The 71,183-nt window shown below is 44.2% G+C and overlaps 2 protein-coding genes across 2 annotated transcripts; both read left to right on the top strand.

The window, feature by feature from the left end:
* Positions 1–13,958: 13,958 nt before the first annotated feature.
* On the top strand, positions 13,959–38,941 carry HAPSTR1 (HUWE1 associated protein modifying stress responses). Its single transcript, XM_088152841.1, has 4 exons — positions 13,959–14,382; positions 15,034–15,114; positions 25,521–25,796; positions 35,355–38,941. The coding sequence occupies exons 1-4, from the start codon at positions 14,106–14,108 to the stop codon at positions 35,597–35,599; spliced, it is 879 nt and encodes a 292-aa protein (XP_088008967.1). The 5' UTR covers positions 13,959–14,105; the 3' UTR covers positions 35,600–38,941.
* A 1,725-nt stretch (positions 38,942–40,666) lies between these two features.
* On the top strand, positions 40,667–59,055 carry TEKT4 (tektin 4). Its single transcript, XM_007432836.3, has 6 exons — positions 40,667–44,475; positions 46,940–47,010; positions 50,233–50,376; positions 53,143–53,365; positions 55,204–55,358; positions 58,666–59,055. Exons 1-6 carry the CDS (start codon positions 43,942–43,944, stop codon positions 58,880–58,882), a joined length of 1,344 nt encoding a protein of 447 aa, XP_007432898.2. The 5' UTR covers positions 40,667–43,941; the 3' UTR covers positions 58,883–59,055.
* The last annotated feature ends 12,128 nt before the right edge of the window (positions 59,056–71,183 follow it).

Below are 71,183 nucleotides of genomic sequence, written 5' to 3'. Positions count from 1 at the left end.
AGACGGGAGACAGCGGGCAGCCCTGTCTTGTCCCTTTTTGTATCTCGCATGGTTTTGTTAGATCTCCGTTAACAATCATTTATGCTAGAATATTTAGAATCTAGAGTATTTGGAACAGCATAATGAAAAACAAGCTGCATTAATTCTTTTAAATGCAGAGAAAGCTTTTGACAATTTGAATTGGACTTTTCTATCTAAGGTTTTGGAAGATACAGTATGAATTTTGGAGAGATTTTATAAAAGGGGTGAAGTCAATTTATACTTCACAAGAAGTACAAATTATTGTTAACGGAGTTGTGTCTGATGATTTTTTAGATTTCCATCTTGATACCAGCTCAATCCAGTAGCTCCTTCTTCTATTTCCTAAGAGGGAATTTTTCCTATGAGAATTTATACTAACACATACTATCAGCTTCTTCTAACCAGCAAAGTTCATGCAAGCTACCCTCGCCCCCCCCCCCCCCAAATTTGGGTGATGGTATGAAAGTCTGGATAGGTAGCAAGCTGGTAAAAGTCATGGTGACTATGTGTCATAGCAATCACCAAAACTAAAATCCTGATTTATCTGAATTTAATTATTTCAAATTGTACTGCCATCGCTGTCCACTGGAGACCAAGGGAAGACATACAGCATCACCTGTATCATGACATCATCCTGTCTGTCACATTATTGTGGTTTGCGCTGATGTATCCTATAGATAGTCATCCTTCTATATGGATAACCAGAATAGCCAAAGATCAAGAAATGTGGTAAAATTCTTAGCAGCAACTCAGTTCCTGCTTCCATTGTCTGGAAGTGATGTAGAAGGCCCTCTCCTGTGCACCAAGGGCATGGGCCACTCAAAGCAGACCTTTTAAATAAGACTTCTCCTGAACATACAGCTCTTAACAGCATATATAGTCTTTCAGTAGGTGGGTGGGCTAGATTCATGCACTTCACTAAAGTGGGGGTTATTTCGCCACGGTTTATTGAATAAACTACATTTGGCTGGGTTCACACACTTCCTAAGGCAAAACCAGATACTACACAATGGCCTTGTGTGTTGTGTGAACTGTGTTGCATTCCACCCCCCCCCCCATTTTTTTCCTTCCTTACTCTTATCTTTCTTTCTCTTTTACATCTCATAGTGGGAGGGAAAATAAATAGACCCGTTTTGGTGTTGTTGTTTAACCATAATGGCTATCAAAACACTCTGCACTTGGATGCTACTTTGAAATCCTGAACTGGTCAACGAATGGTCAGATAAGAGACAGAGCAGCCCGCAGCTGGATAGTGGGTGGGGCAAGAGTCTCAGAAGAGATCCGCCCTAGTTTCTCAGGCTGTAAAGGAGACGGGGTGAGAACTGTACTTTCAGACTTGCAAGATTCCGTTAATGTAGACTTACAATAAAGTGGAATTAGCTCCTCTGGTCATGTTTCCTGTCTGGTCTACCCAGCAAGGCTGACAATTGTTCACTCTGTCACACAACAGTATCTGCAATGCCTGGTTGCCAAACCAAGAAACTCTCATTTTGCCATCATAGGCCAGAGGGGCATTGCAATGGTAGAAGGAACAGCACCCAAGAAGCTTAGATGTTTTCTAAGCTGGGGTGTCTGCAGGGTGTGGTCAAAAGAAGTCAAGATGGCAGCAACAACCATGAGCTCAAAGTTCCACCTGTTTTTTATGAGCATCTTGACTTCTTTTGAACACACCCTGCAGACACCTCTGACACCAGGATTAGTGATAAACCGGGTGAGCTGGGGGCTATTGGAATGACAGAACAAATCCTATTGATTGGCTGGAGGGAGCACCAACTGGATCTTGATATGTCTGTAATTCAGCCAAGAGAAGGTGACTGTGGATGAGCTTCAAGGTACTTTGAAGGGATTGGCAAGTGGGAAGGATAATGGTGGGGAAGTGCCCTTAATCATCTTTTCCAGGACCTTTTCCACTTCCAAGTAGCCTTTTTGAAATGGATGAAGCAAAATTTAAATATGACACTTTGGGGTCTTGTAGCAGTCGTAGGGTTTTTATGTACGTTCTTGTAAACTGCTGAGAATCTATGTAGAGCCAGTGGTATACAAATATTGTAAGTAAACAGTGTGAAATTGCCTCTTTTTTAGAAAAGAAAATGCCTACTCCAAGATATAAATGTTCCCCTTCTTATGTTATCATTATACAGTAATACCTCCGCAAGGGAAAATAGGCTGAACGATTTACTGCTTCCAAATTCTAGCTAGTGTTACATTGGAGTGAAGATTAAAATACACATTTCTCCAGTTCTAGTCTGGATTCCTAATCACAGGGAAAGAGGCTTGTGCGCCTGTGTTTGTTTATAAGTGCTGTGATGAAAATCTTTGTGTTTTTTAATTCCTTCCTTTCGATTTTGCAGGAAAGAAACTGCTCTGATAAGAATAAAATGTTATTACGGTCTTTGACCACCATCAGACCATATCGCCAGCATGAACATTAAAAAAAATGCAGTTTCGAACATAGGAATGTATAAAAGGAAAGACTTCAAAGAAGAAAGTATTTAAAATAAATGTAACTATCCATTTTGCAATTTTGCAACTCCACTGTTAGAAGGAACTACTAACAGAGAATAATGCTGGTGTTTCTTAAAAGAAAATGTTGATGAAATTCTCATTGGTAGGGCGTAAGATTGCTTTACTTACCGTAGTCACAAGTACCGATTGCTACGTGAGTGTGTGCTTCTTCAAAACTTCTCTGCAGCCACGCGGGTTTCCCACCGTTTAATTCAATCTCAGTGAAAGGCTTTAGGAAAGAGCTTTGCCCCATTAGGAAAGCATGGATAGCCAAAAAGCTTTCAGAGGGTTGGGGAGGTGTCACAAAAATAAAAACAGAACACAGAACACACACACACACACACACACACACACACAACAATAACTTCAGCTCAAAAGCATCAGCAAGGGAAATTCCCAGGTACTCTGAGAATAAAGCTGTCGAGCAGAAAACCCTCAACAAGAATTTGGACAATATATTTCGAAAACAAGCCAGACACGGCCAAGTCAGTTATAAAGCATCTGAGGCTGAAGAAAGACATCTTTTTAACTGTAGAGCGATGTTCCTCAACCGTGGCAACTTTAAGATGCCTGAATTTCAACTCCCAGAATTCCCCTGCCGGCAGGCCGGCTAGGGAATTCTGGGAGTTGAAGCCTACCCATCTTAAAGTTGCCAAGATGGAGAAATAGTGCAGTGGATTAAAACTTTTGGGAAGTTTCAGGATGACAGTGCAACGTTACCTGCTTGTAAATTCTACTCACCCTGCGTCAAACATGAGAAAGTCTGAAGGGGATCTTGCCCAATAGAGAATATGCGGAGTGCTTGGGTTGCTCTCAATGTCTCTGGGCATAACGCAGAACAGATAATTGATCGTCCTTCACTGGTTCTAGCTTCTAAAGGTGCCCTCTTGTGGCAAGTACAGTATACGATACCGTTTTTTCTGCTTTCCCTCCCCTCTGGATTGAGGAAATTCTCAGATTTTGTGTGAACCAAATGCTAACTCACTGTTCCTTGAACCATCGCTTATTGAACTAATGCCCAGGTTGCATCATGCGCTGAGTGCATTTTAGCTCGGGGCGTTGTGTGCCCCTGTGTGGTAGTTTTATGCTTCAGTGGGTGAACATGGACCTAGATTGCTGAATTAACTCCGCGCACCATGGCTCAGTTAGCTGGGAGTCGAAGTGTTAGCGATGTAGCCAAGGCAGATAAGACAAAATAAGAGATTGTTCTGATATTCTTAAATGGGCACTTCTCTTTCCTTCATTTTTTTGAAAATCATGTTCATTCCATCCTGCACATAAAACGAATGGGTGTGTTTCTGTCAACTCTGACCAATAGAAGAAACTACACAAGTTTCCCACTTGCTCTTTCTCCACCGTTTATTTCCATCTTTTATTCATTTGGGGACGACCACTTGGGTTGGCTCCAGGAATGGCTATCAACCCCAACTGATGCACGTTCTCATGGGCAACTCCTGTGCCTACTCGCAAAGAGCAGCCAAGAAGGACAAACAGAATGCCTGGGTTGACACCAAGGCGGGCACTTGGTTGATTTCTCTTTTGGATTGAGAACCCAGACATAGTGGTTTCTAAATCAGAATTTATGACCCAGCATGTGGTCTGAATCTCACTGTGAATTAAGCATTGATTGATTGATTGACGATGTGCCATCAAGTCATTGCTGACTCCTAGCAATCACACAGATTTTCTCCACAATGACCTGTCCCTAACCTGGTGCTTCAGCTCTTCCAATGGTCCACCTTGCTGCTGGTCCTTTTCAGCATGGGGTTTGGCTCAATTTGCAACATAACTCCAGAAATTGTGGTTGACACTAATCTATCGAGGGGGTAAAATCCAAAAGCAATTGTGAAGAATTTCAGAAGGGTCTCCTCAAATTTGCAAAAGCAAAGAACCCATCTTCACATATGCTCCCATGGGGATTGAACTACCTGTAACTAACCAGGAAAAAAAATCTTTCAATGAAGGTGTCAACTCAGAGTGCAGCAGGTGTGAAATTCCATGCTTGGGGTACTTAGGACAAGGACTGGAACAAACCTGCCAAGATGGGAGTGCCCTCATACAAATCTCCAGTAAATCTCCATGCAGAGCACAGCGTATAGATCTGGTCGGCACACTTGGAAAAGGATAGAATAGAACTGGAAAAAGTGCAGAAGACAGCAACCAAGATGATCAGGAGCCCCAAACACTTTTCCTGCACGAAGAGGCCAGAATGTTTTGGACTCTCTAGCCAGAAGAAACGTTCAATGGGGAGACACAATCAAAGTATATAAAATCATCCTGATGCACAGGGCAATTCTCTCTCAGAACAGGAAGGTGGGTCACCATCTGATGGAGCTGGTTGGAAGGAGATGTAGAACGGACCAAGCCCTTCTTCACCAGTGTATAATTAACTGGTGGCCACTAACCTGGATGGCTTTAAAAAGGGGTTGGCTAAATTCAAGGAGGGCAGTGCTATCAAATGCCCTTACGTCTTGAAGACTCCGTTTGGTCTCCACGTTGGGGGCAAAGATCTGCAGAGGAACCGTGGTAGAAGAGGAATATTTTTTCAAAAGGTTTATGGCTTTGTTGAGAAAAAAACGTAAGGCACACACAGACAAGAATACAAATAGTAACTAAATAAAAATCGAACAAGCAATTGCATGTTTTAAGAGTAATACAGTTCAAGTTAAACCTTAATTGCATGGAATCTTATGGTCTACCCTCTCCATTGCGGCAATAAAGGCTGACACCTTTTGTTGGGCCAGCCTTTGACAACTGGCATACAAGTGTCTTTCCAAGAACACATAACTGTCTGCTTCGCATCAGTCCAAATAGGATGCGAGATTCTTCATAAACTGATGCATTCTGAATTTAGGAAGGTAATTGAACAAGACATTAAATCTTCAGTGCCTTACTAAAACCTTATTGACAGCCAGTTTGGTGTAGTGATTAAGGCACCAGGTTAGAAACTGGGAGACTGTGAGCTCTAGTACTGTCTTGGCTCAAAGCCAGCTAGGTGACCTTGGGCCAGTCACTCTCTCTCAGCCCTAGGAAGGAAGCAAGGGCCAACCACTTCTGAACATCTTGCCAAGGAAATTCCAGGCAGTCACCAGGAATCAATACTGACTCGAAGGCGCGCGTGCGCACACACACACAACTTTATTAACAATATTAAGAATATTCAACCAATATGGGACAATCAGAGGACAAGACCCAGGAGTGTCTTCAAGGAGGGGGTCAAAAAAAATCAAGATGGAGACAACCACCATGGGATCAAAGCCACGGCCCCTTTTTATGTGCTAGTGTGCCTTCAAATTTATTTCATCTCCACCATAAGGAAAGGGTTATGTCTCTGTCTCCCACTAGCAAGCACCGCTGAGACATCTGGTGGGCCATTGTGAGAAATGAGATGCTGGACTAGGATGGCTGTTGGATCCAGCAGAGCTGTTCTTATCGGATCCCACTAATGACCCTTTATTGCCACCATGAGAAAATGCCACGACGGGGAGGGAGCCACTGAGAGGTGGGAGTGGCTGGTTTCTTTGGGAAACGTAGATGATGCTCTCTGTGATACCCACGTCACATCTGGTTTCATCCTTTAATTGGGAGATCTCCTCCCCGCTGCTAACACCCAATTTTTAAGTGCACTTGGAATCAGAAAAAAAGGGAAAAATCAGGACCCACTTTTGTTTATTTATTATTTATTAAGCAAATTTGTATAGCCGCCTATCTCACCAAAAGTGATTCTGGGCAGTGTACAGTGATCAGATAAAAACAAATGCAAAAACCACATGAAAAATATATTTAAAAAACACAGTAATAAATATCATAAAAACCAAGATAGAAGCCAAAGGGGAAGGGGAATAAAAATGGCCTCCTCAGTGATGGAGCCACCTAAGCAGGTCTCCAGTTCCCACATAACCAGGTCTTGAGGGCCTTCCAGAATAGAAGTAGAACTGTTTATGCAGTTATTTTACAACTTCTTCCCATAAAGGAAGATCAGTGTCTCCACCTGAATGTCTTGCAATGCATTTAGCATTAGGATGGCCATTTATCACTTTTTTTTTTTTTTTAAAGGAGCATTCACCCATGTATGAAATTGCTTTCTTTTTGCATCCCAAAATCAAGATTCCCAGACAATCCTATGATTGCTTTTAGTAGCATCAGTGGGCCTTTGGGAATCTCCCATTGCTTCAACAGGAAGGCATGAGTGCGTGCAAATTTTAAACATAAAATTTTATGTTTTATATTTTATTTTATGTTATTTATTTTATGTTATATTTTATGTTTAAAGACTCCGGGGAGTCACCAGGATGCTCTCAGATTCAAATCAGGCAGGCCAGTGGGGATGCTGGATGGACCAGACGTGACAGCTGCTGCAATTTAACCAAATTGGACTGTACCCCTATTGCAGTTGGCAAAGGACGATAGCCTCTGAGGTGTGGTGGGTATAGGCAGCCAGGCCGCCCACTGAACAAACAGCCTAGAACGGTGTTTCTCAACCTTGGGAACTTTAAGATGTGTGGACTTCAACTCCCAGAATTCCCCAGCCAGCATGGGGAAAACATGAGAAAGAGCCCCAGAATAACTTTCCGTTCAGTACACTAGGTATAAGTTGAGCTAGAGAATTGTTTTGGCAGATTCTTCTTCCAAGATTCCATTACCTTACCCTATGAGTAATAAATCTCTTTTTAGAAATCCAAGTGGTGTTTATTTCCTGAATTTGCCTATCTCAAAGGGCTTGACAAGGATTTAGGGAGTTGTACAAGCTCAGCTTTAGTGATTTATTCAATAAACCATGATGTGAACCCAACCCTAATTTGCTCCCTTTGTAGATAATTCTATGCTTTTTGAAGCATTGTCAGATTTCCTTTTTTATGGTATATTTGATCTCTGAGCCTAACATTGCTTCCAACATTGAAAAATATGTTGCTAAACTTCATACAAATCTGTCACCATTTTATGTATCCTGTACTTCAAGACTCGGTGTTAGAAAAAGCATGATCAGAGTAGGAGAAGAGATCTAAGTTTAGGAAGGAGATTGGAAAATCAAATTATAAAACAAGAATAGTATTTGTGGTTACAAAAATGTCATGTGTATAGTCTTCAGCCACAATTTTGGACAGATTTAAGAGTCATGGAGGGGTTTATTCATATGGAACACGAAACATGGGGTCCAGAAAAGAAGCATCATCTCTACTCAGGATCTCTTCCAACATATGGAATTTGCATATTTCTCAGTCTTTTGCTGAAACAGTAATACACTGACTGGCATTTGGAGATTGTCCAGGGATGAAAGAAAGGTCAAGGCTTTATTAGCATCATGTGCCTTTGCTTGTAAGGTCGCAGGATGGCACCCTGAGGATCTATGGGAAGACAAAAGTAGGGACGTCACCAAGCACCGTGACTCCTGGCTACACAAGGTGGGGCTGTTGGAGAACCTAGTTCAGGAACATCTTGGTGTCACACATTCAGTGCTGCAGTACTCAATGTGACCGTGAGATGGCAGCAAAGGCTTAGGGTTTCCTGTATCTCTTTGCCGAGGCTGCTGTCTAGTGGTCAGTGGTCATCTGGAGTTCTGCAGACCATATAGGGTCCTGTACTCCTACACACATTTTGCAACTCTGCAGTGAAACAGGCACCGATTTCTTGAATGTATTCTGCTGGGATCATATTCCCGGTCACACTCTGGCAAAAAATACGGGAGAAAAATAGGAAAAATCAAGCACGAAGGGTAGTAATTTTAAAGATTGACATATTACAATTCTGTGTGGCCTTGCTAATGGCACACAGTGTATAACTCTTGCACCCAACTGAGCACTCAATCCCCTTGGCTGGGTTGGGCTCCCAACTCAAAATTTCCTCCTTTGAACCTACTTAGTTTCCATTTTTGGCACAGTTACCTCTGAGGATAAAGGCAGGACAAGACATTTGGATTGTGTTTGTGCAACAAACTCAAAAATTGGAAAGTGCTAAGGACAGACCACCATCTTGATTGTGGATGGGTCCCTGAATCAATCAGAAGCTTGCCTGAAGGTTAGGGTGCTGACTGGCCCAGAGGAGCTACCATCATGAACATAGTCCAGGACCTAATGACCATGTTTGTGTGTGTGTGTGTGTGAGAGAAAGACAGTTAAAGAGCAAAATGTAGGAGGCAGACACTGAAATCTGTCATGTGGTTAGACTCAAGGGTGCAAGGGCAAACAGGGATGCAGGCTTCTAAGTGACAGATGTGATGGAATGTATCTATGAAGAGGAGGGTGGTGTGGTGGATATCAACAGAGAACAAGGTGGTCAGGAAGGAGGGAACACATTCAAGGATGGGCAAAGAGACAAAAGACAACACAGTCCAGAGCAGGAGCGTGGGAAGTGTAAGAGGTTCAGGATAGCCACTCCCTAGAATCTCCCAGGGTATATCCACTAGTTGCAGTAGTATAGATTCAGTTTGACAAGATTCTGTCTACAGGGTGTAAGTAAATATAGGAACTTTACTCAACTGGACTCTTTCACCGTTGTTCTTGGGCTGAACCTGACAACAGTTTACATTCCCCACCTTAGAAATATTGGGCTGCAACTCACAGAATTCTTTAGTGGTAAAACAGAGATTGCTGGGCAACTCACAAATAGTTTTTTATACTAGCGGCCATTGCTATCCCACCCTTAATCAGCAGGTGCTTATCAAGCCTAATCCATGGTATGATCCATCAGATCTAGGGATCTACTCATAAGTAGAAATGTATTTTCAAGATGCTCCCTTTTGTACCTAAGCGCTTCAGCGCCTCTTCAGGTTTTGACAATTAACCAACCAGGTTTTTGGTTATTACTACACAAGTATTGCTTGTGTAGACTAGTGCCTATTCGTATGACTTTATGGTGCAGTGAGGATTGATTCTGATTCGGTCCTGTATGAAGGCGGAGAGCGTGATGGGACCCCCTGACCTGCTTTCCTCAGGTGAGGGCACGGTGAACCGGGTGCACCTCTGAATAAAGATGGAGCTTAGGAATTCAGGACCAGCTGTTTTGCCCTCCCAATCGTTGGTTAGCGCCTGCTTCTGACAGTATGTGGGTGTTGCCTACTAAAATATATGGCTTAGCTGACTGGTAAAGACAGCTGCGTCTGTTGATTTCAATTTTTTTTTCCATTTTATTTCAGTTTGTCCCATTTTTCTACTGGTTTGAATTTTTCAAAAAGTTCTAAAATTTATATATGTAATTCTTTTAATTGATTGCAAAAAATGCTGGCTGTTTGATCTGTTTTTGCAAGCAGTTTTTATTAGTACAATAATAATAATAATTTATTAAACGGATATGCCACTCCCCTGACTCAGTTTTGTTAGTTCTTTCCCTTAATATCATTTTTTACTGTAGAAGCTTCAGGATTTTTTTGTTTTTAACTTGAGAGCTGCATTGAAGAATGCAGGGAAGTCCAGATTTTTAAGAGTAACTGAGTTTCAGTTTGCACTGTGGTTTGAAAACATGAAAAGAAGAAATTCACGCTTTAGTACAAAGCAAACAAATTTCACCTCCATCTTTTTTATCTGCTTGGTCACTTAGCCATGTCCCTTCCCATCTGGCACTGTCCATGTGTTGGAGAAAGGTGACTGTCAGCCAACCTGGACAGGCCAAAGTCAAGCCATGTTGCCTTGAGGGTCAGAATGCCAATGGGAGTGGGGACTGAATATCCCCCACATCCTGCTGTTTCCTGTTACCAGCTTTATTTCAGGAATAACTGCCCATATGGCTTCCAGGGGTTAGGGTTGGCTCAATTCCCAACAAACTCAGCCGGCAAGGCTAGTGATGTAGAATACAGGGATGTGGAATCAGGAAGATCTACAAAGCCATGTATAGGGGCAATGCTGCTACAGAGAGATACAGGTAGTCCTTGCTTACCAACTGCCTCGTGCAGTGACCATTTGCAGTTATGACGGTGCTAAAAATATAAATTTGCGACCAATCCTCACATTTATGACCACAGCCACATGATTGCCATTTGCGTACTTCACAACCGGTGCACATCTTTTATTTTCGTATTATTTTTATTAGAGTTTTACATAATTAAAAGCTAGTACATAATTTAAAAAGATAGACAAACAAAAAGAAGAAAGAGAACAAGAGAGAAAAAGGAAAAAGAAAGGCATATAAACAGGGACTCCCCCCTCCCTCCAGACAAGTATAAGCATTCACAGTACCCTAACACATTCTCTGGTATTACAGAAAAAGAAACTTTTCTTCCTATTTCTCTTCAAATAACCAAAATTTTAAAAAAGAACCAAATTATAAAAAAAAATCATTGATCAGTCTTACACAGCAAAAGCATTAAGAGTACCAGTATCAATAACCCATATGTTTTAAGTTTAAACAACGAAATCTATTTTACATTTTAACTTATAAGTTTCTCTAATAAGTAAAATATAAAAAATTTATCCCCATAAGCATCAAGAATATCAATAATAGTAACATATATATTTTAAACTAGAAGTCCCTTTTAGATACTAACCCCTAACTTTCTCTAACAAATAGGAAATAAAGGATTCATCACTATATAAAAAAAATCTTTACATCATCTTGCAGTCCTGGTCAGAAAAATAATCCAAAAATAACAACCCAAAATCAAAACTTATCCAATTTAACCCTGGTCAAATAAGTCCACTTTGAACACCTTTTTCTTCTTTTTAAGAGGCTTGAACTTCAGCTGCTTCTTCAAATGAAGCCCCACATAGTGATTTCTTATCATTTCCTCCCTGTTTTCAGAAGCAACTTCAGAGATTTAACTCTTCCCTTCTGTGGATCCAAAGTAAAATAATTCTCCAACTTACTCTTCTGATTTGTAATCTGGATATCCCCTTTAATTGTTAAAACATCAGGCAGCAAAGTTTGTGTATCCATTACTTCTTTCTCCGTGTCACTCTTGCATTTTCAGATCCACAACATCTTTTTCCATATCTTCCATATCTCTTTTATAATCTAGCATTTCTTTAAAGTCCATTTTAAGCTCCTTACTCAAATCATCCTCAGCTTCTATTTTATCCAGCAGAATCTTTTCTTCTTCTATAACCTCTGTTAGATCCAATTTTAAAAATAAGCCCTGAACACATTATTCCTAAACAGATTTAAATTCTTTTATAGTAAGACAATGCTCCTCCATTATGTTAAGATGTATCTTTTCCTTTAATTGCTCTCTGGTTCCCTCTAGTTAACCTTCAAACCTGAGTCTTATCTTTTATTTTCAGAGCCAACACTTTCCCACAATAGGTTTTCTTACAATTAAGTACAAAATCATCTGCTGTATTTTTATAAAATTTAAAACGGTCCATAAAAAATGCCTATTCTTTCAAATCCATCAGCCCCTTAACTATCCCCAATCAGCATTCTTAACTCCCTTTTGCTGTTTCCAAAAGTTAAGATTTTTCTTTTTAACCTTTAAACTTACTTAAATCTTCTTTCGTCCAGAATAGAAGGAAATTCTCCCAGTGCACAGCTTTTCAGAAGGTTTTTAATGCCCAAGTAAATCAGTAATAAGTAATTTCTGATGGTAATTAAAAAAGGAAGTGACAGCAATTCTAGTGTCCTTTTGAAGGCTCTGATTGGGCTCCATGTTTCCCGCGACTCCCAGACTGCTCGACTTGCTGGAGATTGCTGAAATGCAATCTCTTCCCAGGGAGCCTCTCTAAGGAGTGCTTGTGGGTGATCTAGTCATCTCCTTTGTCTGGAGATTGTTCCAAAGAGCAGGACCTTTTGCCAGCTCCTCTAAGCTGCCGTGGTTGTCGGCTCAGGAGCTGTCCTCAATCCGCCATTACTCCCCCAGAAGTCGCAACCAGTACGCATTTTGGCTTGCGACAGAGTTCACACTGTACAGGATGGAAAGTGGAAGTAAGTCTCAGTCACATGATTTTTCACTTAAAACTGCATTGCTTCACTTAATGCCCAAAGTCCTTGCCCTATTTAACAACTGTTGGAACTTATGAATGCTGAAAAAGTAACTTTACAACTGGCCCTCGAACTTACTACGGCCGCAGCATCCCCGCAGTCACGTGATTGCAACTTGGGTGCTTGGCAACCGGCACGCATTTAGAATGGTCACCACGTCCTGCGGTCAAGCGACTGGCATTTGTGAGCTTCACAGCCGGCTTCGGACAAGCAAAGATAACAGAAAAGCCGGCAGTAAGTCGCAGTCATGGTCCTGTGACATCACACTTAACCACCATGCGTGATTCGCTTAATGATCACAGGGGAACTGATGTTGTAAGTCCAGTGTGGTCCTGTGATCTTTCACTTAATGACCGTGTTGCTTAGTGATGGAGTTGCAGGTCCCAATTCGGTTGCGAAGAGAGGACTACCTGTAAAGGGGCTGGGGGGACCCATTTGCCTGAGTCTTCTCAAGCCTCTTCCTTCAAACCATGGATGCCGAATGGAAAATCCCCCACCGTGCCACATCCCGGGTCTTGGTCAAGCATGTTACACAGAGCCACGTTTTTCAACCTTGGGCACTTGAAGGCGTGTGGACTTCAACTCCCAGAATTCCCCAGCCAGCATGGCTGGCTGGGGAATTCTGGGAGTTGAAGTCCACACGCCTTCAAGTGCCCAAGGTTGAAAAACGCTGACGGAGAGCGCACCAGTGAACCATAGTTTGATATGCACTTCCTAGCTAAAATCTAGTTAGCGAGGTCTGGGTCAAGGGAACTCCTGCCAGCGAGGCAAGACCCGGTCCAAAAGCCCTGCAGGGGAATCCTGGGGTTTGCTTCCCCGTTGTCAACCTGCACCAGGACGAGCCAGGAATGCAGTAATGCAATTCGCTTCTGCAATTCGCTTCAGAATGCACGGCCCGGGTTCACAGACGACTAAACCAAAATTCAGATTCCGTGGGTAGCCTCAGCACGTCGGGCACAGCCTGCGCAGGCTGGTTTAATCAATGCATGACAGCTGAACTATGGCTTCCTACAAGGAGGCAACCAGCCCGTGCATTATGCTCAATTGCACCGTGGCCTCTTTGGATTCGGGCTGACCGCCTGCACCGACCGACCCCTGCGGCTCGCCAACCGTGTTTTGTGCAAGCCACGATGGAGCGGCGGATCCACGCCCGTCGAACTCAGCCCCGAAAGCGCGGAAGAGAAACTGCGCGTGCGCGGAGGCGCAGCGAGGCAGAAGTGCGCGCGCAGGCCGCCCCTCCCACCTCCTCGCCTGCGCGTGCGCGAACGGGCCCTCCCCTCTTCCCTCCCTCTCTTCCTCCTTTCCTTTTTGACAGCGTAACCAACCTTGATGACCTCGTCTTCTCCTCCTCCTCCTCCTTTATGACATTGATGGGCGCGTCAGCCGCCCAATGGGCGCGCGGCAGCCGCCGAAGAGGCGCTCGGCAGTGGCGCCGGCAGGGGAAAAGGGCGGGCTCTGCCGGGGTGGGGTGGTCGTTTTCTGCCCCCTCCCCCAGCATGTTCGGGTGAGGCCTTTTGGGGCGCTCGGGGCGGCGTCTCGGGCTCAGTGTGGGCGGCGGCAGCGGCCGGGGATGCGGCGGCAGCGGCTCTCGTTGATGGCGTCGCCGCAGCTGCCGGGCGCGGCCGGACGGAGGTAGCCGGAGCCGCGCCGAGGCGGGCCCGGGCGCGCGAGCGATGGAGGACCAGGCGGCGCAGGAGGAAGGCGAGGCCGAGATCCAGGAGCTGCACGGGCCCGAGCACTGGTTCAGCCAGTGGGAGCGGCAGTGCCTGGCCGAGGCCGAGCAGGACGACGGCGGCGGCCTGGGCGGCGGCGGGGGCGGCCCGCTGCCGCCCGAGCTGCAGGACGACGACGAGGCGGCCGCCGCCGCCACCCCGCAGCCGGAGCCCAAGCAGCAGAAGCTCTGGCACCTCTTCCAGAACTCGGCCACCGCCGTGGCGCAGCTCTACAAGGGTGAGCGGAGCGCGCGGCGGCGCCGCACGTGTGGATGCCCGGACACGTGTCGGCGCCGGGCGCGAGGGCCCGCGGGAGCGGCTGCCCCTCCCGCCGGGGCGGGAATGATGGGAGTGGTCGTCCGCGGCCGGGCCCGGTTCCCCCGCCGGGCGCGCAAGATGGCGGGAGGCCGCCGCCGCCGCCGCCTCGCTTTCTCCCCTCCCGCCGCTCGCCCCGCCGGGAGGGGAGCGGCGCCCCCCCGGCGGCGGGGCAGAATGGATTCGCCCGTCCCCCGGGAGGTGGGCTCGCCCGGCCCCGCCGGCCCCTCCCACCGACAAAATGGCGGGCGGGGGGCGAGGACGTGGTGGGGACGGGCTCGGGCCGCGCCGGCTGCCCGAGGGGCCGGCGGGGTGCCGCTTCCGGGGGGGCTTTCCCCGCCCCGTCGCGGACGGCGGGGGACCCCGCGCTCCCCTCCCCCCGACGGGCTTGGGTGGCTCCGGGCGGCTTCCGTCCTGCGCGGCCCCCCCATTTCCTGCTCTTCCGTCCCGGCGGCGGCGGCGGCGGCCGAACAAAATGGCGAAGCGCAACATGGCCGAGCGAGCCAGGGAGGGAGGGAGGCGGCCGGCCGGGGTCAGCGCGAGGCTCACCTCTCCCCTTTGCTCTCCCGCCCAGACCGTGTGTGCCAGCAGCCCGGCCTCTCTCTCTGGGTGCCCTTCCAGAACGCGGCCACGGCCGTCACCAACCTCTACAAAGGTGAGCGGGGCGGGGACCGGGGCGGGGCGCGCGCGGCTTTCGGGGGGCGCGAGGAGGCGGGACCCTTCCGCCCCCGGCCTGGGGCGGCCTTTGCCCGGCCGGAGGGTCTGCTCGCCGCGGGATCGTCCCTCGCGGCCGAAGCAGGCGCCTGGGAGCCCGGCCCAGGTGCGCCAAGCTGGGGTCGCCAGCGGCTTCCTGGACTGGCTGCGCCTTGCCGGGCTGGACGGGAGGCCGGGGGCGCAGTCCGTTTTGCTGTTTCCAGTTTCCGCTCGCGGTCAGTCAGGTCTGGTTGTGATCCAGCCGGAGCGGGCTCGCGGTCCTGGTCGTAGGGCTGCGCGGTGAAACAGGGCGGTGGGACGGGTGCACGGTTTGGCCCGTGTGCTGTGGTGGGAAGGTAACTGTTTTCAGAGGAAGCCCACTGGGGATTCTGGGAGTGTCAGGAAACATCTGGAAGAGGCTGTCTGAGGAAACACTGATGTGCCTCCTCACGGGGGGGGCTCCAAAAGTTGTGTTGGGGTGTCAGATGGCTCTTGCAAGGTGACCCTTCAAGTCTCCTCGACATCCTCTGGCAAAGGTTGTCTTAGTGTGAATATGAGCTGAAAAGCCAGATGTCCTCTGACTCAGCACCCTGATACCCTCCAGTTCCTGAGATGGGCAGAGTTGATGCTTAGACTCTACCTCAGCTCCAGACTCAGCATTCAGCGCCTGCCAACTTTGTGCTGTTGTCTGCCTGTGACTTCACCCAAGTCCAAGTTCTGCTGGGGACAACTGACACTGAAAGAATGGGGTCACTTAAATGTTCCTCAGTAATGCTTGATAAAAAGTCTCTGGAAATGGAGAGTTGGGAGAAATTGTAGAACTTGTGGTGCAACAAGAGCATCTTTTTTTCTGTGAGTCAAGCAGATTCAGAAGAGGGACTTTGAGCTTGCAGTCTTTCTAAGCCCCTGTCAGGAGAGTAGTTAATCATTTTATAGGTTCTCTTCTGATGGACTTGCATAGTTGTCTCCATCCATCCCATGGTACCTTTAATTTTGGTCTGTCTCTGTTTTGAGTGTTCGTTGTAGGGTGTGTGGAGACCTTTGGGGCAGATGCTTGTGGATTTGGGAGGGTTGGGTTGTTTTTGGAGATGTGTGTGTTTGTGGGCTCTCTTGTGGAGTGTGCTTCTGGGGCAAAATGAGTAGGGGAGGGGATGTTCTTTTAACTGCTCTTGCCTTTAAGCTCCCTGGGTTTGCAAGAGGTTTGGGTATAAATAACCAATGGATAATTCAGGATCCTAATTTGAGGAATAACAAAAGTAGCTTATAGTGAACTATGGTTTATAAGCCAGCTTCAAGTTGTGACTTCTAATCTGATTTTGTTTAAATGATTTAGCTTGAGTACTGATGTTCAAGTGACACTTAAATTGAACAAATTCTAATCTTATGTGTGTATCATGCCATATTAACTACATTACCAATGGTTCCTTGCCATAAGTCTTCTGTATCAGTAGGGGCCACAAAATAGTTTACTCAGAGAATTTTTGGAATCCTCAAGAAATTCTAGGTAAGTTTGACATAATCTAGCTTCTCATGGGAAAAATGTTTTAGTGTTCTAGGGAACAGAATGGTTGTCTTCATTGTTCGGCTGTGCATAGTCTAGTATTAGAGATAACTTTCCTGGTTGTAGCCCTGTACTATTTATACTGACTTCTAAGTAAGCTTTGATTTTCATGTCACTAACAAAATACGGTAGCTGGTTGGTGTTCAGAACGCATGTGACAAAATAGTTATTTCTAACCTTAGAGTAGAGAGATATGCAGAGGAAGAAATGTTAGATTTAGGTGTTATGTTAACTTTTAATGGATCAATTTATTCTTTGGCTGTCCCTTTAACCATGAAATGTTATTTTTGATACCCTAGGAAAAGACTCTTTCTCTCACAGCTATATAAATATTCTAGTTCTGTACTAATTCATAAATCTCTGGAATAGAACTGTTTGGTCAGATGGTTCATGCTCCTTAAAAAATCCACGCATGCTCAGAAATTCTTTTCAGCTCATAGAGGAAAATAGAAGACTCAAGAGCATGTTTCTGGCTTGGCCTTAAATATCCTAAAGTGCTTCCAGTTACTCCTAATGCTCAAGTACTAATTGGGAAATGTTAGCTCAGCTAAAGCCTGAGTTGCCTTGATGATAACAGGTTTGGTGACCCAATAAATAAAGGTAACAATATTTTTGTTGGACTTAGCCTTTCCTTTAACATGTGAATACCTTACTTTAGAGCAATTGATGTAATTAGATGCTGCTGCCTTCAGTCTGAAGTGGCCAAATGGAATGTAGTGCTGAAAACAGCCACCATTTAGTCATCTAGGGAGGTATTTGCCAGCTCAGCCAATAGTATTAGTCAGCGCTCTTTCTCTAATTGGCATCAGCTGCCATTTTGTTGGCTTATCACTTGGCAGTTGCTGGGTAAAAGCCAGATTGGTTGTATGCAGTCTATGCATGTACCTCCTGCTAGAAATCAACAGCAGTGCATGGGCTTAGCAGGGAAAGAATGTACTGGTGATCTGTCTAGCCTTACAGAAGCACAAGAAACCCTGTCCCCAACTCTGCATTTTATGATCTTGTGCAAAGCAAAGAGGAGAATAGGAGTCTTCTGTGTATCCCAACGTCGCTTATATATAATACAGCTTAGAACTGTAGAAATGACATGTCCAAAATTGGAAAGTTCCACTGTGCAAGACATTGGGGCAGAAATTGCTCCATAGCTAATAAATTCCTGACATCAAAGTGCAGATTAGTTGTTCTTCCCTTCTCTTGGTCTTAGAATCTAGTCTACTGATGTGGGGGTGGTGTTTGTGTGTGGTGATCCAGGACAGTAAAAAGGACTTAACTAGATGGTGGATTGATACATCAAGCTAAGTGGTAATTGGTTTGTTTGTAGATTAGCATATTGTATGAAACGAGTCATTTTAGTCCAGTTTAAGAACAGTAGTTACACACACTGTTTCTTAATATGACATGTGAACCTGGCTGCTGCAACAATGGGTATGTGAGATTACACATGTCCCCTGTTGGCTTCCTGTTGGCATCTAGCTGGCTCTTGTGGGAACAGAATGTTGCCCTAGTAATAGGCTTTTGGTCTTATCTGACCACGTTGTTCCTGTGTTTTTGTACTATTTCAGATGTGAATATGGCAGCACTGTTTCTTAGCAAAGAAGGAATAGGTTGCTACTGCTTGAAGTTATGTTACCTTGACTTTTTTTTAGTAGTAAAAAAAGCTTGTATGCAAGTACAGGGGATGAACACAGAAATCTATAATAGCAATTATTTCAGTAGAAGGCTTTAAAAAATCCACTCCTAGCTCTCCTGTCTTTAAAAACAGTGACATTTACATGTATTTTGGGAAGAATTTATGGGACAATGTAAGTATTCCAAAGTCCTTACATAGATGGGGTTGGCTCCCCCTCCAAGGACAAGCACCAAAGCAGATGCTGTTTTCTATGTGTGTATACTGTTTTCTGTTTATGTATACTTGCATATGTATGTATATATAATTTTAACTTTAGTTTTGAGAATTCACATACCACCTTGTGAATGTCCTGGTACTGGTAGATCCCATGTTTCTGTGGACTGATGTGCATTATCAAGTACTGATTGTGTTTGCTGTGATGGATTTAACAATGGCCTATGTGGCACTCTATTTATTCAATAAGTTTTAATCCCACCTTTCCTCTGGAAAAGATAGAGGTAACCATATAGTGCTCTTACCTCCAGTTTTATCCCCTAACAGTCCTTTGAGGCTGGTTTAGCTGAGAGAGGATAGCTGGCCAAGGTCACCCTGAAAGCTTGGACAGCAGAACTTAGTTCTCCCCAGTCCTTGTCCAACATTTAAACTCTACATTTTTGGCTCCTTCCTATAATCTGCCTAAAACTGGGCTGTCAAAGTCACCTGTGTGGAAATTTGAGGTGCTGTTCCTTAGTTTTTGTCAGGTGAGCTGTGAGGTGGCTCTGTTTGCAAGAGATCTATCCTTAGTGATTTTGTCATGGTAGTGCTGGATCTCTGAGATTATTGTTGACTCATCCAGATGGCAGTACTACTCCCTTTGTGTTTCAGTAGAACTTCAAACAGCGCTTGTAGTGAAAAGTCTGTTTTAATCTTGCCAGCATTGATGTTTTTGAGTAAAGAAAGATCACCATTGTAAAGATGAATTAAGAGTAGAAGAAAATGTCAACTTAAGTGCCAGTAAGTTTTTTCATGCCAGGGTGGTTTTTTATGCCAGATGTTTCTGCTCACTATGGGTATACACATTATATAGTAACATAATGATAGTCATAAGAAGTGTCAACCTTTATGAATTCTTAATAATGCTGTCCTTGGATAAAAGTATTCAGGAACTGAAGTTCTGGCCTGGAGCTTTTTAAGTTAAACAGATTGCTTTCTTAGTCTGGTTTAGCTCCCACAAAAATCAAGATGATTCACTGAGGCCTAGGGGAAGCTAGTTTAGTAACACCTATTGAGAAAACTTCCACCATGAACCATACTAATGATATGACTATAACGCCCATCACAATAGGAACATGTATGACCAACTATATTAATGTAATAAAGTTGTAACTCACTTTGATGAAATAATGATCATAATAATTTTTGAACTTGGATACATGTTGTGCTTAGCACATTAAGGATCCAAAACTGAAACAGCATAATGTGATTGGCAACATATTGTAATTGTGCCCACCAATTTCCACCTGTTAAAAAAATTACGCACAATGACTATTTATTAGAAATGTTCTATTTATAAGCACAGTGTTGGGTGAAGGAGTTGTCACATAGTTTGTGCATAGGTGGATAAGCCCAGTCAAAGGGAGAGATTGTTTCCCTGTTTCTCGGTAAAGGTTGCACATGGTAAGCTAATGTCCCAGTAGGGTCTGATGAAAACAAAGCTTGTTTTCAGTTCAAAGCAATATGTGATGATTTGACTGTCGTAACAGTGTAAGTTTTACTTGCCCTTAATGTTGTGGAATGTGGTGTCATATAACCCTCAAGTGTCTATTTTGGAAGCTAGCTTACTCTTCCATCAGCTGAGGCTGCAGTGTGGGTGACATCCTTAAGCACAAAGTGTTGGTGAGTAGTTATGGAAAGTACAGTTTGAAAATGCTAATTATATTTGGTAGGTTCTGCAGAAATTGATTTCTGTGATCTGTAGAAACTACCTCTTTTATTGAAAAAATATTGATGTCCAGCGCAGCTATGTGATATCTAAGTCTTAATAGCAGTTGTGCATTGGCAGTGGAATAGATTGTTGTTTCTGATGAATAAAACTGTCTGCATAAAAACACTGTTTCAGAGAGATTTGGGTCTTGGTTGGATTTGATGGACAATTCATTGATAGAAATGAGGGTGTTCCTTTGTTATCCTCACCAGTCCTGTGTCTCCAAATACTCTGGAATTAAAGTTCCCATACTCCTGAGAAATGGCTGTATCTCCTAATGTGGATTTATTTATTTATCCCACTTCTCCTCCAGAAGCACAAAGAACAATTAATTCTCATCTGCTAAACTCATTGCAGTCTCATTTCTGACTCTATTTTTGATCACCTTCACTGAAACTGCCCTTGAGCTAACTGCCTGATCCAAAGTCTTTATTCAGTCTTCCTTTCTGCCAACCTAAATCCATTTGATTGCACTTTCCTACTTAAATCCCCAAATGTCACAACTCTTATTCCTTCTGGCTTGTTTTCTCTTTCACAATCTCTGCGGGAGAGCACTGTTCCTCCACCTTCAATTCTTCTACTGGGATTCCCTCCCCCACCTCAGCAGGGCTTTGCAGCTGATGATCTATTGGCCATTCTTCGTAATTTGGCAGTTAACATTTTCATCATTTCCTGTGCCTATCAGTATTATCTATCATCTAAACATACTCTTATTTTATCTAGCTCTGTTTCATCCATCCAGCCTCTAATTATTTTTCTAGTATGGGTAGTCCTCAGTTTAAGAGCAAGTTCCATTCCCAAGGTCTGTACTTAAAGTCGAATATGCATGTAAGTCGGATTGTATAATACTGAATAAATAATACTGTATATTGAACTCAAATTTTGCTACAGTAGGCTCTGTTCTTAACTATGGGTTGTCCACAAACTAGGCATACGGGGACTACCTGTAGTTCTGTTTTTGAACCTCAGTATTACTTTAGGCTCCGTATCTCTGAGGCTGGACTTACCATATTTCCTTGCAAGGGTCCAGTCTTTTTGTTTGCATTTCTTAACCATTAATAATGCTATCTGCCTCTCAATCAAATGCTGTTTTTATGTTCTATTTTGCTTCCTACCCTTCCTCCTTTGGGTGGTTGTCAGATTAGGACCTCTTTATAACATTAAAATAAAAGAGGTCTTCTTGTCCATTCCCTGCTCATCTCTATTGCTACCTCCTCATATTCATCCAGAAGTTATTCTGCAGTTGAGGTCCCCCTCCTTCAGCCCTTTCACGGCATACGCCCCACTTCTGACTCTGAGCAAGCTTGGCCTTGCTTTCAGAGCTCTCCTTGGCCTTGCTTCTCATTTTCCTGTTCTTCTGTTTCTTCCCTTGCGTGGAAATGCCTCTAGGCAGCCTGTCTCTTCCTTTGTACCTGTGCCTTTGTCTCCCATTCTCCCCCTTTCCCTTCTTGATGTCTGTTATACATTGTAAGCTTTTTGGAGTAGATGCCTGTTGCACCTGTCTATGTAGATGTGGAGTTGATAGGAAAATAGTACTCGAATGAGATTTGGTGACTTGTGAGATTCTTACTCTGAATGGCGGACATACAAAATATATTGTCTTTAAAAGAAAGTATATGCAAGTACAGTATGGCAAATGTGTAATGTTGCATTTGTTGGGCAAATAACAATTTTTCCTACTCTTAGTCCACCTGCGGGATGCGCCCATCAGGACTCCTATTGCCTACACCCAAACCTCTTGCAAATCAAAGAGCAGAAGAATTTCTTCTCTGGTTCTTTTAGATCTGATGCTGCAGGTGGCATTTAGCAGGTTGAGCTGCTCTGCAAAAGAGATGGTTGGGGTCCTTGGCTACCCCACTGGGGGTACAGGGAGTTGTCCAGCATAGGAAGTCTAAGCAGGTTGAAGTTGGGGCAGGTCGCTTTATGTTCTGCTTTCCCATAAATTTCAAGGTGATCAACATTAACTTTGTTACATGGCATAAAATAAAAATGAGTGTTATTTAAAGAAAGGCAAATAGTAGGTATGTGCCTAAAGTAGAAAATATACAGTATTTTGTTTTAGATCTGAGACAGACATAGTGTAGCTCAGAAGTTCAGCCAAACTGTTCTGGATGGATTGTAATTTAGTAGGACTGAACCTGGATATTCTGGGTTTTGGCCAAAATAAATTCTGGAGTAGTGTTACAGGGCAAGGTTACTCACATGGCCTGTGTGCTGGATCTTCCCAGCACTTTCTTTCCCTAGATGCCTTTATCTGCTATTGGTTGCCTTGCATTTTCTCCTGTCCTACCCTCAAAACACTGATGCCTGGAACTTGCACGTTTCAGTTTGGACATGGTCAACACAAAACTGGCCCTTTGTGTCCAGAACATTTTGTGCATCCTTGGGCCAGTCGTGAGCAAATTGCAGATTAGGTACAATTACTACCATGCATTTGAAATGTCTTGGTTTTATAAATTTGGTGGCAAGTTGGGGTAGTCACTAAAATTATTACTAGTCACAAATACACCCTATAGCTATTGGGCGCTTCCTGCAGTGAATGCTGATGACATGGGGACCCCAAATATTGCAGAGGCATTTTGTCTTGCATAACTCTAGCGGTAGCTTCTTGAAAGTGACTGAAAAGCAAAAACGACCGATCCTGTTTGGATATCTCTATATGATTTGGTCTGTGATCCCTAACAGTTGTTATTATTGGTTGAGGGCAATGGAACCTATTAGGGCTACCAGATTGATAACACTTTCAGTGTCATAAGAACAGTAGTTTGGAGTTTTCTTTTATCCCAGTTACAGGGGAGTAGTTTGTATTCCATCCCCAGACTCTAACAGTCAAAAGATTATTGATTTCTGGCTTTTATGTTATAAGCTGCTGGTCAGCACAGAATGAATACAGTTAAGTACAGAACATTGCATCTGTAGGTAAACAGTCAGATCTACAGGGATAATTAGGCATCCTGAACTGCCCAGGCTGTTTTCTCTAGCAGATAAGTGGAATTATATTTGCATTCAGGCAGGCCCTGAGTAAGAAAAGCACATATTTTTAAAGTCTCATGACAGGTTTAAGAATGTGGGGTGTGCTCTTTAATTCTGTCAGTGATTTGGCTTTGGTGTAGTATGCTGAATATTATCTTGCTATGTAGGGCAGTTCTGCGAAAAACCTAATATGACAGTTCCTGTTTAAGATTTTTTTTTTAAAGGAACAATTAGAGACATTTATTTATTTGGTTTATATGGTTACTCAATTCACAGGAGTGGCTCTAGGCGACAACAGTTTGAAGAGACATGAAAACGTGCAGTTAAATAATATAATAAATCGTTGGAATGTAGAAACAGGACAAGGGAATAATAATAACGGATGTAACTGAGGTCAGCCAATGCCCATCTCATTCAGGAGTCTTCCACATGGGCTCTTCTCACAGTCTGGCCCAACACTTGCAGGAAGAGCTGGGTCTTTAGGGACTTGCAGGTGGACAGAACGGTTGGAGCTGTCCAAACCACAGAGGGCATGATGTTCCATAGGGCTCATGCTGCAATAGAAAGGCATTGCCCTTGGTCCCACCAGGTGATGTTCCTTCATGTAAGGTACCCAAAGCATGCCCACTCTCCCAGATCTCATGGGATAAGCAGAGACCATTAGAGACAGTGATCCTGCAGGTAACCTGGCTCTGTGCCATTAAGACTTTATAGGTGACAACCAGTACCTTGAATTGTGCCCAGAAGTTTATTGGAAGCTAGTGCAATTTGCAAAGTGGTATTATATGGGCTCAGCTCAGTGTATCCATAGCTACTCACACCACTGCATACTTGACTAATAGTAGCTTCTGGATGGTTTTGCAAGGGCAGCCCATGTACAGATGCAGATGGGGGTGATTAGGGCATGAGTGACTGCGAGTACAGCTTCCGGATCCAGGAAAGGGTATAGTTGGTGCACAAAATAGATTTGTGTAAAGACCTTGCTGGCTGTAGCTACCACCTGCTCCTATCACAGGAGTCGAGAATCCAAGAAGATCCCTTTAAAGGCACAGATTTTTTAACTTTCACATAGTTCAAGTTTGTCTTGTTTTCTCTTGGACTGAAATACAGAAGCAGTGCTAAAATTCACTTTGGAGGTAGTATGCAGTTGACCAACAAAACATTTCTACTTTATTGTGTTGGAGGAACTCAGGTGGCTACTGATTTCAAGTCAGTTGCAGTGACAAAAGTTCTGTGAGACTCGGGAGTTCTGTGATTCGGAAACCTTGACTTTGCAGATTCCTTCATGCATTTTTATGCAAACCTCTGTCTCACAACAAAAAAATATGAACAGGTATATCTAAAAATACTGTGTTGGAGCTGAACTGATACGACATCTTGGTGAAGAATAGATTGTTCATAAATGACCGCTTTTGTTCTCAAACTGGACCTGTGAGTTGCTGGATGCTAGAGTTTGACCTAAGTGGAGACAATGAACTCAGTGTCTCCCAGTCAAGGCCAGGTGACCTGTCACTTTTTTCACGAAGACTTTATGTTCTGCAAACGTGGGATAAAAACAGATGGCTTTAACAGAAGATTAGAGTATGTTCCTTTAGAAAAGGTAACCCCTTGCTTAAATAAATGGTTGGCTCTAAGTAGCCTGTTTATCTAGAAAAAAGATGTGCTCCTTTTGCTTGACTGCTTGAGCAGTTGCTGTTTTCATATGTCCTCCCAATTTTTGTTGGAGAGCTGTTGTAACAGGTGGGAACGAACAGGGTAGCCTTGCTTTTTAGTTTTAAAGTGACACCTAGGGATAAAGCCATTTCATCCAGAAAGGGAGTAGTTTTTAAAAAAGCGAGCCCTAAGTTCAAATGCACATACTAGTGAGAATAGTAATACCAGCTTTAGACAGCACTAGCTCCTGCAAGTAGATGGTTCCAAATTCAGTTCCAAAGTTCAGATAGGGTTGGCAAATATAATATATTGTGTTTTTATTTATGATTGTTGAAGCTACTAATCAGTTAGTTGGGTAGGCTTTGTGTATTTTTCCCCAGTGGGAAAGATGGGGTAGAAATAATTGCAATTCATAAATCAGTTTTTAATATTGGATTTATCTTCCATTAATGCGCACAATCCACAGGGGGAGGCTCAAAAGCATTTAAGCAGCGCCAGTCCAATTTGGCTTTGCTTCTAGAAAGCCAATTGTATCTGAACCTGCTGCATGTGGTTGGCAACTCCTAACACTTGTTTCTTTTATTCCAGAAAGCGTGGATGCCCATCAGCGGAGTTTTGATGTAGGAATCCATATTGGCTATCAACGTCGTAATAAGGATGTCTTGGCTTGGGTTAAAAAGCGCAGAAGAACTATTCGCAGAGAAGACTTAATCAGCTTCCTGTGTGGGAAGGCCCCTCCTCCACGAAACTCTAGACCTCCCCCAAGACTGACTGTAGTATCCCCTAACCGAGCTACATCAACGGAAAGTAGTTCTTCTGTCGAGACGGACTTGCAGCCCTTCCGGGAAGCCATAGCTCTCCATGGTAATGGTTCTGCCTCCCCCCCCCCAATCTTTTTGTAAAAATGTGTGTTTAAAAGAAGAAGCACTTGCCTCTACAGTCTTAACACCATTTAATAGCTCCTGGCTTTCGTGGCCACTGACATCAACAGTAAAGCATCAAACTGGTTCTCAGTATGTTGGTGACTGACTTGGGTGGTGCTCATGGATTCTACTCTCCAGTCCTTGGAACTCATTGCGCACGTGTACTTCTTGCAGTGATGACTCAGGGGTGTTCCTAAAAGGGTGTTCCTTCCTCTGCGACCTCAAATACTCTTTGAAAAACTGCGTGCTTCTTACTAGCATAATCAGTTAGGGCAAATAGAACGTAGTTAAGTAAAAATGAGAAGTGGTTTATTAGTGTTTTGGAGGAGAAAGCAGGTGGTGTAGAGAGCAAAGGAGACAGCCTTAAAGGGAATATTCAGAAGCTGCTACAGAAACGAGGGCAGAAGCATTTCTTCAGCCCTGGAAAAGGAGATCATATGAGGAAGAGGCTCAGTCTGGCTTCTCCTTGACTCAGTGGGAGGGAGGGAAGGTAAAATACAAACAGACTCGCAAGATTCTGTTACTGTAGCCTAACTCATTAAAATAGTTTTCCTGGGGGAGTCAGGTTTTTGATCTGGTCTACCTTGTAGGGCTGACAGGTACCTTGAAAACATAGCTTAAAGTTTAGTGGAACAGCTTTGTTTCTGTGGTTCTTTTAAGTTGAGTTTCAGCCTTCCTCTTTCCATTGGGTTTTCACAGAAGAGGAGGTTTTTTTGTTGGGGGAAAAAATAACTCTAGTTTGATAAAATGTCTTTAACTTGCTTTCAGAGGCTGAGCCTGCTGTATGAAGCATGCAAGCAGGCATTCAGTAGTGCTTGTTTAGTGTGACCTATGGGTCTTCATGGCTTACGTGACTGCATAATCTGCTCCTGGCTGACTCTCAGTTGTTTGCTTCAAAAAGCCCCTTTGGTAGTAGAAAAATTGTTTTTTGTGCAGGCTTTGGGGACACCCAGCTTCATCCTTTTAAAGAAACCAGACCCTTCCTATGAAAATACTTATTCCAAAATATTCAACTGGATATCTCCCTTTCAAAACACTCCAGTTGGGTAGAGATATCCAGATTGAGAATATAGTCTGATGCAATGGAAAGAGTAGAAGCTTCATTTGTGGATGGTTTTATTTTTGTTTAATTTTAAGGGCTATGTAGAATATTATTATGCAGTCTTGTATAAATCAGCATAGACAGTATACTGAATTTAAGAACCGTGTTTAACAAGGGATTGATGGATAATACAGAATATAGAATTTTTGGAAAAAATGATTTACTCTTTGTATCGTTCAGCTTTTCTTGCACTCTTAATATTTTGGGACTGTAAATTTTAGAATTCTCAGCCATGGTGAAAATGAAGACTGCTGAGGAAGCATGTCAGATAGCATTTTCTGTCTCAGACCTCTGGAAGTGAAATAGAAGCTTTAATGTATGCTCATGTCATGCTTCATGCAAACCTGTACTAGAGATTTCATTTGCAACTTGATATGTTGCTCAGTAGGCTAATGATTGGTGATGTTGCAACCGGAGTAGTTTGAATCGCAATTGGATACCTTTTTAATTGGTTTAAACCAGTGGGTAAACCTGTAGCTCATATTGGGATTAGAAAACTAATGTAGAAAACCTTGATTGCTTTTCCTCTTGTTAGCTCGGTGACTCTTAAGGGCAAACTTATTCTGACCCAGTACTAAGATGGCTTATGGCCCCCAATAGCTTGAATATTGCTTTGTTATGAGAGTAATCAAAATGGCCGAAGATATCCTTGTTCTTCAGGTTTCTGCTCTCTCCTTGCCAGGGAAGCTTGTGAGAAGAGAGGCGTGATTTGTACTTCAGCTTCGCCATCCATAGTCCAAGAAGTGCTGCAGCTTGGCTCAGATTCTTGAGACTTGCTGCTAGGCAGAATAGGCAGTGTTTTTGCAAGGTAGGTGTCTGGTTGGGGTGACCCAGAACAAGCAAGTTTTACAAGTTTGCCTGCCTGGTCATGGGGAGGGAGCTGAGATAACAATAATTTACACCTTTGACTTGGATGCTGCTGTGCGTCAGGATTTTCAGTGGACGAATAGAGGGTCACTGCACCTTGATGGCAGAGATCTATATGTCTGTCGCTCTAATGTCTGTTGTAGCAGCCAGTTCACTTTGATTCTGGTGCTGCCAGTGAAGACTGCTGTCCAGCCATGACCTCTTAGCTTTGATTTCTGGATATGATTGTCACCTTCTTAATGTTTACTTCCTGGCAAACGGGCACAAACTGGAGTCCGTTTGAAATTTTTCAGGATATCCTTTTGCATCATTGAAGCCTTTAATTAGGTAGATGTCAGAAGTTTGTCTTTCTATAAGTTCAGTATAAGAAGCTTTTTGAAGTAACTGACCTTTATGAAGCAGGTGTGAATTTTGGCCTGAGAATGTGGTGAATTTCACTACATTCTTTATGAGAATGTAGTGAAATTCACCAGTATCTTCATAATTCAAGAACAATGCTTTTTTCAACTTGAACATAGAAAAAAGAAAAATGTTCAGCCACTGAGGTGTGGAGGCTTTTGAAGTCTTACTTAAAAGTCCAGTTCTTAATCTCTATGTATGCCACCAGGTTTTTAAAAAAAAAAAAATTTTTTTTATTCTGCCTTTAAATAACTCAAGATGGTGAACATATCTAATACTCCTTCCTCCTATTTTTCCCACAACAACAACCCTGTGAGATGAGTTGAACTGAGAGAGTGAGTGTCCAAAAGTCACCCAGCCGGCTTTCATGCGTAAGGCGGGATTAGAACTCACCGTCTCCTGTTTTCTAGCCTGATGCCTTCGCCACTAGCCCAGACTGGCTCTTCATACTGAACTATATAGCTGCCACGGCTTTCCCCTCTTCTGGCACCTTATTTTTTAATTGGTTTCTGAGAGGAACTGCATGAAAGTTGTACATTTTTATGAGTTAGAGTTTTGACTGTTTTTTAAAGTGAGAAATCCGAAGTGAAAAGCTTGGTTCTTGCAAGATCTGCTACAACACAAGGCAACGTGAATTGTCCTGTTTAGGGGGCCACCAATGATGCCTGTTCCCAGAATACTTCTTTCTCTCCCTCACCCCTTTGTGCTTTCCGTAACAGTTAGCCATGATTCTCTGTGGCCACAAAGATTCTTTCCTTCCCCAGGTCTCCTAATAATTTTCTGTCGGGGCTTAAGTTTTATAGCATAAGTGGCCATATAAAAATCCACCTCTGAAGAATGGAAAGGTGCATTGTAGAATATAAGGTATAACCAGAATCAGCATTGCACCGCCTGCCCTTAAGGTTCTTAGAATATAAAGTCTCCCAGAATTAAACCATTTCTATTATGTTGTAAGGTTTCAGGGAAACAATAGCTGAAATCCTTTGAGATCTTTTACTTACTTACTTGGGTCAGAGGGGTTATGTCTTTCAATCGTTTGATTGGTTTTTTTTCTGCTTTAACTTTCATAGCATTTTACATATTCACAATTCAAGCAAGCTAATCTGTCTTTTGGGACATGAGTGATTCCTGTGATTAGCATAGTAGACTGCAGAGCTTAGTGTATAACATGACCCAAGTTACTCTGACTTCCTTGAATGCTTCTATTGCAGCAATTGCATAACAGCAGAGCGGGCAAGTTTCCATAGCATGATCTTTGCCAAGGAAAGAAGACGAGTGAACATTTCTCACAAAATGGTGCCATCCATCCCTATTTGCACAGGAAGGTCCAGGTTTTGATTACCCTTTTGTTCTTCTTAAGTGGGGTTGTACACCAGTTTAGCACTTCTGTGGGTTTATGCTTACATGGTGTTGTAGGGAAATCAGTTACATGGATGGCAAAGCTTGTTCAGTTTATGCAGTCCTTGTGCCTTAAGTCTCCATAAGTAGGACAAGGTATCATGTGGAGTTGCAACTGCTAGGCCCACTCATTGCGGCTTTCACCAGCTGGATTCCTCTGTGTCATTCAAGGAAATCTGGTGGAAAACTCAATTTTAGCTGCAAGCCTCAGCATTATAGATAATGTGCTGTTCTTTGACCTTAAAGGAATGCATTTCTAAACTTCCTTCTTTAACACAAAGCTCTGTTCTGCTTTGCTTTTCATTGTGAGAATTTTTGACAGTTTCTACCCTCAGTTTAACAAACCTCACTTTAGCAGGCTTCAGATGCAGCAGACAAAATCTGTGTACGTGTAAAATCCCATTTTGATTTAATGGGCATCCTTCTTTAACAGAATCTCTTCCCCTGTGCACTGGTTGAGTATTTAGTGAATTTCACATTGGTAATAATTGGCTGGGATCAGACATACATGATTTTTGTTTAGTTTTGACATATGTATACAATCCAGCCATTATGATTTCTTTCTAAAGTAAGGTTTATTGTTTAACATGTGCCACCGTGTCTTACTTGGTTAATAGTTACAACAAGACAGGTTTAGCACACTGTGGATCTGGCCATTTTTTCTTTGGACTTTTAAAAGATCCCTCACTAAGGACTCCTAGGATAAAAGGCCTGGATTAGTTATTGGTTAAAGAACAGAAAGCCCAGAACAAGAATACAGTCAGCAGGTATTAATGGAGATGAAATGAGATTCCCTCAAGTATTTGTATTGGAATTAGTGTTGTATTTTTAAAATCTGTGCTTAAGTGATCTTGAGGGGGTGAGCAACGTGATAACTTGATATCACGAGCACACTAGTTTCCTTGGTGGTTAAAATAAAAATGGACACCAAAAATCTCCAGACTTGGAGTGGCCACCTGGGGCAAATGCAGATTAAGGTACACCAGTGTAAAGTGGCATCCATAGAACCAGAAGTGTTGTTTTCGCCTATAATGACAAGACCAAAGGCTAACAATAGCCAGATAAAGGCAGTTGAAAATTTGGTTGGTAGGTTGATGAAAACTGATAGTCCCCTGCATGGTGTGTTTGTGTGTGTGAATATGGCAAATTTGTTATGGGGAATGGTTAGAAAAGGGAGAGAAAATAAAGTATAGTCAACTATTGTCATGGCTTTAAAGAAATTGGTAGTGTGGCCACACTTACAATAATGGATATAGTGCCATTGAACTTCAAAAGTTACTGTATGCTGGAAATAGAACAGAGAAGGTCAAGCAAAGTGCCCAAGAACTGCTATAGCTTCCTATTAGAATACAACATGCGGAGCTTTTCGTTTTAGGGGTAAGGGTAAAGATACTTACTGGCAGATATTTGTTATGCCTCATTGCTGAAGTTAAATGGTATTCAAGACCAATAAAAGGAAGAACTTCCCGAAGTGCTTAACATTATGGAATTTGCAACCAGAAGTGTTGACAACCAGAAGTGGCTTTCATGAAGGAGTGAGACAAAATCATGAAGGAGAATATTACTGATTGCTCTGTGTGGCCTCCTTGTTCAGAGTTAGCTTGCCTCTCAGCACCAGATTCTAGAGTATCTGCTTATGGCTTTCCAAAGGTCCTGGTATAAAAACTTGATGGACTAAGGCAAAGGCTACACACTGTAGTCTTTAGTCAGGGAGAGATGCTAAATCTAAGTGGTCATATATCTTAAAGTGACTTTGGATTTAGTGTAGTGTTTTTGTGGGTCTGAACTTCATGGCTTAGAAGAGGAAAGGGTGACTTGGTCTCCTGGAGGGCTGGACAACTTTTTAGTGGACAAAAATGTCCACTCTTCATATTTTTGGATGGATAAGAGCCTTGGTATGCAGGGCAACAATTTCCTAATTTTCAGGGGGAGAGTATTTCATTTTTCAACATTATTAAATCTATTTTAGGATTTCATTGTGTGTTGTCCTCTTCAAAATGACTGTTTTCTGAACCTCTTGCACCTTGGGGTATGAGATTGTTCATCTCTGGTTGCACACAGTTATATCTCCCTCCTTTAAGTTTGCTGGAACTGAAGAAATAGGTAGAATTTTTGGGATGCAGGGCTGGCTGCTCCAAATGACTGACCTCTGACAGGGTTGCTTCAGGGTTGCTTTTAGCCCTTCCAGGCTATCATGGAAAAAACCTGTTAGTTAAATTAAATAGCTAAACTTAAATAATGGAAAGGCAGTGAGATGTTCCACTGGAACATAGTTTATGTCTGCTAAGTGGAATGTCTCTCCTTCCTCTAGAAATCATTTCTTTAGCCAAGCTTGTTATGGAAGACACCGAAGGCTAGGGTTTTTAGCAGGTCTGCTTGTGTCAAGAGTGTGAGAATTATTCTTGGGAAAATTAAGTTTTTAAAATCAATTAGTAACTTTATAAGAAACTTATAAAGTTATACGTAATACTTTTCTGTGCATATTTGCTAAGTATGTCCTGATTTTTTAAAATTAGGCTTATTGTTTTAATAAGTCCAATTTATTTATTACTTAGTTTGCCTTAAAAGCAGAAGTATCTTAATTTTGTATAAAAATATAACATTTTCAGAATTGTAAAGCAACAGGGAAGAGTTCTTTTGGGAGACATTTTAATTATATATTTATTGATTTTAGTTTAAAATGTTTTCACTTAAAATGGATCTATATGTTCCTGAGTCTTAAAGAATATACTGTAATTTCATTTTTGTTAGGAAAAGAAAGTAGACAAACAGCTTAATTGTGAAACCGAAAGAGCCATCAGCTTGTAATACAAAAATGTATTTTGAACTTCACCTTCCAATGAATCAAATGGATATGGGAAAGCACTGGCTTTTAGAAAAAGGGAAGGGAAAGCCCAGAATACAAGTTTACCACGTGAAATACTTTCTAATCAGCCTCATTTTCTGAATCTGAATTAGTTTTTACTACTTTTGATTTTTTATTGTAGACGAAGTCATTGCAAATTTACTTCACAGTAGAAAGCATGAAGAAGTAGAAAAGAGGAAGCAAAAATGTTATAGTAAACAGGTGTGGATTCAGACTGGAACAAATCTCATAGTCAGAATGTTAAGGATTAGCATTATATTTGCATATATTTTATATTTTTTAACAGTATCAATATGCTTGAACTTTGGGGACAGAAAGACATCTTAAGAGTTTCCAGGGCTGAGCATTGTCTGGCCTAGTCTTAATGTTGCCTAGTATAAGAGGTAAACACATTGCACTAATGTGGTTTCTTATTCTTTGATAGTGCGTTGTCTAAGCCTGGTCTCTTTGTCTCAAAGTGTGTCATCATTTCGTAAGATAATGTTTCAGAATATTTTTTTCAGTATTCCCAAACTTTGATTTTTTTTCCTGTCAGAAAAATTGAAAAAGAAAGAAACATCCTTGCATGGAGAGTCTCTTCACCTTCCTAATCATATGAACAAGGTGTGAACTCCACTGTGCGGTTGAATTCCTTATGGCTAAATATACATCCAATCAAGAACAGCCTGAAGCTGCTATTGACAAATCGCGAGGATGGGTCGAAATCCAGAAGGGTGGTAGCATTAGTCTCCTGCAACAAAGTCTTGTGCCGCCTCCAAGAAATGTACCGGATGCTCTTGCTTCTTACGTGCATTAACAGTCAGTGCCCACAACTCTTGTTTTCTCCTTGTAGCTCTCAAACAGCAGAGGGCAGCTATACTTCACATGCCAAAGCCTGAAGCATCCATGGTTCAGTCACCACACCTGGATTCACTTATTTGTCTGCCTAGACCAATGTTTTTCAACCCTGGCAACTTTAAGATGTGTGGACCTCAACTCACAGAAGTCCCCAACATTGGGTTAGACCATGTTTATTCTACTTCTGTGCTCAGGCTGTTTTGCACGTTGAAAACGTCCAAGTTAGATGCTGTTTTACATGGTGGAAAGTAGTTTCAGTCGGTTGCATAGTTCTTCACTGCAGCAGAACGTTTTCCTTTAGGGTTTGCAGGTGGCTGCTTGGGTTCTGGACAGTATGTGAGTAGAGATAGGATACAGTTCTCTGGTGCCTCTTGCACACTCTTACATTTTCAAGAAGGACATAAAAGAGCCTACTGATGTTTCAGGTGCTACTCATGTAATGGAAAGTTGAGCCATAGTTTTGTGAAAACTAGTGACTGCTTATGGAACCTGAGCCACATACTAGTGTTGGAAAGTTTTAAAACGCCGTTCTGTTAGTGCAAGGCCTCTGTCTGCATGTGTGTGCCCCCTTCCACCCCTCCTCCCAAATCTGGCTAAATATTCAACTATGTAACAATAGATGTAAATTGGTTGGGCTCCATTTTCCATCATCACCAGTGACTTACTAAATTAGGGACAACTGCCTTAGTTTGCTTGGAATCTTTTATCACCTTTCAAACTGCTTGGCAAAAGGCCTCGTTTTGCACCACGCGTACCTTGGGCTAGGATTTATCTTCCCTCTCTTGGTCCTCACTTTTGACAGCCAATACACTGTTCCAGTCTATTCTTGCACCTAATTGCTGCGCCAGCTGTCAAGCGATGCAGATGCAACTGGTAGTTCCCAAATGGTATCGGAAGTCTGAGCATGCCAAGACCCTCCCATTCCAGACTTGGAACCTCTGGAAAGGGCTTGGCAATGAGGGGCAGTGTTGGTTCCAGTAGTTTTACTTGTCCTTGTTAGCGATTGGACTTCTGAAGGCCTTCTGCTGGCTGTCTGCAAATTTCTTGGAGAGACCGAGCTTAGTTGAAGGTGGAAGGATATTCTGAAGCTTCTGGCTTTATTCATGGGCCTTTGCTAAACCTTGGGGTGGGGGGGCTGGCAAGTGAGTGTTTCCACAGCAAAGGCAACTTTTTAGGTTCTGTGTGGGCAGAACAGCTGATACTGATGCTTAGAGAGCATAAGTGTCATAGAGATGAATAATAGGCAAGTTCTGATCCTCAAGATATTTAAATTCTGTTGTTATGGATCCCAGATTCTGAAAGTGTCTAACCTGTCCAGTTAACCAGCTGACACATGACAGTTTGCCAAGAAGGATGGCCAAACCTACCTCCACCCTCCTTTCCACACTGGCATTTACGATCTGGGTGTTCGAGCAAATGCCCCAGACGAAGAGCCAGTGAAATACTTTAAATTCCCAACATCTTGCTTAACCAAGGTGTACAGGAACTGGCTTTTTCCAGGGTTCCCTGAACTGGCACACTGAACAGGAAAGCAAAACAAAAAAAAGGCACTGGCACGGGTGACTTCCATGATTTAACCAATTTGTGGTCATCAGTTTGGAGTAGCTTTGTACTAGAGAAGGCTTGACTTGATGGCAAGAGGAGGGCCTTTCTGAACAGATCCCAGAGGAATCTATGGGGCGCTTCCATAACTTTGTCCGGCTGTGTTCCTAAATCCTGGTGGGGATGGTACAGTTGACCCTTTGCAATCTGCTCAGCACCCAAAGCGGAGCCCTTTGCTCTCCTGTGTGAGGTCCAAGTCTGCCGTTTGTGTTCAGGTTGCCTGCAGTAGGAAGAGCTGCAACTTTTATAAGGATTCCAGACTGTAAATGATCTGCTGCTTAAGTTGTCCAGAGCAGTTTGTGGATGCACGTTGTTGTAGAAGTTGGGGGAAAACAGATGTCTCCCCTTTCCAGCCCTTCACACCCCTCAGCATGTCCATCTGGCTGTGTAGATAACCAGCTAATTCCTTCCTTCTTTTTCTCCCGTAGGTCTCAGTGGTGCAATGGCTAGCATAAGTGTTCGCTCGAGCACCCCGGGCTCACCCACGCACGTGAGCAGCGGCTCCAACGGGAGTCGAAGGAGAAACGGACTCCATGATGTTGACTTGAACACTTTCATATCTGAAGAAATGGCACTCCACTTGGACAATGGTGGAACTAGAAAGCGTACCTCAGCCCAGTGCGGTGATGGCATTACGGACTCCCCGACCCATAAACGCAATCGTATGATCTAAATGGCAACATTGTTTTCACCTTCCCTTTCCCACCCCGTTGCTCGAAAACCCACTGGTGCTCAGCCACCCGCTGGGAAAACAAACTTGAGGCTCTCTCTTCCTGAGTCACACAAAAATTGCCATAAAAGAAAGAATACACCCTGAGGGTAGACTCCTCTTGAACCTATGGCTTTCTTCAGAGTAGATTCTTTAGCAGAGGATTTCCAATGTTGTGTAGTAGCTAGCAAGCTCATCGCAGGTAGAACTCACATCCGTTCCAAGGCTAAAAGTGACCTTACATGTACTCTTAAAGGGAAGAAAGGAAATATCAGACATTTATTTGGTTATAGATTGCTTTTTGTCCTTTATTTCTTGCCGTGTTTAAATATTTGCTTCAACAGTATTGCCACTTTGACAACAGTGTCAACACCATGACTTGGCATGTAAGACCCACAGGTTTCCTTTAGAATATAAATATATATATATATACATATATATATGTATTATTTTCCTTTTAAAGCTCTACTGGACACATAATTTTCTATATAAATAAGTGTGCAAGTTATAAGTATTGGCCTGTACCCATTTTTTAAGTTTAAAAAGCAGATGACTGTGAGGTGACATAAACAGGTTCCCTGATGGTGATGCGGCAGAGACTAAATCATTACAAAAAGGCTGTTTGTTGGGATTGTGTGTGTGAGCTCTAAAGCAGCTGCCCCAGGCCCTCCTCTTCCTCCTGTCCCAGGAATTTCTACCTGGAAGGTTTTTGGTTGATTGCTTAAGTCCCATGGCAGAATATTTTGCATTGATCGTCAGAGGAATGTGTTTTGTAACTGGGAGGATACGTGATTTTGGTAATACAGGTATGTATCATACGCTTCCTCTGTGTGTGTGGGGAGAAAACTGGGTGGGCAGGAACTTATTTTAAGGAGTGTTGGCCTTTGTGTTTTCCCATCATGGTGGGGATGGGTTTTGAGCTCTTTTTAGAAGGCAGACATTTTTAAATGTCTCAGGCACAACTTCTTCTTGGTCATTTTGATGAAATGTGAGCCTGTTGTCCTGTGCGAGAAAGATCCCTTTCAGGTAGCCTCAGTGCCAAGCACTGTAAAGCTAAACCAGCCCACGGCTTGGGGTTGAGCTGGCCAACCATTCATTCACCAAGAGAGGGTGATCTTGGTGCAGCAAAAAGTGCTACTGTTTTGAAGTCAGAGATGTGACACACCTACCCCTGAGTCACCCTTGGGAAATGTCAAAGGGAGCGGGGCCCGGATACAAGGGCTGAACTGCTCTACTTGGGTCCAGACTCCCCTCTCTCCTCCCCCCCAAAAATCTTGACATGCAGACCCTCCCTTCTCTAGCTCCAGAAATCTGTCCTGTTTTAATCAATGAAAAGGTTAGTGATAACTCACCCACTAGCTAATGTGACTTTGAAGATTGTAGTTTAGTCTTCCCTATTCTGGTGCCCTCCAGGTGTGTTGGGCTACAGCCCCTTCATCCTTCGCCTTCTGTGGAGTTTCTGGCTGAGGATGATAGGATCTCTAGTCTGCCATGACTGCAGAAGGGCTGTTTGCAGTGATTCCAAATAGCCTTGGAACCAGATTCCACTTGAATGCTGCTTGACTGGGCAGCTAGATAACACTGTTTGGATCTTAATTTAGAGCCTCGTACACTGTCAATCGGATGTTTTCCCAGATCTCTCCCTTCTGGTGGCTTCTCATTTCTCTTAATTTGGGAGGGGTCATATCCAACCCATGGAGACCTGTCTAAACAGCAAAAATCCTTGCAGTTTTGGCAGGGGGAGGGGGATTCAGGCAGCAGTGAGGGGCCTGTTGAATTGTGCACCCTTGTTTTTGCTTTTGAAAAATGTAATGTGAAGCACAGGGTACTCCAACTTAAAAGGCCACGAATATGCTCTGGGAGAAGCATATATGTTCTCATTTACTTTGTGGGGCTTTTTTTTAAGCATTGCTAATTGACATCTTAAACAGCTAGAAGTGACCTGTTCATGGAACTATGAGAATTCAAAATTAATCCCAGCCTCAGGTTGCATTATCTCTTAGATGTTCTTTTTAAAGATTGCCAATGTTAAGTGCAGCTCATGGATGGCTTTTTGACTTAACGAGAATCCAGACTGCAGAGTGTCCGTGTGACGTGGTTCTTTCCTATCTGGTCTAAACAAGCATTTCTCTCCTGAGAATTAGCACTTAACGTTTGTGGGTACAAGGTTAAAACTGGTGCAAAAGGATAAAGAATATTCTGCCAAAAAACACCAAGTAGTACTTCAGAAGCAAAGAATGAACTCTTAACTGAAAAACTCAACTAGTGAGTAGAGCCATCTAATACTCAGAAAGGAATTGGCCTGGAGTGGAGAAATAGGAAGTTCTTAATTGGGCCACTGATGAACGCACAGACTCCTTGATTTAAATCATAGGTGTACTGAATGAGTATGGAGCTTTGCTGAGGTTTTTGGTCCGTGGTTTCTCCAAGTAGTTATGAGCCCAGCCCAAAATGCTAGATGGAGAAGGTCAAGGTTGCATCCCAGTTAGATTGATAAAGAACGGAGCATGTAGCTCTCGGTGTGTGGAATTTGTCCTCCCTTTCCTCTTACCAATTAGACTAGAGTAATTCTTCTGCGCTTTGAAGCTTTGCTTTCAGTCTAGCTCCTCTGAACAAAATTATTTGAGCATTTAAAAAATTTTGGTGCCATCTTTCTGTTTTCGTAAAGAGAAAAACAGGCTTGGATAAGCCAGCTGCCCTTATAGTCTGTGTGCTTGTAAAGCTTCAATTTTTACTTTACTGCTTTTTAAAAACAAACTGTATTTGCTGTCAAAATGTTCACTCTCCTGCCAAAATAATCATAATCTAGATTGCATGATGGCCCTCATTGGAGAAGTGGGTTGTGTCACAAGCAAATTTCTTTAAAGCTCGGCCATGGAATATTCCCACAGGTCACTCCTTGATTGTGACTTTGGGAAGAATATAACTACTATAAAACAGACATGTTTAGTACTTAAGGTGGAGTAGAGAAGTAGTCTGTTGCAGTTCAGCTTTTTTATCTGACTTGATTGGATGCCCTTCTGGTGATACTTGTCTCATCTGTTTTCCCCTGTAAACCAAACTTAACATGAATGTGGGGCAGATTTTACATATAGTGTATCCTGCATTGAAGCTGAGCTTGGCTTGCATATACTAAAATTCAATTTAAATATTAAAACACTTGAGCTATAGTGAAGTAATGCAAAGCTGATTCTTCCCCCACCCTCCTTTGTTTGAAATGGAATTCCTGCAAATCTTCAAATGTGACCTTGCTCTGCTGGAGAAATAGATACCTTTTTAAAACCATAATAAAATCAAATAAATCAACACCGCGTGTTTGCTTCCTTGTTGAGCTAGTCAGGGTGGGCAGTCATTTGGTAACCTGGACCTGTGTGTAATATTTTGGGGCAGGGGCCGTGAGCTGTAGTGGGTGGGGTCTCGTCAGGTGGTGGGGCTGGCATTCTACATGTTTTTCCTGGGCTGCTGGGGCTTGAGCCCTTCCTTGGCCAACTTGATCCTGGGGAAAGAGCCTTATCTTTTTTCAGCCTCAGCAGCCTGCAAATGTGTGGACTATTATGGGAGCTTTCGCCAACCCACATGGCCAATGGAGGGATTGAGGCTTGAGGTCCCACGTTCTCCACCAGTGTTGGAGCAGAAGGACGCAGACTTTGTGGGAACTATTTTGGCAGATCCTGGGACTTGAGCAGTCATTCTGGATTGAGATTTAAAAAGTGTTTAATATCACAGCTCAGTTTTTCACATACGCAAATAGAAGCAATTCATCAAACTTTATCTTAGTGACATAATTAAGGGCAGGATGCTTTAGCCAAAGAGACGAAATTTCTTTGCGACCAAGTAAATGAATGGTCTTAAAAACAAGGAAGGATGATTTTATAACTATACAGTTCTTCCTTCCAGAGGGGCTCTCAGTGACTTACAAGACAGGTTAAAAAGGTGTGAAAGATTACAATAAAAACTTTACCAACAAGAATCAAAGGGATAATCCTTTTCTAGTTTTTTATTTGAACAGATTTTTAGTAGGACAGCCCTGAATAAAGAAGTAAAGATGTACATGCTGTGTAGGAGTGAACAAGAATTTTCAAGATAACTGGATTAATATGACATGCAACCCTACTGGAATTGCATCAATTGTAAGTAATTTAGAAAACTAGCTGAAACAGTAAGAATAATCAGAATAAACAAAAAGTTCTATTAAATTTAGAAGATTGAAGGAATGAGATGCATACCAGTGAGAAATTGAAGGGGGTTTATGCAAATACATTTACAGGCAGCACAGGTTGCTCTCCATCGTCCCAGGTCAAGGGTCTCCCAGAAGATGAGTTTCCGTTGAATGTATAAAAAGGCAAAATAAGCAGTTCAGCAGTGGAGCTCCTGTGGAGGTGGTGGAAGTACCTTTCTGGAGATGTTCAAACAGCCACTGTGTAACTATGCTGTAGAATTGCTTTGCTGGACAGGCAGTAGGAGTCAAGACCTTAGTGATTCAGCTCCTGGGTGTCATTTTCCCTGCTGCTATTAAATAATGGGAGGTGACAGTTCTCCGTGAACCTGCTTGCAGACCACGCAGAACTGCTTTCTGGTGCCCAAGGATCTCCATCTTGCCATTTGTGTATCTCCAAGTGCCACCAGGTGGTCACAAGTGAAGGGCTGTTTGTGAACGTTCTCTTGCAGGTCTCCAGAAACCCCTTATCTGATCCATGGCTGACAAACAACACTCAAAACATTCCTTGTCTCTGCTTTTCTGGTGTTCACACAACATGCTAAGCCTGGGTTAACAAAAAGCCGCTGCTGTGTTCACATAACATGCCCACAGTATGGCTTAATGTGATGACCCACTAGGTAGCTATTTGCCAATTACCCTATGCCATTTTAACACAGCTAAGTGTGTTGTGTGAGCCCAGCCAATGGTCAGGAGTTAGACCCAGTTCTGCAGTACCCTCTAGAGCAGTGTTGTCCAAACTTGGCCACTTTAAGATGAGTGGACTTCAACTCCCAGAATTCCCCAGCCAGCATGGCTGGCTGGGGAATTCTGGGAGTTGAAGTCCACTCATCTTAAAGTGGCCAAGTTTGGACAACACTGCTCTAGAAGATTTTCCAGGTGGTGGTTGTACTGATACATTTGAAAGCCATCAGTTTGGAAAGGCTAGGCTAGACAGTCTGGTCCAGTCCTTATGTCTGAATTGTGCATCAAGAAACATTGATCCCTGTATAAATATAACCAGGTTGGTATGATTCGCGTTTTATTCTTTCCAAGCCAACAGAGTTGGGGAGAAATTATGTAAAGACACCCTAACCCAGTGTTGTCCAAACTTGGCCACTTTAAGATGAGTGGACTTCAACTCCCAGAATTCCCCACCCAGCAGAGTTGAAGTCCACTCAAAGTGGCCAAGTTTGCACAACACTGCCCTAACCCATCAGAAGAAAACAGATGTCCTAATCGTGAAATGATACTATTATCAAATCAAATTTGATTTGATTTGACATTAAGTTTCTTTGCTCTTTGATGTTATTGTATTTCTATTTTATTCTTTTACCTTCTTTTCCTCTATTTTTTTCAATTTTTCCCTTACTCTGGTTTTAAATCTAAATTGTTCAGGTTTTCTATGACTGTCTTAGCTGTATCTGCTGATTGATTCTGAGTTTTTCTTTTTTCCTTTGCTATTAAATAAGTTTGATATTTCCTATGTAAAGAGACTTGGAGTTCTGTACAGTAGCTCTTCATCATGAACCGAACGGAACCAAATGTGGTATGGTGGGAGAAGCTGGCCAAAGAAAGATTGAATCTGAAAATGGGCTGGATCAGGCCAGGGATGTTGGAGGGAAAAAAATCCTGGAAAATTCTCCCAGTGCAGTTGGATAGGAGAGGCCCCTGGCATTGGCTGGCAATGCCACCCATTGCTCCATTCTAAGCCCTTCTTCCTTCTGGTCATGTGACCCAGGGCAGGAAGCATCTTGCCTGCCCCGTCCTTCCCGGTATACACCCAATACGGCTTAAGAGCAGAAGCACACATACAAAATCCTCCTTTGCTATACATGATGATCTCAGGACCACGTGGGCTGTGAAGAATTCCAGAAGGCTGGCTCTGCAGGGTTCTCCTGATCTTTGCAGCACCTTCTGCTCCTTCTAGGAAGTGAAACCCCACTGTAGAACTTTCCCTGGGATTTCAATACCATTTTGCGTGCAATCCTAAACACCCGGGAAGAACACAGCGAGGACTGTAATTGCATTATAAGCTAAGTGGCAATTTGAGCATTGTGAGGGCTAGCAACTTAACTTTAAAAAAATGGAAGCACAATGCCTGCATTCAGTGCATTTGGGCAGGTTCCAGGACTTGCACTGATGTGAACTCAGCTTTTTCAAAGAGCAGTCATGTTTCAGTTAGACCCTAACTTGTGGGCAACGTAAAGGTTGCCCCTGAAAGTAGGTGAGCCATATCAAACAGGTCTATTATGACCATTGCTAGGACTGTGAAGGTGGCATGCTAACAGAGCTCAGGAAGCTAAGCAAGGTTGGAGCTGGTTAGTGCTTGGATGGGAGGCCACATGGCAATCCCAAGGAAGTGGATAAAAATCCCAGAAGTCAGTGATAAACCATTTTTGTAAGATGCCAAGGAAACTGCACGGACCTGTGCTTTATTCAGCCTGACTCAAACTGAAAAGAGATTATTCTTTTCCTTTATTTACTGGAGTGGCTGAAATGAAATAAAAACAGACCTGCACCTCAAACTCTCAAATGTGAGAATTCAAATTACAATCCACCCCAAAAGCTAACTGGGTTGAGTTAAACTAACCTTCCTTCCTGGGCTGTGAGGGTAACTTGAAACACTGGGCTGAAACCATCCTTGGGACCAGGAATTATTTATGTTCTACTTTGCAGAGAGTTTCTCCCTCCCCCTGTCCTCCCCTCTCCAAAATCTGGTGCAAAGGGAAGAGAACTGGGATGTGGACATTGCAATTGACCCATTAGGAGAAAATGTCTTTAGGTCGTGCCTTCTTGCCTTCACGAGTTTAGCATTAGATCTCCATTTACAGAGAGAGGACCTGAAAACAAATATTTTATTACATGAGATGCTGATTTTTTTTTTTTAACCAGATAATTTTTATTAATCCATTTCCAAACAAACATAAAATAACGTAAAATAAAAACGAACAATTTACCATCCCCAAAACCAAATGGAAAGAAAAGCATTACACGACAACCCATAAAAAGAGCAAACGAACAAAAAGCTGTAATTACAACTATATCCCAAGTCCACTGATCTTGTAAGCCTTAAAAAAAAACCTGTTAAGGGTTTTTTTTTTTTTTTTTTACAGTATGTAGTTAGATTACTGTAACCTATTTTATGAAGATAGCTTTTAAAGGTGGCTCACACATATTTAGTTAATAAACACCTGTTTTTAATAATATTGAATGCTGTTCATTATTTTACCGACTCCTTATGAATAATAATAGGCGGTCATTCTTAAATACTCCAGTTGTGAGATTGTGAACCTAAGGAAATCTGCTTCCCCGTAGCCGTTTTGATTTTACAAGTACTCAGGATGCCAACGGAAGTGCCAGTGTAGGAAATGTCTAAATATCTGCAACTCCCACCGGGCCTTTCAATTGGCATCTTGGACGGGGCTCTTTGAAGGTGACGTTTGGAAGATGTTGGCTTGTCTAGGAACTTAAGACTAACAGCTGAAGTGTAAAAGTAGAGGCATTATTATTGTTGTTGTTGTTGTTGTTGTTGTTGTTGTCGTAACTTTGCGTTCCTTTTAAGTCGCAAGAGCGCACCCACACGAGGATGCCCTTGCTGTATGTTCCTCCTCCTCTCGTCGTTGATGCATCCGGTTGATGCCTACGTTTACTTCACTGTTGCGCAATTGTTTTTATCCTCACGACAAGGCACAGCTCGGTTGCCCGAGTGCCCCAGTTTCTTGCCACGCCTCTTCGGTGCTCGGCGTGTTGGTGCGTGTGCTCCCAGCCCTGGGTCCCTCCCATCTCCCGGGGTGAGGAGGGGTTGCGTCGCCCCATATCACGACTTCCCCAGGCGGCTCATTGGCTCTCAGGCATCGCCAGGGCAACAAGAAAACGCCAAACATGAGAGGCCGGTTCGTTTCCATACAACTCAGATCGGCTGCTCATTGGCCGGAAACGTTGCCCAGAGCAACGGGAAGACGCTGATCTGAAGCAACCTGGGTTGCAGCCGAGCATCCTTGGGGCCGCTAAGCGAGCCGGGGAGTTTCCTAGGCCGGGAGAGCTCACGCCCCTCGCCAGGGAGGGGCCTTGGCTTCCTTCTGTGCTTGGCAGAGCTACCCACGGAGCCATGTCTCAGCCGGGTGTGCTGCTCACCAAGGAGCCTGCTCCGCAGACCATCCCCGTCTCCGAGCTTCCCATGAAGGTGTACGAGCCGGCTCTGAACACCGGCCCCGATTCGTCGTGTGGCCTGGCCACGGCCGGCTTCCGCACAGCCAAGTTCCTGCCTGAAGAATGGCACCAGCACAACTACATCCAGTACCACGAGGCCTTTGCTGACCGCGACCACTCTGAGCGGTGCCGCCACGAGTCCCAGAACCTGGCTGCTTACACGGCCGAATTGGCCCAGCGCACGCAGGAGGACTCCACGGCCAAGGTGGGCGAGCGCCTCCAGGACATCCACTTCTGGAAGTCGGAGCTCCAGAGGGAAATTGAGGACCTCGTGGCCGAGACCGACCTGCTGTTGGCTCAGAAGCTGCGGCTGGAGCGAGCCATCGACGCCACGGAGCTCCCCTACAGCATTGCCATGGACAACCTGCAGTGCCGTGAGCGCCGGCAGCACCCTGACCTGGTGAGGGACCAGGTGGAGACAGAGCTGCTCAAGGTAGGGCGCTTCCTTCATAAATGGTCCCTAGAGGCTGTTTGCGGCTTCTTGGAGATAGGGAAGAACTTTAGCTGAGATTGGAGGTTCTGTGTGGCACTGCAGAAGGTCCCCCTTTTCTCCTCTGGCATCTCCAGTTGAACTGCAAGAGATCTTTTGCCTGAAACCCTAGGGAACCCAAACCAGCCCATAGTCCGGTGCACACAAAAAAACCCATTATGGCTTGGCAGATCGTGTGAACCGAGGCAAATGTGGCTTGTGCAACAAACTCTGGTCAAAACAAATCTCTCTTAGCACAATGGCTGAGTCCAAGCAGAATAGACAATGTTGACCCAGATGGACCAGATTTGGTAGAAGAAAATACTTCATTTGTTTTGCACCATATTTACATATGTGGAAGTCAGCTTGGAAATGGACTTGCTCCAGGATGCATTCACAAATGACCCCATCCAGGAATATGGCTTGGTGCTCTTGGGTGAGGTCATTTGTGAATACATCCTGTTTTGCAACTTGCCAGTGGAAATTAGCTTGGAAGCCTGTAGATTTGCACATGCGTGCATTTTTTAAAAAAAGCCTAAGGACCAACTGTGTGACGGGAGCAGCTGATATCCTGCCTCATTCAACGTTTACCTGCTGCTTTGCTGGATTGGTGCTTCTGGGGAAGACCAATGCTGAGTGTTCTCGGGGATGGGATGAAGTGGGTGTGACTAAACCAGGAGGTCTCTCTCTGGAAACTCCACCCCCCATTAACAAGACAAGGTTGCTTGAAAAATGCCAGAAGGTCACCTTTAAACTTTCAAATGGCCTTTCAGCCAGGGAGGGAGAACCGCTGGGGGTCCTTGTGAGTGATTTCTGCAGGAACGCCTTGCAAAGGTAGCTGGGCTTTGACCACTAAGGGTCCGATGCCGGTAGGTCCACAGAGTGCGGTCAAAACAGTCAAGGTGGCAACCAGGACAGTGCAGTTGAAGCTCCACCTGGTTTCTATTTGGAATGCTTTGATTGCATCGCCATGGCCGCCATCTTGACTTTTTTGACCATGTCTTGCAGAGACTCCCAGTTAGGTGGCCAAAGGACTTGGTGTGAGCTAGGGACGGACAGCGTCCTGCTTGACCCTTCCCTTGGGCAGCCTTGTCCAGACTGGAAGAGCTCTCCCTCCCTGCCTGCTTCTGACAGCGGAAGCAAAACCAAGCACCAGGCACAGCATTTTGTGTAAAAAGATCTGATTTTTATTTCATAAGCAAGTTTCTAGCCCTGGTGGCTGCAAACCTATGGCAGGTACATGCTTCCCTTCTACCTCCTTCAGGTACAACATGGTACTACAGGTGCAGTTTCCTTTCCACCCCCACCTCCACCCCAAGAAATCCCTTTTTCAGAGAGGTGGCATCACTGGAGTGGGTGAGGACCTACATTTGGGTCCCATTTTACTTTAGCTTTGGGGACCTGGGGAGGCATCTCTCTTGTTCCGTGGTCTTATTCTCCAAGATGGAAAAAAATCACACACCCCTTTTTAAGGCTGTCTTTTTAAGGGGGTGCTCAGGGTGCTTTAAGCCTCTACAAAAAATACTCCTCCCATTTTGACTCAAGCTTCCCCAACCCCAAAATGAGGAAGAAGTCCAAAAATGTCAGACCCCCCTCATCTGGGGTGGGGAGGGGGCTCTGGGGTCTTCAGGGCCAGAAATGCAGACGGAGGGGAGGGGGGATGCACGTTGTATTTGGTCAGCCTACCTTAGCCAAGCGTCTGGTCCATTCCTCTTCCAAAGGTCCATCGTCCGCGTTCCCCCACTTTCTAACTGGGAGCCCTCCTGCTCCATCCTGCCCCTCAGTTTAACATCCCCTTTTCTAAGCCCCCTCCTTCCCTTCCCTTCTCTTCCCATCACAAACCCCAAACCTGCTCTGTTACTCAGATGCATTTCAGAGACCGCTGTGCCGGATTCTTTAGTCGTGGAACATTTTTAGGATGCCAAAGGAAGCCCTGGAAAAGAACTGAGCCCAGGCCCTATTCCAAATGGGAAGGGGGCTGTTTTCTAACGGAAGGCAGATCAGGGAGGGGGCACCCAGCGCGACAGGAACGCTCAGATTCCGTGAAAAGCTCTAATGAATGTCCACGTGCCTCACCTGCGCTGTTCAGCGGTCTTTGCTGCTAGATCCAGATAGTCTAGATTTGGGATGATGGGTTCAGGAATGGTGGCTGTGCCCATCTTCAACAACCCCTCTCGCTCCTGAGGTTCCAGCAGGCCTGGGTTGCCATAGGTTTGCAGCCACCAGGGCTAGAAACTTCTTTATGAAATAAAAATCAGATCTTTTTACACAAAATGCTGTGCCGGGTGCTTGGTTTTGCTTCCGCTGTCAGACCCACAGTGTGCAGATGGAGCTAAAGATGGGAGCCGTGCCCCTCATTTTAAAGGCTCCTCTTCAGTGCCATTGGCCTGCAGTTCCTGGTACTAATATCTTTACCGTTTTCTTCTAGGAGGCAGAGCTCATCCGAAATATCCAAGAGCTCCTGAAAAGAACAGTGAAGCAAGCTATTAATCAGATACAGTAAGGCCCCTTTCCAATATTCCACAGGTCGCTCATGGTTGGCTTCTAAGTTTTGGTGGGAGGCAACGTGCCTTGAACTGATGCGAGGGGCCCTGTTTCGCACAGGAAGCTGTAGACGTGGCTTCTGCGTCGTTGCCCCTGTTGCTCCCCGGCTCAGGACAAAGGCTTTGCAAAGGCTTTGCTTGGAGGATCTTCTGGCTCTGCCACCCATTGCCAAGCTCCCGTTCGTTTTGTTTTTTAAATGTGACAAAAACATACGGTTTGCTTTGCTCTGTGCTTCAGACGGTCCTGGGTGTTATAATGACGGTGGCAAAGTGAAACGAAATGATTGGCATAGACAGCAAAATCCTTGGCTTGGTTCACACACGGCACTAAGTCGTCCCATGGTTTGATGTTTAGCTCTGAGGGCAGAGTGATCTCTAGGGTGCTGTGCCAAGCATTTCAGAGTCAAAACGCTCTCGCCCCCAAATGCCTTGCTTTGACCCGGCCGGAATGGCTATCCCAGTGTTGGAACAAGCTGTCCACTTCATTGGACTCTGACGTGGGCCCCGCTGACCTCTCTCTCTCAGGTGACACAGCCTGTTTCAAGGCTGGGCCACTGCTGGACTCTGGCTGGTTGGACCCTTTTGCAACCTCTGGGGAACCCAGGCACGTGGGGCATTTTTTGGCTTTTGTGTGCTGTCTCAACTCAGCAGCGTTGGCTGAAAACACCGTGGTTTAGTACAGCCTGTGAACTCAGTCACAGGAGATGTGGTCCTTGATGGGGAGACTAAGGGGAGTGCTTGGAGCAGGAAATGGATGTAATCTGTTGCAGCAACAGACTTTTTAAAGTTTTTGATGGGCTTGCAGCTTAAGCCAAAAGTTTCATGGGGAAAACTCGGTTGGATAAGCAGATGATATATAGCTCAGCAAGATATTTCATAAAGCAAAGCCCTGCCAAAACTTGGCAAAACGAAGGTCAAGGGTGAAAGAGAAATGAAACTTTTAGACAACAGGTGGGCAATCTGACTGGCCTTGGCATGACAGTTTTTTCTTTATCTAAAAGAGAAAATGGAACCTCCTCTGTTGCAATGTGTGCAATGTGTACAAATGTGTACAATGTGTGCAAATCATGGGGTGTTTTTTTTAGAGCACCCCATGATTTGCAAGGGTGCTGTGTGTGGTCAAAAAAGTCAAGATGGTGGCCATGACTGCAATTTTAAGCACATCGCACCCCTGGTTATTTGCCTGAATCCCTTTGCGCTTCTGTCTAAGCCAGTGTTGTCCAAACTTGGCCACTTTAAGATGAGTGGACTTCAACTCCCAGAATTCCCCAGCCAGTCCACTCATCTTAAAGTGGCCAAGTTTGCACAACACTGGCCTAGATAATGCTTCTACGACGTAATTTCAAATTTAGAAATATATTCCATCTATCTCACGAAGGGGAATGTGATCCACAGAAGTTTATCCAGCAATATATTTTCTTCAATTTAGTACTGCAGCTTCCTTGACTTCTCCTTCCGTTCAGTGTTAAGGGAAGAAATGGGTGGTACTCTTTCCAGGGGGCTTTTTCAAATTGGGAAATGTGAACAGCCAGGGAGGCTACAGAGCATTAAAGAAAAATAATAATAATGGTGAACAAGAACATTAGCGGAGCTTGCTATCTCCAACATTTGCTATTTCCAGCAAGAAAGCCAGCTCAAAAATATCAGTGACAGTAATATGCCAGCATGCAAGAAAGAAGGAAAGAAGGAAAGGAAGAAGGAAAGGGAAGGGAAGGGAAGGGAAGGGAAGGGAAGGGAAGGGAAGGGAAGGGAAGGGAAGGGAAGGGAAGAGAAGAGAAGAGAAGAGAAGAGAAGAGAAGAGAAGAGAAGAGAAGAGAAGAGAAGAGAAGAGAAGAGAAGAGAAGAGAAGAAGAGAAACCTCTTTTGTGGGGAAGAAAACTCCTGGGTGTTGCAAAACAAATTTTGGTCTTTTCCAAAAAAGATGGTGATTTTCTGGTTCGTTTCTCATTCTTCCACCAGATGGCGGTATAATATAGGAAACAAGGAGATAGGCCCCCCCACGCGCTCGAAGTTGCAGGATAAAAGGAATAATTTTTAAAAATAGTTGTTTGTAGACAAAATACGGCAGACCATAGAGTAGAACCTGTGTTTTTTTTCTCTCCCTATGCCTCTTTTTGGCAGCAAAATACAGGAAAACCAAAGAGAGTCTGTATATCTGATAGCAGCTTAAGCTATTAAGGATTATGGATAAGAAAGGACAGGCAGAAGACTTGAATCTCAAACTTGTTTTCTGCTGCCTAGAACTCTGCAATATTTTATGACTCTGTACATCTGTAAATTACAGAATTTAAAAAAAAATTGTGCAACAACTCAAATAATCACTTCTTCCAAGCCCCTTTTAATGTTTACTTGTCTGTGCCTAGCCAGTCTCAAATTCTTCACAAAATTCATCCCCGTTTAATTCTTACAGATGATTTTGATGTACTTGGAATGATTTCAGAGAGATGATTTCTCAAATTATATTCCAATTATTTTCAATTGCACTCTTGAGATATTCTTAGCATGACATTACATCCTGTCAAGCTTTCTGATTTCTCAGTTTAAATTGCCACCAGTGACATGTAGAACGAGAAATATTCTGTCATGTCCTTGTCTGAAACCTCAGGATGATGGTGGTGCTGCTGCAAAGCCAAAATCTGGTTTGTTTCGTTTTTTAAAGGGAAGCTATTCTGAAATTAGTGGAATGTCAAGTTTGTGAACGTTTTCGGTTTTCACATAAGTGTCCTATGAAAGCAAAGCTAATTTCGAAAAATAGCATCATATTTTAATAGTATTTTAATATTCTTATACATCAGTGCAGTACTGTACAATATTTCCATTTTTCTAGACGACAAGCCTGTGAGGTAGGTTGGGCTGAGAGATAATGACTGACCCAAAGTCCCCCAGGGTAGTCCCATGGCTAAGGTCTGAGGGTCTTCCTAGTCCTCATGTATATTTAGGGGATCAAACATTGCGCCCGTTCTCACGCTGGGGCCCCTTTCTCTGGGGAGCCTCATCTGATGAGGATGGGGCCAACAGGAGTTGGATTTGTACCCTGACTTTTGCCTATGAAATCAAAACTCGCTTCTCGGCCTTTTGGCCTCAATCAGGTGTAGTATCACTGTGCAAACGGTTGTGCTTCAATGGGGACTTTCAACCAGGTTTGGGCACTAAGCTTTGTGGCAACTTAACCCTCCAGGTTAAATCGGGATCACAAGCAGATCTGCGAGATGGACTGGTCGGACAAGGTCGAAACCTACAACATCGATGAGAAATGCGGGCGGTACAGCAACCAGAGCACCAACATTCAGTTTCATCCCAGCTCGTCGAAGTTTGAGGACAGGTGAGACGAGGTTTGGGTCGTTGTTGTGGGTGAAGAAAGGTTCACAAATGAAGTACTGCAGTGCGAAAGCCTGTAGTCCAGCTTCCCTTGCCTCCCTCTTCCACCTTCTGCCCCCAGAGTGGATCACGGTTCAACGCCCACTAGACCTGGTCCTCATTCTGCCTTTCTTCCCCCATTTGCAATTCTGTGCTTCTGCAGATGTTATCTTCCCTAAAGCCTGTGGAAGGAGCAAGTGATACGGGTCAGAGAGCTTCTGCCCACTGGACTTTAGATAAAGGCTCTAGCTTCAGGGTCCAGACCAAGGCTCCGCTGCTCCCGAACTGGCATCCGTGGCCTTTCAGCTTTCAGTTCTAATACTGTGGGTGGGAGAGCAACGGGACCGGCTCTGCTGTTTGGCAGGCGAGCCTTGTACCCCCTAAGCTTGTGGGTAGGCGTCCTCTGGTGATGGCTGGGCTTCTCCACTTCCGGCGACAGTGGTGTATCTTGTGTATTTGACACCCAGAGTGGATGACTTTTTCACCCCCTCCTCCTCCACGGTTGCTGTTGTGCTGCCCCCCCCCCAACAGATGCACCGGCAGCAGCGACCAGCTCCGCCCTTCTGGGTAGGCTCGGCATCCCCAAGTCACCAGACAACGCACCCCCTTATTGCCTGCACCCGGGACAGGCTGCTCCCACCTCCCCACCACCGAAAAGAGGGCTACGTATGCTTCTTAGACCAGAGACTATGTGCTGATTCTCTAAGGGAGTAAAGAAAAACAAAATTACATTCTTAACAGCTGCTTCTATTTTAAATGTCTCCTCCTTTTTTTAATAGGTGGAGTGATCATAGAATCCTAGGGTTGGAAGGGAACTGGGAGGTCATCTAGTCCAGCCCCCTGCCCACTGCAGGAATCCTCATTCCCTTCCGGTGAAATGGTCATTCATCTTTTCTTGAAAACCTTCAGTGATGGAGCCCCCACAACTCCAGGAGGCAGGCGGCCCCATTGCTTCGTAGCTCTCACAGTCAGGACATTCTTCCTTAGGGCAAGTGTGGGAAGCTCCTTCTGTAAAGCTTCCATCCATTGGTTCTTGTCTTACCCTCAGGATATGGAAAATAAATCCACTCCCTCTTCCTTGTGACAGCCCTTCAAGTATTGGGAGACTGCTCTCGGGTCTCCTCTTCGCTAGGCTGATGTGATGGAATGGAATTATGAAGGCCAGGCTCAGGGAGATAAACATTTTCTTAGATCGCCAGAAGAGTGTGGGAGGAACAAGAGGATGAGACTGGCACCTCCCTGAGGAATTCACACTGTTGTGGCTGGAGGACTTTGGGAACTGGGGTTTTAGTCTGGGAAGATTCTTGCTAGAGGTTGTAGCTAATAAACATAGCTGGACTGAATTTGCATGGTCTCTTGGAGTTCCTTGGGCTAGGCCTGACAGCTAAACATACCAAGTTCCTTTCACTGCTCTTCGAAGGATTTAGCCTCGAAGCCTCTGACCATCTTGGTTGCTCTTCTCTGCACCCTTTCCAGTTCCTGAGCATCTTTCTTGTGTTGTGGCGAGCAGAGCCGGACACAGGATTCCAGGTGTGAACTGACCAATGCAGCCTAGAGCGGTTCTAGAGTGGTACTAACACTTCCTGTGATCTTGACATCATACCTCTATCGATGCCGCCCAAAGCCTTTTGGCAGCCGCAGCGCATTGCTGGCCCATCCTGAATCTGTGGTCTACCAAGACCCCTGGATCTTTCTCACAACGTACCACTTTTTAATGTTAGCCACTTCAATGAAGGCTAGGATACACCTTTTTATAAAAATTAGGACTTGAAACATTCTTTCCACCACCAAGATTTGACATCTCTGCTGTTGCTTTGCTAAACTAAGAAAAAAAACTGAAACCCAAGCATTCTTATTTTTCTTCATACAGATGACGCTGTGATTTCAACGCCTACTTCTGCATCTTTTCCAGCTCTGAATCATTACTGTCCTGGTCGTCTTCTTACTGTTACTATTTGTGTTAATATTTTGCCTTTTTCCCATGGTCTGCTATGACTATCAGCTGTCATGGGGTACTTTTCACCTGACTGTTTTGTATTTCTGTGTTTGATTACTGTGCCCTGGTATCGGTTACTTTTGGAGGTGGTTTAAAGTACCCAGTGGTAGCACCAAGCCAACCTTGTCTGAGTCAGAAACAAAGCCGGGTTAGACCTGGCTATGACTGGGATGAGAGGTCCCCAAGAAATGTCAGGATTGTAGACTAGACCGGGAAATAATAATTTAAAAAGAGAAGGAGGCAGTGTCAAGTCCATACTGTTGCCAAGAAGACTAAGATTTGACCTCGACCTGGGAGTAGGGGTGGTGCTCCTTATCACTTTAAACAATATATTCAGTAAGTCAATTGTGACATTCCCATCATTGCTCCAACTAACTTAGAACAGCGTTGGTGGTTCTGTCCCTCTGATAGCACTGGGGCAACAATCTTAATGGTGCAGGTTAAGAGAGAGGAAAATCTACCTATGTGGTTGCTAGGAGTCGGAAATGACTTGATAGCACGTAGTCAGTCAAGAGACCGAGAGAGAGGGGCTGACCAATGAGGTCCATGGCCAAGTGGGTTGGATCCTGATTCTCCTGAAAGGTCCACCTTTCAACATCCTACTATCAAATTTCTTACATTCGTTTTGGGATGGGTTCCATACAAGCAAAGGCTGCCCTGTAAATTTAGGTGGCAGCATTAAGGTTCTTGCCATTTGATTTACATCCCTTTCCCTGGTCTGCATCTTCCCTGCAGCGCTTCCACACCAGAGACATGGGCCAAGCACAGCCATGACAACATCTATCGGGCTGAGCGAGAGAAGTTGGCCTCCATCAACCTCCGTGGCCTGGTCGACCACATCCTCCATGATACAGCTGAGGACCTGCGCCTGCAGTTTGACGTGGTGAATCAGGCTTTTGCCCAGCGCTGTGAGGAGATGGAAGACACCAAGCACAAACTGGAGCACAATTTACAAAAAGTACGGGCCAGCCTTCTCTGGTTCCTCCCCACTGTGGGGGAACTGATTGCAACTTTGCAGCTTGAGATCCACCTCCTAAGAAAACATGGGAGCAGGTTTTAAAGGATATGGAGAAGGGTTTGGGTGAAGCCCTCAAACATTTCCCTGGGGTGAGGGAGTAGGACAGTTGCACACATGTATCATGTGTATGTGTTTGTGGGAAGTAGCCACGGAGGATCAAACCGAGGAGGGGGATTCTTGTTGACTTCAATCCTCCTTTGTACAGTAAGTTCAGCTGACCTTCAGCTTTGGACTTCAGAAGGAAACTGCCTGTGGACATGGGAGCCATCTTGCCTTCATCTCTAAGGGCTGTTGATACACCATTATTTTTGCCCCCAGACAGTCCTTTTAAAACATCCTCCAGAGAACCACCATCACTACATTTTGAGACTGCCAACTCTGTAAAATTTATGTAATGGGATGTCCAAGTACAGCTGCCTTTGTGATGGTTTTTAACCACCATCATTCTCAATCAACATGGCCACCACCTGACCAGTATTAGGCTGGAGGAGACAAGTGAAGTCTATACCCACCAGTAAAACCAGGATTGATCACCCCTTCTTTCCCTCTGTTTCTATGGATCCTTTCTCCACCTTAATTTAGTTTCTAAGATCTTCCAGTTCTATCCTGACTGTTCTCACCCTGTTCTGTTTCTCCTTCTCTCCATTTTAACGTCATCATCACTGTGGGAATCTGGTAGAGCTGAAAAAGATCAGGCTCTTCCATTGCTTCCATTTCTCTAAGCCATTGTTTCTTTTAACCCTGGTTTGAGGAACGAACCCTAGTAGTTTGGTTTAAACAACAGTAAGCCCATCAACCATGGCTAATAAATCATATGCAATGGCTGGATTGCCCATTGCACAAAGCCAAAACCAGCCCAACCACCTATAGTCCCCCTGTGAGCCTCCTGGGCCAGGTATGATTTTAATATGGATTTCCCCAATCCTGAAATGAAGGGGTAATCTTTGCATCTTTGCAGGAGGGCCCTTTCTGCACTGGTATCTTATATTTCTTTATTTCTTAGATTGGGACCGTGCCTTTCCTTCAAGGACTTAAAGTGACCTACATTTCCCCCCTAAAACAACTACCCAGTGGGGTAAAACTAGAGGAGGGAATGCTTTGTATCCATGTGGGTGGACCCGATCCTTGGCTTCAGTGGGTCTAAACTAGTGCTCTGAGTCTCATGAATAAACTGCCCTTCTGGCTCTTGATCATCTCCTCTGGACTAGAAAACCATGAACTGGTCTGTTGCAGCGGCAGAACGAGACACACTCACTGCCGGTTAGGGATGGGCAGTTCCAACGTTTTTGGTAAGGGCACAGTTGGCACACAGCGGGTGGATGATTGAGCACGGAAAGAATCGTCTGCTTTCAATGGTGGGGTCAGTGAGGCCTCTGGGGCAGGACTTCAGCTGAGTTGCCGTAAAAGCATCCAGAGCTGTTTGGCTTGTTGTTAAGAGCAAATTCAACCATCTGATTGTGGCTTGGACATTGCACGTTTTTTACTATGACATCAAGTTTGCTCTGCGTGGACTGGAGTTCCTTTCCTCTGGTGAAGAATTTAGTCTGCATCAACAGCAGCCTTTTGCTACACCAGAAGCCTACTGCAGTTGCAACTTCTTTTTCCTTGAAACATCACAGCACAGCTTGCTTTCTAGAATACCTTACTGGAAGTATTTGAGTCTTAACCCCCACGTACTTTGATTCCATCCCTTGCAAACTGTTGTTGACCCATACACCCTTGGTGATCAGTTCCTTGTTATTTTTTAAACAACTATCTTTCATATCTTCTTTGAACAGACCCTCCAGGAGATTGGGCACCAAGAGCACAATGTTGAGGCGCTGAAGCAAGCTATTAAGGACAAAGAAACACCCCTCAAAGTAGCCCAGACGCGGCTTTATGATCGTTCCTTTAGGCCCAATGTGGATCTCTGCAGAGATTCTGCCCAGTTTAGGTAAGTTGCTGGGAGTTGGGCAGAATATAAATGCGATGATGATGACGACAATGACGTAAGTCTCAACCTCAGCAACTTGAAGATGTGTGGACATCCACTCCCAGCATGCTGGCTGGGAATTCTGGGAGTTGGTCCACACATCTCAAAGTTGCTGAGGTTGAGAAACACTGATGTAAGGGACGGTTCATCTACCCATCACTAAATAAAGAACAAATATTCCATCTTCTGGTCTTGCTGGGTATTGACGGTGCTTCTGGGTGACAGATGTGAATACCCTGAAGTTGGTACAAGGGGTGTCTGCAGGGTGTGGTCAAAACAATCAAGATGGCAGCCATGACAGTGCAACTGAAGCTCCACTCGTGTTTTATGTGCCTTGCACACACACAAAAGAATGGGTGGAGCTTCAGTTGCATTGAGGCTGCCATCTTGAATTTTTTAACCATGCTCTGTGGATGCCCTTGAGTTGGAAGGAGGGATTCCCTCAGGATATCTTCTCATTGGAGTTGAATCAAGGTGTGGGAAACCAGAGTACAGTCTTAATGAACGTAACTGTTTTAATGGAAGCTGGAGATGCTGCAGTTTGTTGCCCTTGAACTTTCAGCCTTGGACTGAGACCTTTAATGGGTTACCAGAGAAGTCATTGTCTTCTAGAGAGAAGGACCCTCAGGATGCTTGTAACTGAGATGCCAGGCTCTTAATCTTTATCCATGAAAAGTTCCCCTCCCCAAATTTCTCCTCTTCTGGAAAAGGAAGGAAGGAAGGAAGGAAGGAAGGAAGGAAGGAAGGAAGGAAGGAAGGAAGGGAGGGAGGGAGGGAGGGAGGGAGGGAGGGAGAGAGAGAGAGAGAGAGAGAGAGAGAGAGAGAAAGAGAGAAAAAGAGAGAGAGAGAGAGAGAAAGAAAGAAAGAAAGAAAGAAAGAAAGAAAGAAAGAAAGAAAGAAAGAAAGAAAGAAAGAATCCAAGTCAATCCATTGGGTGGAAAATGCAGCATAAATGTGAGAAAGGAGCAAATTAGATTCACATCAGGAAGCTGAACTGGTTAGAACCCTTTTGACATGGGGAGACACATATCTGAGATCACCACATCTGGTTTAGAAGGATATAGATTGCGACTCCCAGATGTCTGTTATTTCTCCTCTTGTGAAGAAATTCTTAGTAGAGAGCATGAGTTCTATTCGTCATGTCTCCTGTCTCATCAGTGTTTGGATATTTTTTTCCAGTTGCCCAATTCTGGGCCTCTCTGCCCTCTCCTCGGATCTGAAAACTCGTACTGATTTCCTTTTTTTAGCTTTATATATTTTTATTTTACCTCTTTTACTTTGGGGGAATTTGGGGGGGGGGGGACTGCTGATCTTATGGCCATAATAAAAGTCTGATTTGATCTGCAGCTCTTAGTGTGGCATGGGAAAAACCATGTTCTTTTGCTGAGAATAGAGAATTGTACCAAACCGACTGGCTCAGAGTCACATCTCAGATGTGCCCAAATCCAACCGGTTCTCAGTCAGATGTTTCAAATGGTTACCTGCGTTATGGCTGAGAAGGGATGACAGAAGGAATGGAGCAGATGTTTATTGCTCTGTAAACACACTTGAGGGACAACGGCCAATTCACAGTTCCCATCCTCAGTGCGCTTGAATAAGCAAAAGAAGAAAAACGAAAACTGTCGAATGCCTCTGTACGTCCTTCTCCTCCACAATGCCGTAAAACCAGAGAAGGACCTGAAATTAACGCAAGGAAGGGAAGTAATCGGTCTTCCAGGCTTTCAGGTGTAAGTGGAAATTCTTTAGAATGCCAGAATGTCTGGATCTTACCTCTTTATGTTATAAAAACAGTCATTAGGCTGTATCCTCTTCAAGAGAAACAGGCAAGTTTTCTTCTTAAATGTCAAGGGAGAAGAATTTTGGTTGGATGTATTGGAGACATTTGGCATTTCAGAATCTTGGATCGTCAAACATCGCTGGTTTCCTCTAGTGCTCCCAGACACTTCGTGTTGTTCTCTCCATACAAATCACAAATGTGCAATTCTCTTATGGTTTTGCACGTGTGTGTGAGCGAGGAGCGGCGCTTTCTGATTTTAAAAATAAATAATTTGGAGTCTCCAAATACCTGTGGGAGGGTGGGGTGATGTCGTTGATGTTGTGACATCACCAATTTAAGTAGAGTAAGGATTTGGCTCTCTTAGGTGGGGGGTATTATGGAGTGAAATAGCTGAATATTTTGGTTTTGTAATAGGTAAATGCCTCCAGTCCCTATAAGTCTTGAGATATATGTACTCATTCTGGCCCTTAAAATCCCATGAAAAGGAAGGACTGACTTAAAGGCTGAAAAATGGCTGCATGTGAAAGATTATTCAAAAGGGGTATAAACGCAGAGGTGCAACACTGCTTATTCACTCAAGTTAACCATTTTAATTAGGGGCATCTTCCTAATGTGTGTTTTCTCTGGATGAAATCAATTACTTTGAAAGCAACAGGGTTAGCTCTCCTATAATCAGCCAGAAGAACGTCTGATTCTCTCTCACACAGTTGAAATTGCTATTCGCTTTTTATCCAGCTCTTTCTTTTGTTGAATTCAAGTACTTGATTTTGGGAAGAGTATTAGTATAGAAGGTGAACCTGCCAAATGTAATTCATTCAACTGTGTTTGTTTATTTATTTAAAAGAGTTACATGCCTACCCATCTTATATACAGTAATGCTGGGCAGCTCACAGCAACAACCAATAAAAGCATAAAAAATAAAACAGTAATCCCACAATGTACCCCCCACCCCAAAATCACACTTGCCATCATGTTGCCCTGACAACACCATACCAACTCCATGTTTGCTGGGCTCAACTCCCATCTTGGTCCAAGGTTTGGGGAAAAGCCAGGTCTTCATGGCCTTCTGGAAGCCTAGGAGGGCAGGGGACCTCTGGATCTCAGGAGGGAGGCTGTTCTGTAGGGCAGGGGCCTCTACGGAGAAGGTCCTGCCAGATGACAACATTTAAGAAAAGGTCCTGGACTTTGCCCACCCTATTTGACCTGTTGGGGTGAGCAGATACCCTCAGGGGGTGGTGGTCCCACAAATAAGCTGGCCCCGTGCCACTCACGGCTAATTAACCACTGTGAAATAAACTATGGCTTAGTGCGATGGGGTCATTGTTGAGATCCATTTGCTCATAGCCTGTGGCTTAGCTAGATCTGCATTCATGTTTCAGATGTATTGATGATCTTATTTCCAGGCCAGATTGGCCCCCAGCTTCTCATTCTCTATGGGGAAGACTCACCCCCACGCCTCCAACATGCCCCCCTCTCTTGTCCCCCGTTCAGGCTCATCAGCGAAGTGGAAGAACTGACAGAATCCATTGAAGCTCTCAAAAAGAAGCTGCTGGAATCCGAGCAAAGCCTCCGGAATCTGGAGGACAGCCGGATGCATCTGGAGAAGGAGATCGCCGTGAAGACCAATAGCCTTTTTATTGATCGGCAGAAATGCATGGCCCATCGTACCCGATACCCAACTATCCTGAAATTGGCAGGCTACCAGTAGGGAAGCTGTCATTCTAGAGGTGAAGTGAGCAATCTGTGTTGGTCTCCGAAAGTTCTACTTTTCTAGAAATGTTGTTCATTGCTGAGGATGCCATTCATTAGCGATGTAAACTCCTAACCCTTCCAGGATAAATTAAAATATAGAATTGTTGTGGAAGATTGTTGGTTGGTGCAAATTTTATTTATTTATTTGATTGATTATTGATTCCTATAGCCACCCATCTCACTTTTACGTGACTCTAGACAGCTTACAGTGAAATAAATAAATTACATAAAATACACAATATAAAAAATAAAAATAAAATAAATAAAACAAAACACATAGTGGCTGGCCATTATCCCTCCGATCATCCATCCAGCCAAGAGATGGGCTTTATCCTGTGCCCAGGGCTCCAGGCTTGGGCATAATGTTCCTGAAGTTTCTGAATGTTCCTGAAGTTCTGAAAAAGATGTATAAACTTTAAGGATGCAGTTCACATTTCCTATAAATTATTAGATGGTCTTAAGTCACCAGATTTCAAACTAGTAGTCCCAGTAGCAATAGGGACTAGGAAATTCATTGTTAAGTTGTGCAGTCGTTAAGTGAGGCATCATGTGACTGCACCTGATTTTTACGACATTTTTTGCAGTGGTCATTAAGTGAATCATGCAATTCCCCATTGATTTTGCTTGTCGGAAGTGAGCTGGGAAAGTTGCAAATGGTGATCATGTGACCCTGGAATGTTGTAAATACATGCCAGTTGCCGGGTGCCCAAATCACTATCACATGACTGCAGGGATGCTGTGATGGTTGTAAGTGTGACGACTGGTCATAAGTTACTTTTTTCAGCGCTGTCATAACTTCTAACGGCCACGAAACAAATGGTCGTAAGTTGAGGACTACCTGTATCATTCTGGTTTCCATGGCTGAGTAGGTGGATTTACAAAGTTTTAGAATGGCAAAGCAGGTGACTCCTCTATCCCTGCTCATCAGCCAAGAGCTGGGTGAATTTGAGGACCCCTCCTGATCCATCTTGGTTAGTGATTGATCGAATCATCAGATGTAAAGGTTGAAGTGATCCTGGAGATCATCTAGCTCAACTTCCTACATAGTGCAGTACATAAAGCTGAGATGTAGATCTAACAACGAAGTCACACACAAATAGATTGATTTTTTAAGGGGCAAAACATCCTCATTTTAAGACTAAAACTGAGCGGTGGGAAGCTCATCTCTGCCTTTTAGATAGGCGGGGATGGGATGGAGGATCAAGCAGGTCTTTCTTCAAGCATCATTATGCCTCTCTTGGACCTGCAACCTTTCCAGTTTTTTCTTTGCTTGCTTTGTTTTAATTGCTACTGTTGGGAGACACACCTTGAACACATCATCTAGTTTAGTCTCATCACTGCTTTTCTCTTCCTTGATGCCTGCTCTTTACTGCACGGTCAACTTCATGTCCATTTCCCTGGGACTCTTGTTCAGCTAGTTTTAGCTTGTACACAGAACAGATTCTTTGGGTGACAGGGAAAGCCATACCCAACTATCAGGCATGTCATCTGTGCACGGTTTCCATCATTCTGATGGCTTCTTAATAAAGCCTCCAGGATAGAGTGCCAAAAAAAAAAAGATGGCAAGATTAAATACAAAATCCACAATCATCCAATAGGAGAGGAGCAGAAGGTTACCCTAAACATGACTTTGAATGAAACAGAAGAAAGAAACCTTAGGGATAGTAGTGCTCTCCTCCCCTCCCCTCCCATCAGCTTTTTCTTTTTCCTAAATGTGTTTTTCTGTTCAGTTTGTAATAATGCACTAATAAGAGATGGGGACCAAACAAAAGTGATTGATGACACTCTCTTTTTCTCTGGCATGCACACCTGTGCACTTATGGACATAAAATAGGTGCACATTGATTCTTGTACACACAGCCCACTTCCTGGACTACAGCAACTGAGAGATGGGGGGGAACCCCTTTTTTTCTCTTCTCAGAGACTAATTGCGTGGCATGACTGTGTTTCATTCCACACAGCAACTGCATGAGAACAGCGTGGGAAGACTGGTTTGAGTCAAACTCGATTATTTCTCTGTGGTTTAGCCTATTGCCCCAGCCCAGCCCAGCCCATCAGTTTTTTTGGTTTTTTTTAATGATTCCATGTGTTGTCTGAACACAGAAAAAGGGTTAATTCAGTAACCTGGTTAAGTGGGTTGCAGCCACTGTGTGTTGAGAAAGGGTGTGTGTGTGCGCGCGCGCGACCCTCTGGAGAACATGCAGCCTGCCCTCTCCAGCTGCCCATCTCAGATCCCACACTTCTTTGCTGCAGTTGATCTGGAGTATTCATGGAAAAACTCCTTAAAGCCTAATGGTCACACAGATGTTTGTGTGCAGGAATGCTTTGTTTGTTTATGAAGTGTTTCGGTCAAGCAACTCTAAGCAGTGTAGAAAAGCAACAGCTGCAGACAACTTCAGTAATAACTCCAACTTGCCATAACAGAAATGCAGTATATAATTTTGTTAAATCAATACCCCATTCGTGGCTCTGGCAGTTCTATAGCCCTCAGGTCCCCAAAACCGCCATGCTCTGGAAGGCCAGAAGAGGGGTTGTCAAGAAGCCAGCCTCAGCCACTCCATCCAAGCCCTGTGAACTGCATGTGAAAAGGGGGAAGGGGCTTTGATCACGCGGCCATGGCTGCCATCTTAACTTTTTCAGACGTCCCTGCAGATGCCCCTGGGAGCTATCCTTGCCTCTGGGGACAAGCTGGTTGAATCCATCCAACTCAGTGTTTGGATTGTGAGAAACAAGGGTGATCTGAAAAAGCTGGCAAACATGGAGCTGTGCAAGGCATCGAAAGGGTGGCTCGAGGACAGCGTTTCAAGCAAAGCCCCCCTTTGAAGTGCTTCTGGAGGCCACGCAGCCTCTTGCTTCTCAACAGGAAAGCAGGGGTGCTGAGGTGGGTCACTCTGTCTAGCTTTGGAGACCACCTCCAGTACATTGAAGAGGCTCTTCTGGCTACTTAGAGGGCCCCCATCTTATGCAAGGGGCATTACCATCAATGGGATGGTGTCATGGTGAGCCTGGAGAACCAGGGCCTTGTCACATCTGGTTGAGAGCTAGGATGGCTGATGGCTGCGCTCCAGCACACTTTTATCTGGACATAATCGTTGTTAAATTCCACAGGGTAGTATTTTTGAACAGAGAGATAGGGTTGCACAGTCCTTCACTTTGGATCTGAAACTCAGCAGGCACTGAGCATTGGAGAATGAGAGGAAATATCAACTTTCCTAAGGAAAATGGCTTCATCAGATCAAAGCAGAGAGAAACAATAAAGGCAGTTGGACTATTACTTCACACCTGGAAACCAGCTTCATAAACGTCTTCCCTCCTTCTGAATTGGATCCTGAAGATCTTTATTTAACACCTAGCATGTTCCTTAAGGATTGCTGCCTTATTAATCCCCCCCCCCTTTCCTCTTTTCTTTTCCTTTTTGGGTGATGTCTTTCTGATTGCAAACCTGATGGCTAAGGTTGCCCTTGTTTTGCTGAGCATGCGTGAGGCACATAAAATCTTTTGGGCAGAAAGGCAGGGTGGAAAAGCCTTTATTCTTTCCATAGGCAAATTTTTGTTCAATTTAAACAGTGGAAGCATGAGAGAAATGCAACGTCTTTGGAGGATTTTCTGATTCAGCAAAGCTGACGAAGGTAATCAAGTTTCTAACTTCAACGGTTGGGCTTGTATTCGTGTGAAAGAAATATTGACACGAACATCCATCTTTTTGAAATAATAAGTTACAGTCTGCCTTAGGGTCCAATAACTATTTTATTAAAGTGTCTAAGGAATGTGGGGAGGAAATTAAGCCTGAAAGTGTACAGAATTAATTACATTTTTCTCTGTCTTCCCTCCTCTAAGTTACTTCAGGGAAAAAGAAGCATCAAGTTTGTTTTCAGATCTTCCAAAGCCCGACAGCCAATTTAACACCAGGCTGCCCTTTATTAGGAATATTTAAGATTTATACTCTATCTTGGTTTGTTCAGGAACAATTTTCCTCAACCCTCCATCGTCCTCGTGGATTGCAGAAGAGGGCACAACAATAAACACAGTGTAGTAAATAGTGCAAAACCACAGAGAGTGATAGTAAGGGCACCAAGGCAAGTACATTCATTCTGAACTGAAACCAAAAATGTTGTTATCCCAATTGGAATTGGTGTTTCTGAATTTGGGGTGTTGCTTCAGAAAAATGCCTCTCCTTTGCAGAGCTACATCAAGGGTGAACTGAAGGCATGGAGGAGATGACTTGTTTGAGGTCCCAATTCTCATACAATCATACCTAAATTAGGTATAATTCTCACAGCCCAACTCTGAACTATTTCAAAGCATCTCTTATTCAGCTGCTGTGACTATGGGCTGAACTATGCTTTGTTTAACAGTGGCTGTTTAAATCAGTATTTTTCAAACTCAGCAACTAGGATGTGTGGACTTCAACTCCCAGAATTCCCCAGCCAGGTTGCTGTCTGGCTGGGGAATTCTGGGAGTTGTAGTCCAGACATCTTAAAGTTGCTGAGTTTGAGACAGCATTGCATATACTGTTACCAACATAACCATCTGGACCTGTCATGAAGTTACCAGGGGTTGAGAGTTTCCATTTTTTTGAAGCCCAACATACCTATCCAGGCTAAAAATTGTCCTTTTCTCACAACAGATGCTATATGTTGAATGAGAAAGTACAAGGAACTCAAAAACTGCAGAAAAACAGCACTGGATTTTAAACTTTTTTTTAAAAAATACATAGTTTCTTGGTGGCAGGGAAGAGCACCCAGTCATTCAACTCCAGTTAACAAAATGCAATTGGTGTGTTTGCAGAACATGCTTTATTCAAACAAATCAGTATTATGGTGTAACATGGTTAGTTAAGTCACCTGGTTAGTTTTTGGATGTGAGACCCCCATTAAACCCCAGGCTAGATGGGAAAGTCAGGATGCAAGAAGACAAGGACGAAGCACTTTGGGGTCATTGCCAAAAAAAGGACATGTGCTGACGATGTCACCACAACTTGAGCTTGACTTCTCTTTTTGTCGGGTTCACACAAAACACACTCAGCCAGAAGTAACCTTGTGCCGTAAGCCTTTGTCTGGCTTTTCTGAAGTCATTCCTCTCCCCTTTCCCCACTCAACTCAGAGTCTTACTCCCACCCCATTTATCATTAAGTCTTGACAAAGTGAGGTCACCCATCAAAGAGAACCCAAACATAGTTTGCCTATGGTGGCTTAGCACATTGTCTAAACCCACCTATTGTGATTTGTTAGGTAGGGTTTATAGTTTGGCATGAATGATGTACAGTATTGTGGATTTTGTGAATGTAGCTAATGTCTTTTCATGGACCCGCCTAGTGCTCATAACCACTAGTATTACACCACAGGCCACGTTTGCAAGGAAACCTTACATCCCTTGCTTGGGGAAAGGCTAGCTAAGGGGACAGAGAGCTCGCTCTTTTCCTTTTTCTTGCTAATCGGACACGAGTATCTTCTCATACATACCCCATCTTTGCTTGGCTCACTTTCCAGGCTACCGATGTACTCTAGCAAAACAAAGAGCAGTCGGTAAAAAATATGCATAAAAGATAAGCGTGCCAGATGTTGACACAGAATTAATGAAGTGCGGCCTAAGCTGGAATGCACAATCTTCTCAATTCATTGGCTAATAAAAAAGCAAGGTACTAACCTCAGAAGACATTAAGGTTTTGCAGGGAAAACACCATTAGCACGACAATAAACCATCCAACACCTTCCACTGTAATCTTTGGTCTCTGACCCAGGAGGTTTCTCCAGAGATGTGCGGACTACTAACACGTTGACAAATTTATTGTTTCCATTAGAAGGACAGTACCTTAGTCTGATGGGTTCCCCACCCCCCAAAGGGTTTTTTAAAAAAACCATACATGTTTTTGAAATTATTTATATCCTCAATATCTTTCCGTAACATATAGAGGCTTTCTAGCCATCGTGCACTAATTTATGTAAGTGATAATGCGAATTTCACAATAACTTTAAAACCCACCGATCATTCTCTTTTCATGTTTTAACATCCCCAATTCCCCAGTGCAACTTTTAAAACTGAAACACCCTCAACGTTAGCTCTTCTTTAAAATGTACCTACTTCAGCCTCTGTTGACCAAGACAATTATCTCATGTGACCGGATGGCAGGGTTGGCCCAGGAGGGAACAGCCAGCCCTGCAGGTCAGGTCTGCGCCCGGATTTTCAATCCAGATCACTCCATTCCAAGCCCAAAGACTGTCCGGGGTGGACCATCTCTTGGAAAAAGAAAGCTACAGCAATAATATTCTTTGCTGCTCTCCTGGCCTGACTTCTAGTAGCACTTCTCTCAAGAGGGGAGTGGAGAAATGCTGGTACAACATGTATCCGAGATGCACACTGCTTTGGGAAGGAGAGTGGAAGGAGAACATTTTCAAGTCCCCGATGAAGAAAAAAGCAATTTTCACGAGCTAATGAACTGGATGTGGTCCCTCTGGATTGAGGCAATCGAGGTCAGCGTCTATCAGCAGGATGGGTAAATAAGGGAGGATTCCCATGGTAAAATAAGTAAATGCCATTTGATCACCTCACTGTTGATGTCTGCTGCCATTTCTGTGGCTCAGTTCTAGCTCAACGTAAGACTTTGGGCAGATCACAAGATTTCCACCCCAAGGTCTGTTGCAAAAAGCAGATGTTGATGGTGCTACTGTCCCTAGCAGGGGCAGGATCTGGGTCTCAGGGGGAATGCTAATCCAGTGCTTGATCCTGGTGGGCTGGAGCCCTTCCCAAGCATCTGTTCACCATTCAGAGCTTAAGTTCTTTCCAGGGCTCCTACTGTGTGGCAGACTGGGGCAACTCTCTCAGAAGCAGGTGATTCAGAGAGGGGGCAGTTGATCTTCCGTTCTGCTAGAAGGCCTGCCCTGCCCATGAGGTGGCTTGCAGCCCTTAGAAATGGTGGAGGATGGTGGGTTATCGTCACTTCTGACTCAGTGAACCGAGAGATCCATCAGTGAGACAAGTCCACTTCTCTAAGTAGAATTTATGGGGAAGTGGGGGCTTGGTGGGAGATGGTTTCAGCTAGCCATTGGAGATGCAGAGCTCCATAAACGTCTGTCCAGTCAACAGCTCAGAGAAGAGAGAAAACAGATTGCCTGGCTCTACATCGCCTGCCATATTTTTCCTTGTCTATTTCAACTCCTGAGGAGTTCTTCGGTGGGACTCTGTGAGATGCCATCATGAGCACCATTGCTGGTTCACAACAAAGATCAACAATGCCATCTCCCTGATTTCTGCCAGCAGACATTTACTTTGGGCCCCCAGGCTGCCAGCCTTGCCTCTTAAGGTTCTTTAAAATTAAATTAATGAGGAGTTAGATGAGAATTTGCAAGTCTCAGTGGCATTATTAGGAAAATCTCTCTCTCTCTCTCCCTCTCTCTCTCTCTCTCTGTCTCTCATCTATCTCTCATCTATCTATATCTATCTATCTCTCATCTATCTATCTATCTATCTATCTATCTATCTATCTATCTATCTATCTATCTATCTATCTATCTATCTATCTATCTATCTATCTATCTATCTATCTATCTATCTATCCATCCATCCATCCATCCATCCATCCATCCATCCATCCACACTTGGGTTGGAAGGATGGTTCTGTTCTTTCCGCATGTTCCCGGTTTAGTCCACAGCCTGGGATTTTGAGGTTTCCTGCAACATTTCCAAATGCTATCCAGGTTTGAACCTGCTTAACTTTTTAAAGAATGACTAGCAGCTACGCTTGCTGAAAGACTGGCTCAGAGTAACCTCGCCATTTAACTTCTTGGTCTATAGAAGGCTAGCCAGAAGGTTGCACATATACCTAAAATGCTCTCAAAATTCTAAAGGTGCCTCTAGCTTCCTAAATATCAGAGACTCCCGCTTTACTCTAATTATGTATTTCTTCATGGTTTGCCAAACACGGATGGCAACTTAGGATATTGTGCAGTTTAGGATATTGTCCAGCTCCTGAGAGAAGCGCTGCTCCTGTTCCTACGCAGTTGCTGTGAATTTATGTGTCTGTGTTAGCAAAGCCACCACATCTTCAGGGCCATTTGTCTTGAGAAGCCAGTGCCAGATTCCCTGGACTGCTTGATCAGATGTTGTCACGCATCCTGTCCTGCTAATGCTAAAAAATGGCCGGGCTTTTGCTGCAAATCTCATTAGCTCACTGGGGACAACGCACGCATGTCGGTGGTGGCGGATGAGGACTGGAGAGGTAGCTCTGACCTGCTTCTTTTAAAAAAGGAAAAAACCCTATCAACTGTTATTAAGGGAGCCAATTATATAATTGCGGATAAAAGCTCTCAGAAGATTTTAAATATAGTCCAACAAATGAGCGATTCATACCAGAGAGCAGAGTCTAGCCCCAAGCCCAATCTTTTCCTTACGTTTTTCCCTTCCGGTTCTCATTCATTGTGATGAAAGAGAATGGGATTTCTAGATGGTTTTGGAAGGAAGGAAGGAAGGAAGGAAGGAAGGAAGGAAGGAAGGAAGGAAGGAAGGAAGGAAGGAAGGAAGGAAGGAAGGAAGGAAGGAAAAATCATGTGAGACAATGAACTTGGGTTCCTTAATGTGGCTTGCTATGGCAGCTCCTTGTTTAAAGCTACACCCACTGATGCTGCTGTCCTATCATGCATATGGATGGAAGCATCTCCTGGGAGAGGTCAAAAAGGTCAAGATGGCAGCTGCAACCATGAAGTCAAAGCCCTGTCCTTTTTTTTACATGTGTGGTGGGTAATGGATGACCCTGTGGGCACTTTGTGGGAATCATAGTTACAACTGACCGTTTGGAGAAGTGTTCCCAAGCCAGGTCCTTCCTTGAAGTGCAGGATGGCAAGCCCAATGCTTCCCACCTTGGGGAAGCCTTCATTAGGGAGTGGATGGTGGAAGGTGTAGTCCCTAGACATCTAAATGTGCTCGGTGGAAGAAGGGTGCTTAGCAAGCTGAAAAACTTTTCTGTGCTGTGGAAACAGATTCTCATCTTGGCTTTGCCTCTTGGTGACCCTGGTCAATTGGTTAGAATCTAAGAACTTTGCGGGTCCATCTGATAAGAATTTCAATCAAGCAATTTATGGAGAAGCTAATTGCCAAATCAAAACACAAACCAAGAAGTCCAGCTGGAGGGCAAGAGTGCGCATCACCTTCTACCAAAAGTGTCCTGAAGCTCTGCAGACCAGCCGTAAGACCAGGGGGAAGAAAACATCTCATTTGCTGCATGGTGCACCACAGCAGCGGCACCGAGCATGGGCCAAAGACCCCAGAGGAGAGGTGAGCCATCCAAAAAGGAGAAATGAAGGCAGGCTCACACACACATCCCCCCCAGGCACCCCATTCATAAGCAAGAATGTGCAGGTAGCAGTGACAGGGTGAATGAAGATGAGGCTCTTAGCAAACTGATATTCGGCCCTCTTTTCCTTGGCTGCAGGCTGGTGCAACTTTGGGTCCTTTCTTCCCAACGTGGGGTGGGGTTGGGGGGAGCCTCTGCTGGGTGTCTTGAGTTTCATTCCTGGACCCACTACATTTACAGTGTACCACCTGAGTCAGCTTCTTACATAAATGAAAATAAAATAGGTCAACCAATCTTGGCTTACATTAATAGTCAGCCCAAATACGTTCTTGTGGTTTCTACCATTTTCCATCCTCCGGACATTACATTCCTGGGGCCACGGGCCTACCTTTTCCCCTCCCTTTGACTAGATGAGGGAAGGAAAGAGGGTCAACTCCATCCCCCATTTACATTTGGAGTGCTCAATTCTTGCCCTTCAGTCAGGGGCATCTGCAGGAGTGGTCAAAAGAGTCAAGATGGCAGCCACAGCTGTGCAACCAAAGCCCCACTCTTTTTAACATGTGTCAGGTGTGTGATGCACATAAAAAGGGGGCGGGGCTTTGATTGCATGGCTCTAGCTGCCATCTTGACTTTTTTACACCCCCCGCCCCATGGACACCCCTGCCTGAGATCTCTTTCAAATGTTGCAACCAAGCCCTGATTTTCCATATAACAGGAGAAAAGGATGAAATCAATGATGAGTAATCATGTATTTTAACTGCATAATTGCAAGGACATATAAAAGTAAACTTATAAAACTTACCCCAGGCCTATTAAACAAGTCATTTAGATTCTAGGATAACTTTGAAAAAGAAAGAAAGAGCAAAGAAACGCCCAAAATACATCATTATAGATGGGGGCGTCCACAGAGGGCTGTCCAAAAGTCAGGATGGCAATGCTTAGGACACAGATGAAAAAAGAGGTGGGTTTTCGATACTGCGTGGTGCTGCCATCTTTGACGTTTTCTTCCTCCCTTGATCACAAACAAGCAATCTGACTGCTTTGTTTGAAAACCTTTCTTGGTCTCCCATCAGAACCCAAGAACTACTTTTCTGGATCCAACCAGGGACCCATCCAGCTGCTGAAACGCTCCCAAAGATGGTCAGGAGGGCTGCTGTGACCTTCATCTGGGGATCTTCAGCAGCAACTGCTCACGTCCTCTGGCCTGTGGTTCAGAAGATCAGAAAGAGCCCTTAAGATGGGCAGCCCTTGGCAGCCCAAGGCCATGGGTGTCTGCAAAGGAGAGCAAGGAGGAATGCAATCTCACATTACACCATTGGCATCAATTGTGCATGATGTTGAGGTGCATGGGACTTCCTGAGGGCTAGTATTGGATGCCTTTGACCTGATCCTCCATGAATTTCTCCAGGCCTCGGTTGAATTGATGGCCATCATAAATCCACCCCTTTTGCTGCCCTGAGAGCTCAGATGTTGGACTCCAGAGCTTTCTTCCCCTCCTCTGCACCTGCCCTCTGGGTCTCGGGGTCCGAATGGGCTTAAAGCAAAGATTAGCTGCGTCTGGCTCTTGGCCACGAACCTAGGGCCCTTCCTTAGTTTCTGACCTTCCAGCTGTTGATCTGGTTTCTGTCTCTCCCCGTGACTTTGTCTTTCTCCCTTCCAATTCAGTTTCACTTCTGCAGAGCAGCACAAAAAAGGACACGTTTTTCTTGCAGACCCACACGGGCACATTTGGGGAATGTAAGCTAAGCATTATGAGCTTCCTCCAGGAAGCCACTGTGATGCTTGTCAGTCAGGAAGGTAGCGGTCTATCAAGGGTGTAATTAATTACCATCTTGCAGTGACTCACTGAGCCTGCAGACAGCAACTGCCTTCCCTCATAATTTAGTGTCTGTGCCATGACAGTCCCCACCTGCGGGAAATCTATTGCTAACCAGCCGGGATGGGAATCTCTGCAGGTGTGCAGTTGTATTACAGGTCTGCAGGAAGCACTGCACGCTTGGGGCAGAAAGAAGAGAGTTTAACTCCACGGAGGTTTCGGTCTTGTCTCTTCGAGACCCCCGTCTTATTCCCCAAAAGGGCTCCTCTGAGTTGGCTGATTCTATCAGGGTCACAACCTTTTTTGACTAAGGACTTCCTTGGGTGTTAAGGGACAGGAATCATTATCCCCAGAGTGAGTCAGACCAAAAGACCACCCGGATGTGGCTTGCTCTAATGTAACATTGTGTTAAAATGAATATGATCCACCCAGTGATGGTGTGGTCCAAGCTCTGTCGGATACACATGAAAAATGGGCAGAGCTTTGATTACACCATCACAGCTGCCATCTTGGCTCTTTTGACCATAACCTATGGGCATCCCTAGTAAGAACAGAATTCCCAAACTTCTAGGAGGTTATCAGGTTGCTTATGTCTGCTTTAAGCAATGTCTGGCCATTTTGGAGACGGTATTAACGGCACCTCCTTCAATTTTTTCTTTAAATTATGTTATGTATTGACAGAAAACACATAGACTTGCTTCTCCTCTCCCAAAAGAACCAGGAATCTTCTGAAGTGCCTTGTAAAATATGAAAAAGCAGATAAATATTCACAGTTCATGGAAACACATTTGCACCCAAATGTTAAACAGTGGGAGATGCATGTAAATGACGCAGAGGGTTTCTGTTCTGTGTTGGCCTTATTACCCCACTGTGATCTTTGCAGATGCTTAAATTAGGGTCTACATGCAACTTATACAGCATGGCCAGATTCCCAGGGAATTCCACAAGCCACTGTCATGCTCAGACACTGGATGGGAATATCAGCTGAGCCTAAATGCAAGCATATGAATGAATGCCTGCAAACAGCCAGGCCTGGTTCAAAAGGTTTGTTTGCCCGTTTGCTAATACTTCAACGGATCCACTGCATTTCCTCTCATGGTGCTGAATTGTGTGCAGAGGATAGAATGACTGCAGGATACTGGGGTGTCTGTAGGG

The sequence above is a fragment of the Python bivittatus genome, unplaced genomic scaffold, assembly GCF_059951505.1.
Source record: "Python bivittatus isolate LINGU-HERP-01145 unplaced genomic scaffold, Pbiv_v1 ctg000030_np1212, whole genome shotgun sequence".
Lineage (NCBI taxonomy): Eukaryota > Metazoa > Chordata > Lepidosauria > Squamata > Pythonidae > Python > Python bivittatus.
Note: the sequence above shows the minus strand (reverse complement) of the source record. Positions and strands in the feature narration are given on the sequence as shown.

Coding starts and splice junctions, on each gene's coding strand:
- TEKT4 (XM_007432836.3), top strand. CDS start 43,942: ATGTCTCAGCCGGGTGTGCTGCTCACCAAGGAGCCTGCTCCGCAGACC. Junction 47,011..50,232: donor CAAGCTATTAATCAGATACA/GTAAGGCCCCTT, acceptor TTAACCCTCCAG/GTTAAATCGGGATCACAAGC. Junction 53,366..55,203: donor TGGAGCACAATTTACAAAAA/GTACGGGCCAGC, acceptor TTCTTTGAACAG/ACCCTCCAGGAGATTGGGCA.
- HAPSTR1 (XM_088152841.1), top strand. CDS start 14,106: ATGGAGGACCAGGCGGCGCAGGAGGAAGGCGAGGCCGAGATCCAGGAG. Junction 15,115..25,520: donor CGTCACCAACCTCTACAAAG/GTGAGCGGGGCG, acceptor CTTTTATTCCAG/AAAGCGTGGATGCCCATCAG. Junction 25,797..35,354: donor GGAAGCCATAGCTCTCCATG/GTAATGGTTCTG, acceptor TTTCTCCCGTAG/GTCTCAGTGGTGCAATGGCT.